The 72,089-nt window shown below is 37.8% G+C and overlaps 2 long non-coding RNA genes across 2 annotated transcripts; one reads left to right on the top strand and one right to left on the bottom strand.

Annotated features, from left to right (window-relative positions):
- Positions 1 to 12,512: 12,512 nt before the first annotated feature.
- Positions 12,513 to 13,778, top strand: LOC112842195 (uncharacterized). Its single transcript, XR_003213913.1, has 3 exons — positions 12,513 to 12,636; positions 12,712 to 12,777; positions 13,301 to 13,778. It is a non-coding gene; the product is annotated as an uncharacterized LOC112842195 (long non-coding RNA).
- Positions 13,779 to 14,286: 508 nt separating this feature from the next.
- On the bottom strand, positions 14,287 to 43,183 carry LOC112842196 (uncharacterized). Its single transcript, XR_003213914.1, has 3 exons — positions 43,147 to 43,183; positions 14,987 to 15,155; positions 14,287 to 14,705 (listed from the first exon to the last, which is right to left on the bottom strand). It is a non-coding gene; the product is annotated as an uncharacterized LOC112842196 (long non-coding RNA).
- Between the last annotated feature and the right edge of the window lie 28,906 nt (positions 43,184 to 72,089).

The following is a 72,089-nucleotide window of genomic DNA, read 5'->3' as shown; positions in this document are numbered from 1 at the left end:
CACTGAGCCAGAGGATCGAATTGGCTGTCTGTCAAGACACTGGACGATCCTCGACCCAGATTAAGGCTGTTACTGGTGCTGACTGCAGCCCCATAACCATCAGACGGCATCTGAGACTGAAGGGCTGCAAAACAAAAAACGTCTTCAAAGGCCTCGTCTCCTTGAACACCACAGAACCGACCGTTTGGACTTTGCAAGAGAGCACCAAACATGGGACATTGAAAGGTGGAAGAAAGTTTTATTCTCTGATGAGAAAAAATGTAATCTTGATGGTCCTGATGGTTTCCAACGTTACTGGCATGACAAGCAGATCCAACCTGAGACGTTTTCATATGTGCCACATTGGAGGGGGTGCCATAATGGTCTGGGGTGCTTTTTCCTTTACTGGAACAATGGAGCTTCAGGAGGTGCAGGGGCATCAACCGGCCGCTGGCTATGTCCAGATGTTGCATGACTGAGGGCCCTCGTCTGTGTGGTAATGACTGGGTTTTTCAACAGGACAACGCTACAGTACACAATGACAAGGGACTTTTTCCAGGAGTATACCATCACTCCTTTGGACCACGCTTCATGTTCCCCTGATCTAAATCCAACTGAGAACCTTTGGAGATGGATGGCAAGGGAAGTTTACAAAAATGGACAACAGTTCCAGACAGTAGATGCCCTTCTTTCAGCCATCTTCACCACTTGTTCCCACTCACCTCATGGAAACGCTTACATCAAGCATGCCGCAACAAATTTTTGAAGTGATAAACAATAACGGTAGAGCTACTCATTACTGAGTTCATGTTTGGAACTTTAATTTCTGTTTTGGGGGGGGTTATGGGTTTTTTTGGAGGTGTGGTCCTAAACTTTTGATCAGCTGTAAAACAGTCTGTTTAAGAGTTGTTTTGCATGCTCAAAAAATGTTTTGTCTCACTCTCATTTCTTCTTGTTGCATGTTGAAGCTCTACTTGGAACATTGTTAAGATCCAACCATGTAAAACATGATTTTTTTTTGCCATTTTTCAAGGGACTGGGATAATAGGTACAGATTGGGTCTGTATCTATTATAGTGCCTTGGCATGTTTGTGTGCTTGATTTTTCTGTGTTGACATGTATGTATTAATTTGTTTGTGTATGGACACATACGAGTAAGAGGCATTCCTCATTTACTCCAATGCTGTAAAGTAAGAAATGATCCATCCATATTTAATGCATTTCTATTCATAATTCACAGACCAAACCTCAGTAACTTACTACTGAAGGATGTGTAATGGGATAAGACATTTCTTTCGTCTTCCCTGTGACTCTCTCAGGCTTTCATACCAACTTATTTTTCCAGAACATCTTTTTTTGTGTGTGATTCTCTTTTTATTTTCTTTCACACATTGTCTGGGTTGAATGTCAGTCCACCATTGCTGTTTTAGGCAGCTTTCTAGTTTTTATTTGCAGTTTTCTTTGCTCAAGGTTTAAAAATTCAAGCACAATCCAGAAAGCTTGAGTTTGACAGAGTTCTCTGGATCCAAGACCTACTTATTTGGCAGGTTAATTTCAGGTTGATTTAGATACAACTGAAACAAGGGTGCATTAAAAAAGGATATAATACAAGGAAATAATTAAAGAATGAATCCTTTAATAATAAAAATAAGTAATATTAACAAGTAAATTATTTATGTAACAGGGCAACAAAAGACTTGGATTCAAAAATATCAAGCCTGGTGGATAAAAGGCAAGAAGAAAGCTTATCAAATATTTATAACCTGAAATGAACACAAAGTCACAATAAATTATTTATTTATTTATGAAATAGTAATACTATAGTGTAAGCTGAGTTAAACAGTTGTCCAGGATACACCGCTTTGAGAACTGACAGTTTACAAGCCACAGATCAAAGCAGGCTTTTTCAACTGGTAGGTATATGATATAGGATCTTGGATATGTGAGGCAAACAAAGGCCAAAGACCTTATATTTTTGAAATCTGAATGTGATTTTTTTTTAAATTAGTCCACAAACATGAAGAATAAAAAAGTAAAAAGTAAGTTGAATCAAAAAGTGACAGAATAGATATCTGTCACAATAATATGATGTCCTTAAGTTAGGATTAGGATTAGTTCCCTTTGTTAAAGATGATAAAGTTTAGCTTAATTTGTATGGAAAGGATTTTGATGATCGAAACTCTATACAGTATTTTCAAGGATAAGAAAGGAAAGGAAATAATAAAAAATAAGGTGTAACTGCAAACGTGACAAATTACAATCTCTAGTTTAAAATAAAGAGGACATTAAACACAGATCAAATTTCAAAACTTAATAAGGACAATGTCATAACATAGCAAGATTATTTAATTATTATTATTATACATGGTTATTATTACTAAAAACAAAAACTGGCAAAAAATATGTGTGTGCCAATTTGATCAAAAAGACAATTGCAGTTCACTTTTTCAGTTTCCCATTTTTCACAATCCAGTATATATTGATTAAAGTATCAAGTGAGTTTTAAAACCGATAAAACATAATATAAATGTATCATCTTTTGTGAGTGTAGTAATTAACCAGTTAAAGTGTCAATTATGTAGTCAGTCTTTTAAAGTCACCCGACCATATCACCACATCACCATTAATTTCAGTCTTAAGCTTTTACTTATATAGCATATAAGCTATTAAGAACCTCTATCATCTATTGTCCCCTCTCACAAATACAGTATCTCTTCTCCTGCCCTTCTCCTGTGCTCTTCAACCAATTTTCCCATGGGATTTGGTCAGTAATTATAGTGGATATAGGTTCTATTCACATGTAATTCAGCCTTACGATACCTTCAGAGCGATCAGTAGACTGCACATGACCACTCTAGGTTCACAGTTCAGCTCACGTTGCAAATGGGCTTTTACACGTTTGTTTATCTGCCCCAAAGTTCCTGTATCTTGTAAGGTACACTTTCCTTCACATTTATACAATATTCTTTTTTCTGTCTCTAGTTTTTTTCTAGATCTCTGTACTACTTGATGAGATGCACAATTTCTTTTCTTTTTTCCCTACATTTAAAAAACCCATTTGATTTCTGGATACATATCTCTCAGCCCCTCTTGTTTCTTAACTATCTTCATGATGTGGGGCCAGCTGCATAATAGTGTGTTTGAAGTCAGAACTGAAATTAAGTGCAATCACAAAGGCAGAAAATCTCCACATTTTATCACTCACATTTAAAAACTACTATGTGTGTAATTCTTCTGAAACTTTACTCACATCTTTACTTTAGCCATGAAAGGATAGAAACACTTGCTCACCTCATTTTTTGCATAGAAAATTACCTTTTGCATCTTAGCTTTTAGGACATGACAATAAAAAAAATGTAATGTCCAACAAATCAAAATAAAATAATAAAATATTAAACTAAGACATAGTGGTGAAGTTAAGAAAAAGAAACATATTTTTGATCTGAGAAGAAAAAAAAACATCTATCAAATGTATACTCAGAGCAAAATACCATAACTGTCATGGTCCCTGAGTCCTCCTGTGCTGGACCACCACTCTCTCTCTCTCTCTCACTCATTGCTCTTTCCCTCCCTCTCCTCTGTCTGTGTTAATGTATTTTGTGTGAGTGAGCTAACCTCACTCTTGTGTTTGAGGGGTGGGACTTGTCCTGGGTTCTTGCCGTTTGTCTCAGGGCACTTGGAGATAACAAGCTCACCTGTTTGCAATCATCTCTTCTCCTGCCAGTACTTAAGGTTGTAGAATGGCTTCAGTCTTCATTGGACAGTAGAACAGGAAACAGTTAGTGAAGCTGGCTCCCATGCTGGTTTTGCTCTGCTCTAATCCTGTGGCTTACTTACTTTGTTTCCACTGTGCATAAACCCTTGAGATTCTATGAGGAAAGAAGTTGTGGAGCTCCCTGGCTATTTGGAACCTGGACTTCACTAACCAGAAACCTTTTGCCTGAGCACCACCTGTGAACTTTACTGTTGTAAATTAACTTGTTAACCTTTTGTTCAGAGTCTTGCGTTTGTGGTCATGACAATAAGAAAGGTCAAAATAAGTGGTTGGATTATAAACAATCAAAAGTTTGCAAGTTAAAGCAGAAGAAAATCCAACGATTATGTGAGACATCAGCCATTTATAACATCTACATTTAGCTACCAATACGTTACCAAAATTTGTATTAAAATAACTAAAAGTTTGTGAATGGAAAACTATACAATTGCCATGATAATGCTGGACATTTACATTTTTGATTACTGTTTGTGATTTCAACACAGCCCTGTAAGCATCATCCGCTGCACTCTACTGCTAAATGTAAGTTTAGAGCAAAATAGTTTCATTTCAAATAGTTAACTATTAAAATCTAAAGCAGAATTATTATTTAGGAAAAATCAAGGTGGGGTAATTGCAAACTTAAAACAATCTAATATTATATAACAATAACAAGCCCTATTTGACACCTCTTAGAATTCATATTACGGCAGGAACCAATCAGCTAAGTAAAGACATACATCAGTCCATCATTACTTTAAGAACGGAAGGTCAGTGAATCCGGAAAATTGCCAAAACTTTGAATGTGTCCCCAAGTAAAGTCACAAAAATGATCAAGTGCTACGACGAAACTGGCTCACATGAGGACCGTCCCAGGAAAGGAGAGCCAAGAGTCACCTCTGCTGCTGAGGATAAATTCATCCAAGTCACCAGCCTCAGACAACTCAAGTTAACAGCACCTCAGATTAGAGCCACACAGAGTTCCAGTAGCAGACACATCTCTACACGAACTGTTCAGAGCTGTGTGAATCGGACCTTAATGCTGCTAAGAAACCACTACTAAGGAAAAGCAATGAGCAGAAGAGATTTGTTTGGGCCAAAAAACACAAGGAATGGACATTAGATGAGTGGAAATCTGTGCATTGGTCTGATTTGTCCAAGTCTGAGATCTTTGGTTCCACCCGCCATGTCTTTCTGCAACGGAGAAAACGCAGAGAATGAATGGTCTCTACATGCATGGTTTCCGTCGTGAAGCATGGAGGAGGAGGTGTGATGGTGTGGGGGTGCTTTGCTGGTGACACTGTTGAGGATTTATTCAAAATTGAAGGCACACTGAAACACCATGGCTACCAAAGCATCCTAGAGTGACATGCCATCCCATCCGGTTTGTGTTTAGTTGTACCATCATTTATTTTTCAACACGACAATGGCCCCAAGCACACCTTCAGGCTGTGTAAGGGCTATTTGACCAAGAAGGAGAGTGATGGAGTGCTGTGCCAGATGGCCTGGCCTCCAAGAGTGTGCAAAAGCAGTAATCAAAGCAAGGGGTGGCTATTTGGAATAATGTAAAATATAAAAGGCATTTTGAGTTATTTCACACTTTTTTGTTTACTACATAACTCCACATGTGTTCATTCATAGTTTTGATGCCTTCAGTGAGAATCAACAATGTAAATAGTCATGAAAAAAAAACATTAAATGAGAAGGTGTTTCCAAACTCTTGACTGGTAGTGTATATGCACTCAACTAGATATTTAACACCAGGAAGGTGGCAGTTCATAATCTGTGTATATTCATTTGGAAATGTGTGTCCCTCTATGGTTTGGCTAAGATTGTGTATAAAGGTTAAAAAAAAAATGGGGTTACCCTCTCTTCTGTTGTTTTAATTCAGCTGCATTGGAGGGATCAACATTAACTGCATTTTCATGCCAAAGCATCTCAACTGGATTTGAACCTAGACTTTGCCGGCTACTCCAAAACCTTATTAACATTTTATTTTTATTTCAATTTTTTGAGCCATCCAGAGGTGGACTTGCTTTCAGATAATTTTTCTGCTGCATAACCCAAGTGTGCTTGAGCTTCAGTGGATGCACTGATGGCAGGACATTCTCCTTCTGCAGAATTCATGGTTCCATCAACTATGGCAAGTAGTCCAGGACCTAGTGACAAATGTTTTGCTCTTAAGCAGTATATGGCAGAGTACTCTTCCAGCACGAATGGGGTGCCTGACAAACAAAAAATGGCTGAAAAATGTTCAGTTAATTTGAGCAAACCTGACTTTTGTGACCCAGCAGTTTTAGTTGTCGTCTTTAATATCTTTATTAATATGTTTCTTTGTAATGCTACAATGCAAATAATATCAATGATGTTTTTTTTGTTCATTTTTTTAGAAGGATGAAGGAATGGCCTTTGATGATAGAATTAGTATTGGGTCAGAGAAGTACAAAGTTGTTAATTAATTACTGAAACTTCAAAAGGTACTTTGGTCAGGAAAACTGCCCATAGAGCGGGTGCATAGACACACATACTAACATCACGCGGACTGTCAAAGTATAAACAGTGTATCGGACATTTCAGAAACACACCTCCTGCATGTGTTCTACATATTTAAGCAAGGACCCAAACATGTAGGTAAACACACTGAAAAAAATATGTATACTATGTTCAGCTATTCACACGTGCAGTATACAACCACACACACACACATCTTACACACACATCTAATGGTGTCCTCTGACACTGAGATGAGTTACTTCAAAGGATTTAGCTCAGAACACTCCCGCCTCTGATACCTGAAACAACTCTGTGTTGGAGTGTCAACTACACAAACTCTAATATACAGAGTCTTGCACGTCAGCAAATGTACACTGATTGGTCCCACTGCAGAGCCATTGAGAGGTAAAAAGTAAAAAAAAAGAGAGAAGCAAAAGACAGTAAGGAGAGATGTGGAAGACACCCCCGAGAATATATTTAATGGTACATTTGTTATCACTTCATTTCTTTCCACTGTACTTCATGACATGGTTGTGTTGCTTACAGATTGTAGCCCTTGTTTTATTAGCATAGTTAGCCCTCTAATAAGCTTTACAGCCTTCCTTCAACCAAGTAAAACACAAAACCCTGCTTTTATAAGTTATATATAAATAGCTATTACCTTCAAAGTTGTCTTCGACAAAGTCAGCAATATCAGAGTGACTAAGTCTAAGCAATTTTCTAGTCATCAAGGAACTACAGCTACAATACTTAAACTTTCTTTTATTTCACACATATTTCATGCTTGACTTGTTGCCCTCTGCATGAGCTGACTAGTCCTCTAGTCAAATCAACTCTCTGCATGTCCTTACACACTACATCCACAAACCTTTGCTATCGCCTTCCTCTTTTCCTCTTAACTAGCAATTCCATATTCATCATTGTTTGCCCATTATATCCACTGTCCTTCCGCTGCAAACACTGAAACTAACTTGGATGTACCTCTCTAACTTTCTCTCCAAAGTGCTCAAACTTGAATCCTGTCCCTCCTGGTTGCTCCCATCTAAATCTTATCATCTTCAACTCTGACAATTCCAGCTCAGCCTCCTGTCTTTTTACCAACACTACTATCCCCAAACCATACCATACCAACCATACCAGATCTCACTACCATCTTGTAAACCTAGATGGCAATTAGTCCCATATCTAAACCATATTTTTATCCCCAACCACATGATGCAGTCACAAGACAGTATGCAGTTCAGTTCAATTAAATTCAATTTTATTTATATAGCCAGCATTTAGCAGTTGTCAGAGTTGAAGCTTATACTGTTCCTTAACCACACAAGACCTCTACAAAGGTGTAAGGGATGTCATGGAGAAATTAAGGTGCAAATTATCCCACCATGTGGGCACTATATAGTCATGGTAAAAAGAAAGTACACCCTTTTTCCAGTCCAAAATTTTACATATCAGGATATAATAAAAATAATGAGATCTATAGTAGCTCTTAAAATTAGGTATAGCAAGGTGTTGCTTAATCAATTGCAATTGATTAATTGATAATCACCAAGTGTGACCACCACTATAAAAGCAAAAGTTTGGTGAGTTTGGTGGTCTGGAGCATTCAGATAGGTGTTAAATCAATATCAAGGAGAAAAGACATCAGCAATGATCTTAAAAAAGTAATTGTTGCTGACTGTCAGTCTGGGACGTTTCACAAGGGCAATTGTCAAATAACAATAAGTCTGTCGTTCTGAGAACAATCATTCACAAGTTGAAAACATTCAAGAGTTACTGATCTTCCCTGTACTGGATGCCCTAACTACTACCTACCTCTCTAGAGTCAAATGTGAGGCTTTTGTAATATGACATGTGTTGTTCTTCATGTCACATTTACCTAATCTTATGAGCTGATAAGAACTAGGTAAAATGACCAAAATCCTGTAGATTTTGTATGTTTTTGTTTTTTCAATTTTGCTGATAGAAAAATACTGCCAACTAATAAAAAAAAAAAAACCTTACTAGCAATAACAGGTGATGTAATTATCGTGATGTAATTACTGTGTTGTGCACACTTGGGGTAAAGCACATGTTACTGATACGCCATCTGCACACACTTGTTGCATAACATTAGCACCTACATATACATGTCCAATATATAACAATAGGTTTAAGAAGTATCTGGCATCTGAAAACCCCCCAAAATCCACTGTGAAACTTATCCGCTCCTAGCACAGTTGACCTCTAACAAGGATAGACACACTGTAAAAAACAAAATCCTAAAAAAACAGGGCGCCAAAATAATACCATAAAATAACAGAAAATAACTTTCTCATAAAAATACGGTTATTTTCAGTAATGACAATACAGTTTGTTGCCCTAATTTTACATGGGATTTTGCCTTTTTCAAGTGCTTTTAAACATTAAATTAGGAACATTTTAATGTGATTAAACAATGAAATTACCTATAAACAAGGTCAATGAATGCGGCAATATGAATAATAATACTTAAATGTACAGAAATATACAGTTAACAGTTGGTTTAAATAATAATGGATTGCATTCATATAGCGCTTTTCGAGACCCTCAAAGCGCTTTACAATTCCACTATTCATTCACTCACTGGTGGAGGCAAGCTACAGTTGTAGCCACGGCTGCCCTGGGACAGACTGACAGAGGTAAGGCTGCCATATCGCACCATCGGCCCCTCTGGCCATCACCAGTAGGTGGTAGGTGAAGTGTCTTGCCCAAGGACACAAAGACCGAGAGTGTCCGAGCCGGGGCTTGAACCGGCAACCTTCTGATTACAAGGCAAACTGCAAACTCTTGAGCCACGATCGCCCTAATAACAATAATAATAATACTAATCATTTGATGTACAAAAAGTTTATAAGAATCATTTCATATATTTTTCCATAGCATTACATTTGAATTTAACAGTTCAATCTGCCAAATAACGGACAAATATCTGTGAAATTATGATACATCTGTGAATGTATCTTAACAATCTAAATATGCATATGTACAGACAAATACATTTAAAAAACAAGAAAATTATGTTTTATTACATTTACAGTGATTTTACGTTAATTTACATTTGAAATGCAAAATCACAGTCTATTTATGTAAATTTAATGATATTCTAGAAAAACAGTACAAAACTGTAAAATACACAGTAAAATACGTTTATATTAAATTTTTTTTTACAGTGCATACGTGTGAGCTTGCGAAGGTCACAAATCTTTAACATCAACTTGGATTTTAATAGTTCATTCACTCTTTAGCAAGAAACTCTAGTGAGGGTGTTTTGGCAAAAATGTCCTCATCATCTCCCTAGATAGAGCGAGGTAGAGTTTACTTATACAAGAACGATATTATGAATGCAATATTGTAATGAAGGTGACTTTGGCTTCAGACTGTTAATGTATAAGCATCTTGTGCCCCCATCCTGCCCTTTCTGTCTTATCTCATTTCTCTTACTCTCTTGCTTTCTCTGTCGTGTCTTTATTTCCTCAATCCTTTTATTGCCATCATTATCCAGAGTAATCTCTGCCCACCTGCTATTCTGCCTATTGATTGCCTGTGAATCCTTTGCAGCCAGCTGGGTTTTCAAGGGTACATCCAGGTGAACAAAATATACCCATGTCTCCTGGGTACTCGGATTAAACTGACATTTTGCCTAACTCCCACTTACACGTATTGCATTCTCATGGTAAGCTCAATAAAGGCCCTTTCATAATTTGTGGGTGCAAATGTTGTCAGAGTTACTACTGTAACTTTGTTTAGCGGGGTTTAATTTATTTTAAAAAAACAAACTAATAATAAATATATAAATAGCTGAAACTTAACCATAGTAGAAACAATGATGCTTACGCCACTTAAACATCTGTGGTTCACAAATGTCAAATGTCTTAAGATATTGAAGTTTACCTCCCAAATTTTGCAAATTTAAGATTCTTAAAATATACTTGTACTTACTATTTTTTGTAATTCTGCTTCTTTAAACAATTTTTTACTTAATTTTGAATCAAATTACATAAACATAAAAGTTAACTAGGCCAGTTCTGCAGTGCAGAACATCTTATTAGTGGAGCAGAGGATACAGAAAAAGAGGGACTAGATGAAAAAGAGTGACTCATAAAATTTCAGAAGATACACTGACAAAATCAGTGACATTATGATTTTATGACCAAACTTCCTTGTAATCTCTTAGAACAGATGACAATATGCAAAAATGACTACTGAAGTCACCGATCTGCAAAAATCTGATTTCCAAACCCGAACATACTTTTATGCAATTTTCCTTCCGGTGTAACTTATATAGTGAAACACAGTTCTATTGAAGTAAAAGACTTCATCTTATGAGACCTCTGACATTGACAAAACCATAATAACACCAAGCAGAATCTTCCTGTCTGCCTGTCTTACTGTAAAAAGTAATTTGAAATGCTCAGCTTGATGTTCCTTCAGGCCAGTGACACTGGCAGAGAGATCCACTCCACACAGACTTGTCATTGCCTATTAATGACTCTTCACACTAAGTGGCTGCTCGAACACTGCCTGTTTCCCTGTTTCCGTTGACTCCTATTTGTTTCATGGCACCTTATCTGCACCTCTTATGTCAAAACACACTCATGGAACATGACAAGCATCATATCATTTAACCTGGAGGACAAACCAAATTCCATTAACAGCACTATACTAAAGTGTTGATGAGGCATGATGGTGAGAAGCAGTATCCGACAGTGCAATCTTTTTTTTTAATGATGATGTACTGTGAATATCATGTCTTCTTAAACAGTGTCCTTTGTTTAAATCGGTTACCTGATATGGGTTGGTAATGGGTTAATCTATACAAAGGTTGGTGTAGATTACAACATTAAGAGTTTATAAAAATTATAATTACTGTTGGGTTAGATCTATGTTTTCTTCTCATTCACTCCAACCACTATTGACAATTTTATCTACAACCCAAACCTTCTCAAAAAATTTCTTTTTGTATAAGCCACCATCACCTGGTATTTTTACTATCAACCATGCCACCAGATATTCATCTACCCACATATCTACAATTATATGTTTTCTGAAGTACTTTAAAAGTATGAGCTTAACTTCGAAAATGAGTATTCTTTCAAATACCATTGGTAGTCCGTATCTTACTTTTCATCTTATTCTACACTATCATCTCCTCATCTCCTTCACAAATCTCACACTGTAGCTTTCTTTAAAATTTTGTGTGTTTTTCCATTCCTTAAATTTACCTTAGATGATAATGGCCATTTATTATTTATCAGTGAATAAATAAATGACGGGAAGAATTTTTGGAAGAATTTTCCATTCAAATATCACTCTCACTTTGACTTTCAGTTTAGATTTAATAGTGATGAACTCAAGGTTATTAGGCATAAATGGCTGATAAACACTTGGCATTTAGAATAGTGATGCTATTATCTATTCCAGCTCTGCAAGACTCCAAATTAAGCAGCATGTTTTGGCACTCGCACAGTAAAATTTAGTCTGTCCAGTTCACATGAAAATACACAGGCACAGATTGTATTCCAGTGCCTCCAAGAAGCATTACACTAATTTAGATTCAATTGCTGGCGAATTACTGTAACCTTAAGCATAACCAGGTAACTACTTGGCTAACCCTAATCAAGGTTTTGGCCCACACAGCATAATAATAATTTACCTTGACACCCTGCCACCAGGGCAGGGACATATATGTGTGTATATATATATATATATATATATATATATATATATATATGTACACACATATATGTGTATATATATATATATATATATATATATATATATATATATATATATATATATATATGCATACACATATTTCATTTTGTTTGGTATTGGATATTGAAACTGGTTTTAATCAGGTTAGTACAGTTGTTGTTGGGTTAGTTACACTGCAGCATGTGACAGTTAAAAGGTTTAGCTATTTTACTTTAGCTATTAGCAATAGCGCATTGTCAAAGTAGCCATTTGTTTTACTTGAATCTCTCCTTTCGTAATTATACTCCTTGATCTATTTTCTTACCAGGTTAATTTCATTGTCCTCTGCCTGTTACTCACTTCTCCACAGCTGGTGCTAGCAGCAGCTGTCTCCTGTGACTGTGAGGCCTGGCTACTAGTTGTTGCTGGTACTGCTGTTCAAAGTGCAGCAGCAGCCCTGACAGCAAACGGTTAATTTGGCACATTTTGCTGCATTTATTTTTAGTTTCTTTTTATTGTTTTCTCTCTGCTTTTCAGATCCACCTTCTCTCCACTTCTTCCACACTAAGCTTTTTCTATGAGCTGTGTAACCCCTATAGACATGGTTACTAGTATTTTTTGTTTTTGCCTTGGTTTATTATTTCCGAGCTAGACAAAACGGAGCAAGACACCGAGAGCAATCAACAAGCTACACAGTGAGTCTTTTGATATAAAATAAGTGTTAAAAAGTACCTTTAACAGTATCTAACTTAAAGTTATGTACTTTTCAGAGCCGTTTATGTGTTTTGCTCTCGACCAAACCAGGTGGAGCGTGTGTTTGTTTCATGGGAACTCCGGTGAGTTACTAAAGATGATAAGTTAGCAGGAAAACCTATGCTAATTTTACATGTGGTAAATACTGCAACAGTGTGAATTCTGTATTGTCTAAGAAAGCTAAAACCAGTCGGAGTACTTGAATTGTGTGTGAAATGGGGTGTCGTATTTTATTTTATTGTCTATTTGATTGGGCATCTTCACAAATGCGCAAAACTAATGCAGGATGCACTTTTCTTTTAGCCATGAATGTTGTTCAGTGCTTTTTCTGCACTTTGTCATTTCAGTTATGGGTTAATTCATGTAAATAGGTTATTTAAAACTAGTTACATTACAAACATTTCATGATGTGATTACATATGCCTTAAAAAGGGGTATATAAATACAATTGATTGTAATGCTGTAAAGCAGTACAGATTGAATTCATAGAGACAGAACAATGTTAAAACAACAGTCTACTTGATTTTGAAAACTTTATGAGATCTCATTTTATTTAGAAAAACTGTTAAGAACTATTTTGTGTATTGCTCTGTACTGTATGTGCAGACTGGTTTTTTGTGATCCTGGATTTGATCCCGAAGTGGTTCTGGATATGGATGGCGAGCCAGACCCTGTGAAAACTCTTGGCAAATCCAAAAGCAGTGTGGCCAGCTGTTCTGGATGCAGGAGTAGATCTACAGACTGAATTACTTCAAATCGCAGGATTTCAGATAAGCAAGAGCAAAAACTACTTACTCCATACGGATCGTTCTCTGAAAAACTATTGAACTCACAATATCCTGCTCATCAGGAGTCAGGTCTAAAGAGACTACTCATTTTATTTTATTTTATTTTGGTTGTTATTTTCAAAAGAGCGCTCTTCTCTGTTGATCTTCTGTTAGTTTTCTATGTTGTTTACATTGGGTTATTGCACCATTGTAACATTGTAATAAACCTGCCGGCTGTTCAACACTCAGTTCTCTCAAATTTATTTTACTCCTCTCGAATCTAGTCGATAAGCTTAACCTTACTATACTAAGCAGGTGTTACAGCTGCATGAGCACGCAGCAAAGGTAGGGGAGGGGCCGGTCGCATTAAGAGATTTGATTGGACAATCCAGTGTCAGTAATGAGAATTAACGAATGGGCTGCTGTCAGTGCTTGTACAGTCTGTGCACAGCAGCCTTTCAGGCCGGCCCATCAGCCCAAAAGGGAGTCAGCCCACCGGGAAAATGCCCGGGATGCCAGATTACCTGTCCAATCAAGCCCTGCCAGCCACTGACAGACAGACTGCTCATACACAGGCATGCATTTGTAAGTGAACCTGAATTCTACCATAACAAATGTATGAGTACGCATACTCATAAACAAATAAATGGTATTTTAGCTCAACTGTTAAAAGACTAATTCTGATTTAACCAGAAATACATTCAGTGTTACCTTCAGTATTCGATTTAAATCTTCATGGGTTTAGGTTGAACTTGTAAATTTTAAGTATCACGTGTGTGTGTGTTTGTGTTTGTGTGTGTGTGAGAGAGAGAGAGAGAGAGAGAGAGAAAGCTTTTTACCTGCCCTGAACACCGGCTACTTGATAAATGGGCAGAGAGTGGCTGATGTGGGTCCATCAATCATCCAGACCTTGGTCTATGGCAGGCAAATAAAATAAAACGTCCCAGGTGCATAGGCAGGAGAAATATGGAATGGACCGAAGTGACAATGACAGAGGCCTCCAGGCATGAGAGATGGGGTTCACCTAAAACACTATGGTGCATGCAAACTCAAGCAAAGACAAACGTATGTACATGTACACACATTTATACTCCTACCTGAAGTGTTTTCCACTCATGCACGCAGTATTGACTGGCATTTCGCTACTAACTCTGTAATCTGCAAGTGCATTTCAGATGGAAACTTCCATCTCTCGCCTATGTACTGTTGTGTTTCTGGCTCCTTCTTTCATGTGTTGTTAGATCCTGTTGGACAGTCATCATTTTGGAGTGTTTCATGATTCTGTCTTCACAATTGTGTTATATCTATTCTAGAATAGATATAACACAACAACCTATGAAGTTCTGTTAAATTTTTCAGATTAAATAGCATGAAATACTCCACCCAAAGAAAGATATTAGTCTAATACCACATTACTCATCATATATCGCCCTGATTTATTTAGTTTGACCATTTCCATGCATTCAGATCCTAGAATTCAGCATGTTTTATTCTTTGTATTCCTGGTTTAAATACATTTTGTTACCTGAAGCAGTCCTGAAGAATGTCCTGTTTGACTTGTAGCAGAAGGAGATGGATTGTTATGGAACATTCATCCATCCATATGACTCCCAGGTGTCATAGGGCAAAAGGCAGGGAACACATTGGATAGGTTCCCAGTCTGTCATATGGTTGCATGGTCAGGGTATATAAACCTGTCAGGCAAAACAACGTCACATAAAAATGCATTATTTCTATTTAAGTGGTATTTTGTATATTTTGAAAAAATAGTCCTTAATTATCTTACATTGGGCATTAATGCAGCCCCACCGTTCATACTCTAACTGAAACAAACAATTTTACATCCATTCCTCTTAAACCTAATGGACCTGTGATTTTAGTTGTATTTTGACTTGTGGGCTACTTTTCTTTTAACTTTTACTTTCTTTTAACTACTGAGTATCATGTGGATGTGAGACACTTTATCAAAACAAGACACCCTATATGTTGTTACATGAGTCACATGGGCCACAAGTCCTCTGAAAAAACAAAAAAAACAAAACAACATGGTGCAAATACAAGATATTCTAACTAAAACATTAGTTTTGAGATTGTCCAGGCCATCATGAACCAGACACAAACATGGATAGATCAAGGACCTGCATGCAGTGGGCTGCCCTCAATGATCTATAAATCTTTTAGACAGTTGTGTACGTGTGTGTGTGTGTGTGTGTGTGTGTGTGTGTGTGCGTGTGTGTGTGTGTGCATGTGTACATTCAGTGTGCTTTGATCAGATGTGAATTTGCAGGTGTCATGACCTTGCCTCTTCCATTAAGAACATTTTTTTTGTGATGACTTGCTGTCGTTTCCAAGATATGATTTAGAAGTGTGGAGTTTATTACCTTAATTTCACTGCACACAAGCATGCACTTACAGAGACTAAGAAAAGTCAGTGCTACATGTTTGCAGGAAGACCATGTTATATCTACAAAATAACAGGAAATATCTATTATTTCTACTGTACATCTTGTTCCAGACAGTTCCATTCTCTTCACAGCTTAAATTTAAAAATAATGTATTGTAGCTAGAATAAAATTATACCCTGTAAAGAGAAGGCTCGGAAAATCTCTCCTTTATTTATTATTTCTTATTTATTTTTTAATGTGGGCAAAGATCTAATAGTTATATATATATATTAAAAAAAACTAAGACATGCAGCTTGGTGCAGATAGAAAATGCTTGCTTTTTCAGTAATAGGCACTATTTTTTATACCTTCACATAATCATAAACACACAAACACACAACAGCTGGACCCACACTCAAATAAAACCCAAGTAATGTATTGATATAGTTTTATTGATGCCAAAAACAATATTGATTCTGTGTATAGATGACATACTTCATCAGGTCCCTCATTTATTTCAGCCTCAACACAACGTATCTCTTATCTCTGTGACAGAACACAGACTGAGACACAGTGTGCAAAACTGCCCTGAGTTCGGTGCCATTGCTTTGCAAGTACATTTCAAACACCTTTAATGTCATCCCTCCAAACTCCGAAAACACCACTTCATCTTATGAGCTATAAATAACAAAAATAATGTAATTTTGTAGGTTATGAGTGACCTTTTGTTGTTTTTTGGCCACTTTTTTGAAACTTATGATGTAGTGAAGAACTATCTTGTAATGTCAACTTCATGGCCCCATATTTGACAGTGTAATTTAGAAATTAAAACACTCTTGTTTCCTTCTGCATGGGAATTATGTATTCATTTTTAGGACCCAGTGTTAGCAAGACCCCTGCCCTTTTTATCTGCCTTGAAGAGAGCCTGTTTTGTGAGCTTTTGTCATCTGTCTGCAAATGCTTCTCTCACTACAGCTTTGTGAAAAGACACTTGTTGTCAAGTGAATTATTTATGAACTGGGCTGTGCTGTAGTCTTTGGGGAGAACAGTAAAACATGCATCCACATCCTCATTCATAGGCTTTGACCCAGATTATGATAATACCTCAACCCTGCAAACTCAAGAAAATAAATCCACTATAACCACCTACAAAACAAATATCATGACTTCACAATACAGTGAGGAGGCGTATGTTTTGCTATGTGTGTCTGTGTCCTCGCAAACAATATGCTCCATCTCTTTTTTTCTCTCTGAAAGACCAACTCTCTTTTGCACACACACACACATTCCCACAGGCATACACAGGGTTGGGCATACTTGTGAGCGTCCATCCAGTATCTTATCCCAATCTTATTGGCCTTAGTGCAGGGGCATTGTGGTCAGCAGAATAGAAAACTGCTTACTCAATACTTTGTTGAGGTTTTTTTTTGTTTGCTGCAGATTTGAGTGACAGGTGGGTTAGCAAAGAACCCCATGGGTCACAAACCCAGAAAGAGTGAAATGATATTGCTTCTGTAGTGTGTGTTTGTGTGTGTGCTAGACTTTTTGAAGAAAAAAGGTAACCTCTATCTATCTATCTGTCTGTCTGTCTGTCTGTCTGTCTGTCTGTCTGTCACAATTGCCTTGTTCTGATCCTTGTCAGCCCCCGCTACGTCTGGTGGGATAGCCAACAACTGCTTGTCATTGTAGAACTTGAAGTCCCACAGGATCTTAGGTCTGATGTTCTCAACCATAGCATATATTCCATCTGGACTGGGAAATTTCTAATCCATAAACAGCACAGATGTTTCTATACACTATGCCAGCCACTTTGTTATGGTTCTCAGTGTATGCTATCCCAGCTTGTATCTTACATTCTACTGCTATGTGCTGGGCTGTCCCCAGGGCACCTTTGGACAGCCTGCAACTTGGGTCCCGTCAGCTGTAGTAGACTCCTGCCTCTGTGGATCTAGTGTTTAGGGCCTATTCTTGTGCTTCCATAATCAGAGTCTCTGTGCTGTCCTTCTAGCCTGGCATTTCTTGCCACTTGTAGGATTTAATTATGCTAGCCACTTTCTCTATCTGCCAATGAGAGAACCGTAAAGGGCATTGATCTTCAGTGATATTTCTTCTTCCTCACCACTGTCCATTGCGTATATATTCTACAGTGCATGTCTAATCAGTACCAGTTACTGAAAGAGAATAATTGGAGGTGATAAGTTTGAGTTCATTATTTGAATGTGCAAGAATTCTAAATTGCAATTAATTCTGAGTAGGTTTTTCTTTTGTGATTTTCACTTGACTTTTTTCCCTGTTAACGTTTGTTTCTCCAACAGGGGTAACAGAGCAAGAAACATTGAAAAGAAAGAAATTGCCAAAAGTTACAATTTGTTCTTGTATAAAGTACAGACAAGGCAACAGTGAGACACAATGTAAGGACAATTAACAAAGGGCACATTAGAGGCATTTACGTCAGTCATGTCACTTCTTTGGCACTGCTCATCATGTCTTTCACTGCTCGTGCATATTTTATTTTAGCTGAAGTACACTTCTCATTTAGAGTCATGTAATTGCCTCAAAAGTTAAAATATTCATCACACTCATAAAAACATTACCATTTTTCTGCAGGGAGATGATCAGATATGCAAAAGCCTTCTGCTCCCCTCTAAAATTGTACATCTTTAATAGGGGATAACACTCTCTGTGAAACTTAGTGGCTTTTCATGTTTTTGGGAAAATTGTCACGTCATGTTGCTAAATTCTCCAAGCGACCAAAGCGGCATTTGTAAATTACAAGACAAGCAGAGTGGAAATGGTAGACATGGCCACAGGAAATGTTTCAGCAAAGAGGTTAGTTTTTGAGAAAACAGTCAGTGTGAAAGTAATTAAATTTGAACCCGGAGCACACATTTTGTGCTACAAGAATATTGGTGTATTCACTGTGTATATTGGTTGACTGCTGATTTTATTTATAAGGGAACCTTTCAGAAGGAATACTGTATGTCTTGGGCACTCAATCAGTCCAATATTCAAAACACAAGAATAAAACATATTAATAACATTAATAACATTGCAACAAATGAAGCAGTAGGATACACTTTCACACACGTCTAACAGCCTAAAGTTGTAAGATTTTACTTTGAAAAGTCAAATCTTGACAAACATTGATGTGATCTGAACTTGATTGGTTTGCAGAGGAATTTAGCTGTGATGTGCTAACTTTAATTTAACTGAGCTAATATGGATGGCATAGGTCAAACAGAGATCACAGTTACATTCAGTTGAGAGTCGAAGATATGAACCATGAAAGTCATTTAGTTTTAATTAGAGGTCTATTTTACTATGTCTGAAACAGAATGAAACTGAACTTACAAACACTGCATGAGATTTGTATTACAGAAGCTTAAATGTTACAGGGAGTGGTTTGGGAGGGGGTGCATAATGTAATGAAGGTGACAGGGAGAAAAAAGATGACTAGCATAAAAGAGGATGACTACAATTATGATTAGTAATTACAAGAAGTAACTTGTAGAAATGATTATGATTTCATACTATGGGGAGAAAAGCATCTACATGTGATTGCATTTATGAAAATGATGACGCTTTCAGTGGCAATGAGAGCCGTAACGACGGCAGAGATAATGAGGGCACACAGCACTAACAGTAAAGTTGAACTGCGGCAGCCACTGCCAAGCATTACTCATCTTATAATGTAATGAGACTGCCTGGTTCTAATGCTCTGCGCTTAACCTCGCCATGAGGCAAGGGCAGTGTGCAGGCAACAACTGACTAACCAGAACAAAACTGTGCGTGCACAGGTTCACTAACACATCACTGCTATGCCAATATTGATGTATTTGAATGCATATGTAGGTATCTCTCTGTGCAAATACATTCTTTTGCAAATGTATGCAAATAAACAAAATAAGCATTGCCTTTCTCTCTGTTTTTTCCCCCCCCATTCTGTTGCTTTTTCCGTCTTCATAATGCACATCTACATGCATTAAACATTGCAAACTAATCTATTTTAGGCTGGGGCATGCAAGGTTAAAAGATGCACAGCAGATGGGAAATCCACAGTGGTTCCCATCAGGGACTAATCTTCTCTTTCAATTTGCCCCTCAGTTTCTCCCTTTTACCCATCCTTAATTCAAACCACCCTTCCTATCTATCCATCCATCCAGTAATTTAACCATTCCTCATGAACATTGTCCCCATTAATCCCTCCAGTCAATTTCTCAACTAAATCAGCCTTATCATCGTGTTTTCATAAGCAAAAACCACAAAACGTTAGGTTTAAGTTAACATAAATGTTATCTTATATAGGAAGCAATGCACAAGGACAAGGGCTTGTACATGACAACTATACAAATGCCTTTTAAAGACTATAAGTATTATTTTAAAAAAAATCCCTGCTACATGTGTTTATATAGCTATAGTATGCGAAAATATTGTTGCAAGAAAATAAGGGCCAAAATTACTTCAGCATATTTAAAAGGTAATTTGACCAAATTGAGACCATTAACAATTTCATAGTGTTTGGTCACTAAATGGGACCAGAGACGCCCAGTTCCAAGGTTAAATCTGAAATACTGAACTATATACTCTAGGGACTTTAAATGTGCTCTGTTTTTAGAGAAGAATAGTAAACATATTAGATTAGATTAGATGAAACTTTATTAATCCCTCGGGTGGGTTCCTCCGGGAAATTCAGTTTCCAGTAGCACAGCACCGACAGAAGTTGCATGTTACAGATACAATAAAGGTGAATGAGAGTAAGGATATGAGCATAAATATACCATATATACACATATATAAATACAGAATATATAATAGGGATAAATTGGCACACTCTATTCACTTCCTTCTAGCTTACTCTCTAACTCTAATAGGCAATTATTCACACATTACAGAGACATTTATTCATCATTTTAGTTCTGGGATTCATTGGGTGATCAGACTAGATAATTCTGTTTTGTCTCAGACATTATCCACCTGATATTATGGCATCATTATATTATATGAATAATGCAGGCTGTTGACGCTGGCATGTACTTGAAAGTAGCTATTATTAGACTAGGTGAATGGCATAATTTGTTTATCCTCATTTCCACTTGGCTAGTGGAACTGTCCATCTTTCTGTCAGAGCACAGATAGGGGAACAAGCTTGATGTTGTGGATTTGATGAGCTCAGATTTCTGCTTTGTGTGGAGATTGGGATATTCATCTCGAGAGCCTTGAGATAGGCTAGTTGCATTTGAGTCATTGCTCATCGACAGCTGGACTGGTACTGGTCGAATGTTTGTGTGCATTTTTATACTGTATGTATGCGTATATCCTCCCATGCCTAGGCTTTGGTTCTTTGGCTAGGTTTGGCTACCAATCTGCAACTGTCACTCTGCATGGAGTGGCATTGTGACTGACAACCGCAAGTGTGTGAGCACGTGTGTATACACATTGGTTTTTTGGGATCACTTAGAGTGTGCGCATCTTGTGGTGGGTGGGAGGGGGAAGAGTAGAAACTGCGTCTGTGTGAGAGAGAGAGAGTGTGTGTAAGTGTACCTGCTGCAGGACACAGCAGGATGGTAGTGAGCAGATGGAATGTTTGATCCAGAACATAGCTAAAGGCAGGTGGGGTGTGGGATAGCCACTCTCTCTTACTCCTAAAACACACTCTAAAACAACAAACAGATACACCAAATATGCACACACTGGCATAAACTAAAGCCAAGTTTTCTGTCACTTACACTTGGCACACACACACACAGACTAAAACAAGTGGAATGCATAATCACAGCAAAATCCACAATATAAATGTTAAAAATGTAATCAAAAAGTGTTCATGCTACAAGTGTCTTAGAAGCATTCTCATAATTCAGAGAGTGGTGACCTTAGCCCCATATAGTGTATAATAGTCTTTGCTTCTAAATAACATACCTATGTAAGTAGGTTTAGCTTCTGTCATAGTCTCCCACTGTCTGTGTGTTTTCCCCTCAGCCAAGATGGGTTAAATAGGTCTTCTCCACCCCTCTGGGTGGAGCTTGAAGCCTTTCCACTTCCAGGCCATATCACCTGTGTCTCATCAATCTCATCAGCAGCAATATAAATAGAGCAGCTCTGCCATCTAGTCTCTGCCAGATTATCTGCCTCTATAGAGTAGCAACCAGGCTCAGTTTAGTTGCTCGTGCTCCTTGCTTCCCCTGTGTATTAATGTCATCTCTACTGGTGTTCCAAGTTTGGATTCTTCCCTTGGCTGCAAGAAGTGGATTCCTGTACCTCAATTCTTCACCTGCTTTTGTTAGAGCTGGCCAAATACTCTTTGGTTACTCACCTCATTGACCTGCCTGCTTATCCTCTAATGGCTCCTTTCTCCATGGTAACACAGACCAGTGGACCTCATTGGCCCCCCTCTGAGAATTTTTTCCTGTCAGACATTGAATAAGGACCCGCAATTCTCTCTTTGCGGACAGATTCTCGTTGCAATCCTCTAGAAAATCTTATCTGGACTAATTCTTATCTATCCCCTCTTTCAAAATAATAAGAATAATCATTCTCTGTAGTTCTTGTTTGGTTTTGCTCTTGAGTTGATTTTCTCACCAGTTGAGCTGGTTTATGATAGCTTCATCTGAGATTACACCTGAGTGAATCAGTTGAAAATACCCATACATCAAAAAGGAAATAGGACAAGGAGACTTGGTAGTGGAGTAAGAAAGTACTGGAAGGTATTCAAAATAAGAGCTTAGTAAAGAAAAAGTGCAGCTAGCCTCCCAGTACTCTTGTCTACATTTTTCATCTCTCTGACTAAGTGTGCAGCCTAGAGAGGTGGCAAAGGAAAAGGCTTATAGTTGTATGTAAGAGCGGACACTAAGGAAGAAGAAATGGACTTGAATCCATTGGGTAGCCAGGACGATTGACCTGGAAAGGATGTACAGCAGGTCAGGGTGGTTAAGGATAGAGATGACGAATGTGAGAAGTTGGAAGGAGTACTTTGAGAAGAAGAGAGGGAAAAATACACTGGAAGAGAGCATATTCAATATACTATATAAAGATGGAAGTACCCTATGGTAGCCCTTGCAAGAAAAGGCCCAATCTAGTGTCTGGGAATAAAGGCCAAAAAGATCGGTGGCCATGTGGCACCAGGGTTTATGGTTAAAGTAAGTGTGATTTCTGTGCTCTGGAAGAGGCTCCCTAGAGGAAATTCTAAGCAATTTCCTAACAGGTCTCACTACTGGCAACATGACCAGGTGCTAGTGTTTCCTTGCTGATATCATCTCCAAAGCTATGTTCAAGAGCAAACATGTAGTTAGGAGGAGGAGGAGTTACTTCAACAATTGCACAGGGCAGCAGCTAGGTGGTCATATCGGCATCAGACTGGGATTGTTAAGTCAATCTGAGGAGGCAGATCAAGTTAAACCATGTTATAGAAAGTGGAGGTCAGCCATAGTGTTCACATTAATCAACACTTAGAGAGGAGAGGGTCACATCATAACACAGCCATCTGTCCCATCACTTTCTCCACAAAAGCCACCACTTTCCAGGGTCGAGCGCCGGAGCTGGTTACAAAACACCTCTCCAGCCTTGGTGTTTCCACTCCAGGGAAACACCAAGAAAAGCAGTTAAGCTAACTTCAATTTGGCCGACAGCAAAGCTAACTAGCAGTATTTAGCTATCCCAACTCTAAGAGGTGTTCTTTGCAAAGTTAAGAATGTAAGAACGGAGGGATGGCTGTGATAACAGGGGTATATATGCAAGTTGGGTTGCACATATATCATCACAGGTCATATGCGTGAATAGAGGTGTCTTCAGCCAGGACACGCAGGGGTGTGATATCCCATAATATATGTGTTGTACAGAGTGAATCGACTGAAATGGAACAGAAGTTTTGGACTTACTGTATACAGACTGTATAGTAGTAAGACAGGCAATAAGACAACACTGTTACTAAAAACAATCAAAATAGAAATGACAACATTGCCCTCTACAATGTAATTCAGCTTATTTATAATTTGTAATTTAATTTATATAATTTATTATTAAAACAACTTATGTTAGTGGATGCAATCTAAGAGTGCCTGCTATAAACAAAACTCTTTTTTTCATTGCTAGCATTATAATACAAGATTTTTGTTAAAGAAAGAATATGAGAAACACCAAGGTGATAAGTGCATAACTGAATTTTAAACTGTGTAATGCAGTCCCAGGTTGACCTGAGACCCTGTGTAGTTGGAAGATTTTAAACCTTGATGTCCCCCAATAGAAGGCAGATAGCTGTGCTGTTTATATATTCATATGCTTTACACTTATGAACCTGTTCTTCTGTGGTTGTCACACATACACACATAGTCTGTATATAGCAAAACATGGCGGTTGAGGGTACATTGTTATTGCAGAGAGTCGCTGGGAGACAGTGAAAGGCTAGCAGTCATTAAGAAAAGCAATATGCTACTGAAATTGCATCATTCTTCGTGCATTACAAATGCCTTTCTGTTTGTTTTTACAGTGAAATGGAATCTATAGCATATTCGGTATATGTACTATATAAAGATGAACCCTATGGTATTCTGCAAATGTGCCATGCATTTTAATATGAAATGTAATTAGTTTTACCAATAAAGAATAATTCCATGAAGAAAGTGAAGGTACTCTTTGAGAGATAATTTGGACCAAATAATTTAACCTTTGACTATCACAGTATGACAATAAAAGCAGTTTGATTTATTTTTTGTTTTCTTTGTCTTTCTCATTGGGAGAATGTAAGAACATATGAAATGAAAGATGACATCTCATATGATTTTTTAATGAACAGAAATTTATAATAATACATATATATTTACAATAATAACAATAATTTCAATATATAAGAATAAGGACACACACAAACTATATTATATATATGCAAATGTATGTATAAAACACAGAACTTCTGCTTAATAAGCATTAGCCAAACGAAGTACAAAAGACAAGAGGTCCACAGCACATTCATTTGATAGTAAAACAAAATTTCAATCCCAAGAGGGAACTTCCCTCAGCATTGGTTTAGCAGCTTAGTGCCAGCTTAGACCTCTGTGAAGCCAACTCCAGCCTGTGCCCACTGTTCACCATGCTGCCAGAGACACAGCTGTTGAGCCAGACATACACCTGAGAGCAGTGGGATCCAGCCAACAGGCTGCAGCATCTGCCCTACTGCAACCCTCTAATGAACACTACTGCGTGTGGGTAATGTCTATCCATCGTATAATGCCACTGAACAATATATTTGTCACTTAAATAATTTCTTTTTGAAATTGCTGATGGTGTCACTCAAATTTTAGTGTCTTAATTTGCATGTGTTTGTGTACACTACCGGTCAAAAGTTTTATAACACCCCAATTTTTCCATTTTTCCATTTAAAATTATGCAATTTAATGTCTCATTGCACTCTGAAATGAAAGCATAGCACAAATAAGCAATTAGAGTTAAAAAAGAAATCACGGAATCAATTTATAGACCAAAATGTATTCAAAATTTTTGACACATCAAAGTAGCCATCTTTGGAAGATATAACAGCCTGAACACACCCGTGGCATTCTTTCTACAATAGAAATCAAATATTCTTCAGAAAATTCTTCCAAAATCTGTTACAGAAATTCCCAGAAATGTGTGGCACTAGGTTGCTTTGCTTTCACTCATAGTGCCTTTTGATGGTGAAGGAAATTGTACTCACTGACACCTTGACTTTCTTTGCAGTTCCAATGTACAAAAGACCCACATTTTTAAGTGTCATGATGTCTCTCTTCTGTTGTTAATTGCCTTTTTCTCACTATTTTTGTAGCAAGACACTACTTTCTGCAACACAACAGTGTTCAACTGTTGCTCACGAGGGTATGGTACCACAGTGTGTTCCAACACTGCTTTTACGCAGACCGAGGGGGTTGTAAGTATTCCACAAAAGTTGGAACACCTGTAGGAATTAGTAGCACCAGCTTTCAAGGCAACCTCATTGCTGCAGAACAGCTTTAAATTGTTAACCCACTGTGTGTTCCCTGAAAAAAATCAATGTATATTTCTGAAATGTACATTATTTTTCAGTTTTGGGTAACCTTACCTTTTTTTTTAACCTGTGCCAGTTCACCATTTATCTTTGTACCAATGTACATTGTAGATTCTCACTGAATCAGAATCATCATCTAGATTGGGTTTAGGTCAGGTGACTGCGGAGGTCAGGCCATATGGCGCAGATAACTCTCCCTCTAGAGACCATCCATTTACCTCTTCTATGTTGCACAAAGACAAGGCAGGTGGAACCAAAGAACTCAAATTTGGTTTCTTAGCAGTTTTTTGACCATAAAGGCCTGATTCGCACAGTCTCCTCTGAACAGCTGATGTAGAGATTTGTCTGCTAATGGAACTCTGTGTGGCATTTATTTGGGCTCTAATCTCTGGAAGCCCGTTTCTGCCACTAAAAAAAAAAAAAAAAAAAGTATCCATAACTAGAAATTTTGACTTATTAACTCGAAATTTCGAGAAAAGTAGCTTGAAATGTTGACTTACTTTTCTCAAAATTTTGAGTTAATCAGTAATCTACGTGAATGACGTCATTTCCTTGTTACCCGGAAGCTGAAGCCCTCAGCTACAAATGCTACAGGTAAGCTACCAGTATTACAGCCAGTCATGAATGCACAAATTGACAATTATTTTCAGTGTGACTTCACAAATGATGAAATCCTTGTGTTATTAGCTGAATCACAAGACTTTACTATCAGCAAACATACTCTCGAAAGTGCCAATTTGTTGTGATCCAGTTTTGAGTGAGCATTCCACGTAGATTACTTTTTGGCAGAGCTAACTTGAAATTTTGAGTTACTTTTCTCAAAATTGCGAGTTAATATGTCGAAATTTCAAGTTTGTTTTTTGTGTGTGGCAGAAGCGGGCTTCCATACTAATCTGATGTGCTTTAAACTTGCGATTTCTGAGGCTGGTGACTCAGACTCGGACCGTATCGGAGACTGACCTTCAGGAACGATGTACTGTCGTTTCTCTTTACTTAGCTGATTGATTCCTGCCATAATATGAATTCTAACAGTTGTTAGGGCTGTCAGCTTTGTACCAACCTGACTTCTGCGCAATACAACTGATGGTCCCCACCCCATTAAGAAGGCACGAAATTCCAAAAATGAACCCAGACAAGGCATACTGTGAAGTAAAAACCATTTCAGGTAACTACATTATGAAGCTCATTGAGAGAACCCCTGGCGTCGTTGCCCACCTCTAAATTTTAAATACACGTAGACATTGAGGGCTAGCAGGAGGGGCTATACGCTTACCTGCTGCTCTGGCAGGTAGCTCCATGCCCTCCTGGGTTTTAAATGCACCTTAGAACACACATACATCAACACTACATATGAGCGGGTGGAGGGAGGTTTGGAGTCTTCTCACACCCCCATTCTCTGCGGCCTGCTGGAGCGGGGGGGCTAGGAGGAGGAGTTGGCCGTCCGACTGGGGTCTGGAATGTGGGGCCTCCCTGCTGCTGCGGAGTCGGGGCAGTCTGCTTCTCCCCACCGCAGGGAAAAGGGTAACACCACCTGGGTCTGGGCGCAGTTTCCCCCTCCAGGGGCAAGGGTACCTAGACCCGGGGCTTAGAGTACGCTTGGGGAGTGTGATTGTGTGTACAGTGTCTCTCTATGTCTGTCTCCACGTTGGGTGAGTGTTGAGTAATTGTATATGAGAGCATGAGGGTGGGAATAGATGTTTGTATCTGTGTGTGCCTGTTTGTCTGTGTCTATATGTCAGGTTGGGTATCAGACGCCACCTCTCTGGGGACATCTCAGGCCCTCCAAGGTTTGGAGGCCCATCTCCCCCCACCACTTCCCCTGCCGGTGGCAGACGCCCTCAGACATCGGTGCGTTGGTGGTTCTTTGTGTCCGGGGGTGGGCGCCCAGGTACCCACCGGCTCACTCCTTGGCGGCTGCTTATCGGGGCATGGAGCCTGGGGCTCGCTCGGGCCACTTCGGGGATGGGGTGCCCTTGGCCTCTCGGCCCGGGGCTCGGTCACTCAGGCACAGCTGGCTGCCGGCGGAGCTCACGGGCACGTCACTGCAGCCCCCCCCGGCTTCTGCTCCGCGGCTGCTGAGTGACCCCTCATCTGGGACTCTCCTCAGCTCTTTCTGGGATAGTGGCGTGGCTGCCCCTCTGTTGGTCTTCCTTGGTCTCTTGTGTTCTGGGGGCCTCTGGATGTCTGGAGTTTTGATCTCCTCCATACCTGCTTCATGCCCTGGAGGACGGGGCAGTGGCCCCCCACACCCTCTAGCAGATCATTACATGAAGGAACCTTTTAAAAACAAGCGCGTTCATGCTCACAGGTGCACACACGGGTGATCACACACACAAACTACACCCTTTTTGGCTCCTACCTCAAAGCACACTGTGCGCTGTCGATCTCACGTGCTGCACAATAATGTTTAATATTTAGTATTTACTGCCATATTCCCATATATCATTGTGATCTTGTTTATTACTCTCGTTTTCTTCTGCTTGCTTTCTTCTTTCTTTCTCAACAGGTGATCCAGGTGATCGATATATGTATTTTTTGTCTGCTTATTCTGTTGGTTTTTGTTTTTTGCCCTTTTTCCCCGTCCCTCTTCTCAGGTTTTTTTTTTTTTTTTCCCTCTTTCTTTCTCCCCTTTCTTTCCACCAGTCAAGTCTGTCCCGTATTCAGCAAGTGAAAATAAAATAAACAATAAAAGGTGAATCAAATAGACCATTACGGCAAGGCTGGGATGGTCAATTTGGTAAAGTAAATCCGTTGGGCATCTTTCTTCGCCTTTAGACAATAATTCTGATGACAAAAGAACCAAACGGGACAGGTTAAAAAAAAAAGAAAAAAAAAAAAAGAGAAGGCCAAGGGTTTGCAGCGCTGTCAACGAAGCAAAGGGTGACTACTTTGGAGAATCTAAAATATGAGAAATATTTAGAGTTATTTATCATTTTTTCTTTGCTACACAATTCCATACATCCTACTTCATATATTTGATGTCTCCCGTATGTACCTACAATCTACACAGTGGTAAAAATAAAGAAAAAACATTAAATGAGGTGTGTCCAAACTTTTGATTGCCAGCGTACATATTGTGTGTATACGCACACACACACACACGCACGTGCACACACACATGCACACATGCACACCTACACCTATACATACATATAGAATGTCCACAGTATAGCTCCACAATATGCATGAAAGAATGTCGACATATTGAGTCATGAAACATATCAAGCAGCAGAAGACCACGCTGTCACGAAACTTAGGTTACAATTCACACAGACTCACTGCAATTTGGATGGTCTTGATCTCTGTTTTGAGTCAAGTTTTGATATAAACTGACAAGGCTCATCTCACATTTGCCTTTTTTGGCAAATGACTCAAATAATTCACCTCAGTATTATTGTCATTGGACAGGTGTGTGGGTCACTGACTAATCGACTTTAATCAGACTTCTTTCACACAGTTTTACAGCCTCGTCTGGAGTAAATAGTTGTGGACACTCCAAAACCAACATTATTATGCAAACACTTATCCGACCGCTTACACTCACTAGTTAAATGCCAGCCAGAGTATTTGAGGTGATTCTGGAATAAACACGTAAAATTTGAGAAACATATTTGTCACATATCCATTTTTTTTATTGCTGATTCACTGCTAAGCATTGATATTATTAAAAAATGTTAAAATATAGTGTGTACAAGAATGTTTTCATTCACAAACAGTAGTAGAAAGATGCCTGCCGGCCACGGCTGTTATGGGAAAATGCAAGGCAGCTGTGGGGTACGGAGGGTTAAATAGGGTGTTCATGCTCGAAAACCTTCCAATGTGGCTGAATTAAAGCAATTCTGCAAAGAAAAGTGGGCCAAAATTCCTCCACAGAGATGTGAAAGAGTCATTGCCAGTTCTCGCAAATGCTTGATTGCAGTTCTTGCTGCCAAGGGTGGCACAACTAGTTATTAGATTCTTCTATCTATCTATGCACACACACACCTATGCACACACTAGAAATGGAGCCCATTTGCCCTCACCTTTTTAATCCACTGGATTCAGGCAGAATTTGTACTTTGAATCTGAATATTCCTTGCTTCTAGTTTTTCCAAGTTTGACTTCCACATGGTGGTTAGTTAGCACATGTTTCCAGACAAGTGGGTGTCTTCCTTGTGAACTACAAGTGAGTGTGATAATCTACTAGCAACCAAAGAAATCACAAGTGACAAGGTTTTTGATGGAGCACCCTTTTTTGCAACTGATTTCGACAGCCAGCAACAATTTGCCAAGAAACTGTGTACACATTTTTCCCTCGAGATGAGAGGTTGCCAATGGGTTACCAACTGATCTGTAGGCCTGTGTGTCTGAGACCTTAGTGATCAAAATGATCTGGGTCTTTGCAGTTTTCATTGTTTTTGGGAAATATTCTAACTTGAGATACTAGAAATCTGATTTTAAGTACATTTTCATGAGATTAATTTCACAAAAATGTCTTCAAAATGCCTTCATGTGTGATTAATGTGAAATGTATAAGCATTTGCCATTTTTGAAATAAATTATGAAAAACAAAAACTCTTTCACAGTATTTGAATTTTTTGAGTTTCAGTAGGTGTTTCATCTTGTAGCCTTGTTTTCAAACCTACATGTATGTTTGTGCATGTCTGTGCATGTGTTCTCATGTGGTGATACGCGTGTGTAATAGTCTGATCAGGTGTGTAAATGTCAGCCTGTCAGAGCAGGCTGACATCGACAGTGTCAATGAGAGCAGGTGTGTTTTGTGACAGACAGGTGTGACATTTAACTTAAGATTTTATTCCAGAAACTCCATTCATCTCTGTCTCTCTGCTTGTCTGTGGCTCTCTGTCCCCGTCTCTCTCTCTGTCTCTCTCTCACAAACACAAATGTTAGACAATTACAGAAATCCTTTTTTTCCATTACAGGGTCAAAGTAATGATTACCATAATGATCACATAAATGTGAGCCACACAGTCTGTAAACTGTAAAATTATTTTATCAATTATACCTATTTGAACTTAGAGGAGGGTTATAGAGTGGGAAAAAGACATACACAATAGCTAAAGTGATCAACAGTAGTTCAAATTTAATAGACATCCCCAAAAAATCAGTTCCCTATACTTTGATACCATTCCTGTCTACATTTTACCCCTACTTTGAGGAGTAACCACTGATCCATTTCAGAGTGAAAGAAATAAGCAGTAGAAAGAAGTGGGATATTTGTTTCTATTATTTTGGCCAGATGCGATGAAAAGAGGTGGGTGTGGCAGTGAAACCTCATGCTCACTGGCTGATGATTTCTCAGTCACAAATCATTAACAAATGAGTATACCCACATAATCTCCTTTCTGACAGTGGTGTTCCATCAGGACATACTTGTCAAGTGAATTATAAAAGCATACATCAATTAAAATTTACCAAAGAGATTGAAAGATCTTTTTTCTCAGAGGCGTTCTACCATTGTGTTTCCCCGGTGTACATCCATCCTTTTAATTACTGCAATTGCTGCCATATTTTGGCTGAAGTTAGCTAGCTGTCTCTGGAAGCAGGTTTAACTTTGCTTGACTGCGATCCAATGGACTAAATGTGGGGTTAGCATTTTTATGGTGTGTCTGTGTCCCTTTAACAATGGCTTAAGCTGGGCAAGTTAAGAGAGCAGAAGCTTTTTCTGGTCGTTTGTGCATGTGCATTGTGGATAAACCTCACTGAGGAGAGACTTATGGAAGGATAGCATGCTAGGGAAGCTGCCACTGACTCTGCTTTCACTGCTCTGAGATCAGTTGTGGGGAAACAGAGTCAACATGTAAAACAGGTAAGCTAGTAAATAAATGACCCCACTGTGATTTATCAATTGGGAACCTTTTCCACACATATTTTCAACCAATCCTAAATGCAAGCTCAAAAAAAAAGACTTAATAGCCATACAGGTCAGCTACTACAAGACCACCTTGTCCTGAACATTGCAGTACACAGGGCCAAATGTTAAGATAAGTTACTGTCAACAGTCTCAGCTCTTGCCCTGCTTGACGACAGAAAATGGTATAAAGTGTAGAACATCCATTTTTCATGCCACCGGTGTTGCCTCAGCTATGTCTTAGCAGATAAGGGTGGGAAAAAGTAATATTTTTAGCCACAACAAATAAGATGGAGTAACCTACATGTAACAAGAGGGCTTACATAAGCAGATGAGGAAAAGTGACACTCTGGACAATTTTGTTGGAATTTTCTATATATTTATACATTTGTTGATTATAAATTTAACTCTGTCTGGTTATCAGTCCTCCATATACAATAATATAATGTAAAGGTATACTGACAAAGCCACTATGTTGTCCCTCATGCTGCGATAAACTTTAAGCTTAAAGTCTTTTCTTCATCTTGGAAACAGCAGTGATTAACGCAGTCCTAACTCTAGGTCTCCTGTTTAGTTGTTTTGGAACATTTGTGGTGGACAGTCAGCAGACTATTAATGTATGTCATAATTTAAAACTCAAAAATAACTTCTAATGGGGCATAAAGCAGTGGAAGTGAAGAAACAACCATAGAAAATAAATGATATTCCATTCAAGCAACTACGGACAAAGTTCCCACAGGTAATCGGAACTGGATGGGGCATAAGATAACCTGTTCTCTACTACCAAGCAAGAAACTGAATGAGAGTGATGGTGTGACATATATTATAATTACCTAGGCACCTGGAACCTGGAATGTCCTAGAACTGGATATCAGGTTCAAAGCAGTGTGCAATTAGCGAATCGTTTCTATTGTGGTTGCAGGTTAAGGAATGAGTGAGCTGTCAGTCATTAGAGCCTACAGAATAATAATGCAACAAATTTCCTTTGTGTATTATATAAATTCAGAAATTACAAAATCCTGAAACTACACGTATTTCTTTTGGCTAAAGAAATATGTGTAATAATCTTTGGATTCGGGAGACAGACACTATCTCTACTTTCAAGATTAGGCTTAAAACTTTCCTTTTTGCTAAAGCATATAGTTAGGGCTGGATCAGGTGACCCTGAATCCTCCCTTAGTTATGCTGCAATAGACGTAGGCTGCCGGGGATTCCCATGATGCATTGAGTTTTTCCTTTCCAGTCACCTTTCTCACTCACTATGTGTTAATAGACCTCTCTGCACTGAATCATATCTGTTATTAATCTCTGTCTCTCTTCCACAGCATGTCTTTCATCCTGTTTTCCTTCTTTCATCCCAACCGGTCGCAGCAGATGGCCCCGCCCCTCCCTGAGCCTGGTTCTGCCGGAGGTTTCTTCCTGTTGAAAAGGAGTTTTTCCTTCCCACTGTCGCCAAAGTGCTTGCTCATAGGGGGTCATATGATTGTCGGGTTTTTCTCTGTATTTATTATTGTGCAATCTACTGTACAATATAAAGAGCCTTGAGGCGACTTTTGTTGTGATTTGGCGCTATATAAATAAAATTGAATTGAATTGAATTAAAACTATGACCATGTCCCAATCTAAGTAAATGATCTGTAAATGTATTGCCAAACTAAACCAAACCAAACCAAACTTATTTAGTTAATGTAACAGATAGCTTGTTAGATAGTGGCTGATACACCAGCCGTGTACAAGTCAGTCCATATAAAACTGGGCTGTTCTGGGAGAGAAACAGTAAAGCTGTTTGGAATTCTGCCGCTAAGACAGCTAAGCCACTCAGATGCTACAAACCAAACCTGACACCACTATAACAGGAGTTATGGAGGGATACCACACAAATCTGGACTTAGAAAAACAGCACTAAGAAAGTGTATGTGCGTATTTTTGTATGGAATCTGAATAAAGTGTGTGTGTGTGTGTGATCAGGAAAATGTGAAACTGTATTTTTCAAATTCTCTTTTCTTTCCATTTCATTTTCAAAAATCTTTCTTTAGCACACTGAGACTGAAGTGCATAATGTACCTGTCTCAGATGTTATGAGCGCACTCAATGGCTGTTGTCAGTTGATATTGCTCTAGCCAGTAAGCTGCATTCTCCACCAGCTAGCAGGTTCAGTAGGCTTTTATTACCTCATTTAAAGGGCTTCATGCTGTCTTACAGAACAGAAATAATTGGAAGAGCATTAACACTTTAAAACAGCCGTTAAAGTATGCTTGAGCAGTAATTTGACTTTTATTTTTGATATCATTCTTTTATACTGGATATTTTTTTGACTTTCTGCTTATAGTTGGTTATAGTAACTAGACTTATGTTTTTCACTATTGGCGTTATTTTAGTAACCAAAGCTATTTAGGCAAATTTTCAGTTCCAAGAGGCAACCTGAAGAATGCTGCAGTATGTGTGTGATATCCTGTAGCTAGAGGGCAAGAAGGTTAAGCTGCTGGTATTGCAAATTGCTTCTGGCTAGTTACTTTGCAGTCTACGCTTAAGGAGTTAATATTTCCAGAGAGATGACAAGCTGTGGCATGCAGCAGATTTAATTGGTTTTGGTGTTGTTATTCTTCACATCCCAAGCCAGCAGAATTTGCTTGGAATCAACTGAACCAAGATTTACAAAGTGATGCAATTGCAGGGGGTACCTAGATACACATATCTGTCATGTTCCGGAGCACAGCATGCTGAAGTAGTTAGCCAAATTTCACATCTGTTTCAACGGGAAGTGTCAAAGAAAGATAAATGATGGATCAGAGCACTGCTGTATGAGGTACAGGCACATGTATTACACCTTAATAATTTAAATTGCCCTTAACTGTAAAGGTCAGCGGAATAAAACTCCTAGGATTGATTAATTGATGGGAACTCTTTGAGAAGGTGACATTTAAGAGAATTGTTTTTTATCTGCACATGAACACTCCTTCTGCAGTTAGGATCCAGATAAAAAATGAAAGAGATATTATGATGATCGTTATGCAGTTTTAACACACCATATTTAAATACTCTGCTTCTGAATTTTTTGGTAGATGTTATCCTTTTCATTTTTAGCACCCACATAGATGTGCATGGAAACGTTCTTTAGTTAAACTGACCACAAAATCAAATCTCATTGTGTGTCATGTCAGAACTATTTAAACTCTTTTCCAGCTGACTGATCTATTATATGCATTTACACAGACATAAACTCTCTCTAAATACCAACTGTTTTCATAGTTGAGCATTTTATACTGAACATTCGTAGAGAGAAAAGAAGGAGACGCGCCAGAAGTCTTTTCAAATCTCAGTCCAGCATTTACAGTACACTTGGAGACAAAATCAGTGCTGCTGTTTATTAAAGGATAACTTTATACCTTATAGCTTTCTCACTGTTGTTTATAATACCCTGCTATTGAAATAAATTATATATTAGATTGTTTTTGAGTCCCAATGTAAATCAGCTAGCTATCAACTTAAGGTGGGTTGCTGTATTCACACGATATAATGTTGACTCAAAATACTAATATATCCTACAGTCCATTTTAAGGCTTTGACATGAATTTATTGCTCCCGCTCTGCCATTCATTATTAAAAACACTGTTGAATTGCCGATGCTCACTTAACATTTCATCAACCTGGCTTGAAACCCATCATCCACCTGTTGGCATTGGCTCCAGGTTCCCCTGGGGTATAATTATCCAGGCTAACAGCTTAGTGTAAAGCCAGACATACAGTATGGGCAAAATCAAACTTGTGTAAATGTGTCTGCAGATGTCACGTTATAAAAGCCTTTACAGAACTGGGTTCATGCAACATTGTTGTTCTATCTATTTATTCAAAAACAAAACCATTCTGAACTTCTTATGAGTATAACAGGTGAATTACGTGAAAAGGATTTTTCTTCCTCTGAAAATAAGACAAAGCTTTCACATGCTTAAAAGCAGTCTATGGCAAACTTAAACATACTTTTACCAAGAATATGCCTGGATTGGTCATTTGCTGTCTCCTAAAAGACTGGAGCAGCTGAGCTGGGGTCGCATACTATGTCTACCTACAAATAAACACCTAAAAATAAGCATCAAAAGTGAGCTCATAAAAATGACACATTAGCACAACTGTAAAGAAGCTGTTAACACTGAACCTTTCCGAGTTACACTTTTTTTGTGTTATATTTTGCTTCATTATTGTGGTTATGATGCCACAGGAAACATGAATATAGTGCTATATGCCATTAGCTTTAGCAGTGACAGAAGTACATCCAAACCATAAATTCTCAGTTGCAGAATCCAGCTCTGGCTAGAGAAGATACTATATAATCGTAATCGTCACAATCCACATTATTCCTAACTTGATATTTGATTATATCCCAAATCTTTAGGATGTTGTAGTACATATTTAATTATATTAATATTTATATTATATTCTATTACATTATACATTTAAATTATATTTAAACCAGCACTTTGTTGGGGACCATGTTCTTGCTGCTTCAGTGAATTTCACAGCAGTATTAACTGTCCCCAAAGAAATAATATATCAACATTTCTTCAGGGCCTAGTGACCTTTTTTGTAATACTATTAGCTGAAAGAATTTCCACTTATTGTATAGTCTGGTGAAATTCAATTGTTATTGAACACATCAGTACATCCTGAAGGATGATCTGTGACATCACCATGTTGGCACTGGTAGTACAGGACAGTGGCATTGTAAAGCGCTTTGGGTGCCTTGAAAAGCGCTATATGAAATCCAATCCATTATTATTATTATTATTCACACCTCATTTCTCTTGATGGGGTAGACACTGAACACAATATGTATCTTTGGGGAAATACAGAATAATGCCAAAAATTTTCAAAGAAATTTTACTTTCTTTCTTAAAAGCAGACATCTCCATTTGGTAAAGCCTCAAAGGTCGTAATGACCCAGTGACTTGAAAGATCAGTTTCTTTTAATCTGTACCAAAATTATGTCTTTTCTAGCTCATCTTATGGATGTGCCTGTCATGATCCTGGGTCATTTTGACCCAGCATTTTGTGTTTCCTTGAAGTTCATTTTGTGCCTTGTGTTTTTCTGATTTTGTATTAGTTTAGGGTTGAACCTGGAGTTTAGTGTTTTATCAGCCCTACCTGTGTCTGTCCTCGGTGCTCTGTTCATGTCCCCATGTTTGTGTTGTAAAACAGTCTGTGTGTTTCCTGTTTTACTTTGAAGGCTCGTGTTCTGGATTTCCTGTTCTATTCTGAAGGTCTGTGTCTGTTGTCATTGTGTTCAGCTTGTGTCCTCCAGTCATCGTGTGTATTAGGGTCAGCTGTTCTTCCCTCCTGTGTGTGTTTCTTGGTGTCCTATTCGTTGGTCTGCGTCTCTCTGCCTTTCACCCCGTTTCCCGAGGATTTCAAGTTTGCTCTTTAGTTTTTCCCAGTTTAGGTTTCTGTTAGTATTTCTCATGCTTCGTTGTCTGTTTCTGCCACTGCCACTTGTAAATAAACGTCACACTCTTCATCAGTCAGCTGCCTGCATTTTGGGTCCTTTTCATTCCACAACACGACTGCTGCCCCAGCCGTGACAGTGCCAGTTATATTAGGAATAGTTATATTAGGAATTTCCAGACAGAAAAGCTGACATGCTAATTTCGCATACGTGCCCTGTTAGGGAGGATGAATATGAGAAAATGCATCTTGTAAACACTTGTGTACATGTTTGTTCCCCTTTAATTCGAGCTGCTGCAAGAGATGAGTCTCCTAAATGTTTTTTCCTGCTTGAGTAAATCTGGTTTTAAAAGATTTCCATGGCAATAAGGGGAAAACAAGAATAGAGATATTTTATAGAGGTAGAGAGAGAAGGTAAGGGTGACCAGTGAATTCTCATTGGGGTTCTATAATTACTCCATGCCATTAGACTGCAGTCTATAATTAACTACCTGTTGGGATTAGCATGAGCAAAGTCACTGGGAGAGAGGATGGATAGAAAGTTGGAGAGAAAAATGTCGGAGAGAAAGACAGAAAGACACGGCAAGAGAGAGAGCAAATAGATAAAGGAGAGAAAGACGACAGGGTAAGATAAGTGTAAATGAATATGAATGTGAGACAATGAAGCAACGAAGGCAAGAAATTATGTGATATTCAAGCAAAGAAAAAAACTAAGAAAAGCTAAGCTACAAATTCTCCTTCATGTTGATGAAGGTACATTATGGAAGCATAATGATAGAGTTCTGATAATCACAAAGGGTCCGTGTTTTTAAAGTTAATAACAAGGCTATAATTTGCTTTAATAAATTGGATTTCTTACCCATATTTAAAGAAATTGGAAGAGCCAAACATTAATTTATGACCTGTGATGATTACAAGTTGTTTGCAGTAATTAATTGTCCATAGCAACCAAGGATAAATGCATCATGCTGGGAAAAAAAAGTGCTAAATGATGGTATACAAATAATACACATTTGAGCCGTTATATAGCTCAAGGCTTTTTCTGAAAGACATGGAATGGGTTAAATGGACATTAAGTGCTGTATGAGTACTCATATAATTCTGGTCCTTTCAGTTTCCATCTCATTTAAGTAATTCTAAGTGCTTAGTGCATTACTTCCACTTGGTAAGAGAGAGACAGAGAGTGACAGCAAAGGAGAGTGAGAGAGAGGAAGAGAGAGACAGACCAACAAGTAGACAAAAGAAAACAGACAGGGAACGAGGGAAGAAAAAGAGACAGAAGGAATTAGTGTGTGTGTTGAGGTGTGACTGCCCTGCTCTACTTGACTAATGAGCTGGTGTTAACTCAGAGGAAGTCAGAGCTCATTCTGGCTACGCTTGACCCCAGTGCTAACACTAACTCTGTGTGACAGCTACATATACACAGACTGCCACCATCAACCCCAATTCATTCTATTTCTATTCTTTTGGACTGAATGTGGCTATATGTTAGTGTGTGCACCTTGCAATAAGTACATGTTACAAACCAATTTGCATGTTTAATTTCATTTTCATAGGTTTAAAACTCTACGTTTTTTAAGAATTAAATCAAAACTCCGAAATAAACTTTCAGTCTGCCAAGCTGCAGCAGAAAGTACATGCTACCTGGTAGTCATTACATAATTTCCCTTCATAGGCATTACAGTTGTTAACAGTTGGTTATCTCTGGTCAGGACAAAGATATTTCATTTAAACCACATAAATGCTGGGAGCCTGAGTCTAGAGGTACTCTAACCCAGTGTTTCCCAACCACTGTGCTGCGGCACATAGGTGTGCTGTGAGAAAAGATTAGAAAAGAAAAAAATAACACTAAAAACAAAAAACCCCTGAAAACCATGAATGTCACACCCGACCCTCAACTCTCGCAGCCTGGTACCAAACAACCACTGCTCTAAGCGACTGACGTGAGTAACCGGCAGAACAATTACATTCTCTTCCACTAGAAGGCAGTGCAACTGTCTGCTCTAATTAAATGGGTTGCCAACTGCGAGTAAAACAGAAAAAGATAAAGAAGAAATGACATAAAAGTCATGGTTTGAGAACGCAGTGGATAATAGCAATAGATAAATATTTGAAAAGAAAAATTAGTCAGTCTGAGCCCTGGAGAAAATTCTGACCCAGATGAAGGCCCCGGCATCAGTAGTGGTCAGAAGAAAGCAAAAAAGGTATACTGGGGACAAACCGAGCCAATTCTGCTATATCTGGTGCTTTGGGAAAAATTATCAATATACTTTTTGTGACATTTTTGTTTGGTGATGTTCCGTGTGATTTTTCTAATGTGAAATATGTGCCGTGGCTCCAAAATGTTGGCAAACTGCTCCAACCCACGATTCATTGTTCATGAAGAAAGAAATATCCTCCATTGAAGAAATATTGAAATGAATGGCATTAAAGGTTTACCCCCCAACACACAGCACATTTAGAACTTGTAAAAATTGTAAAATACCTGTAAAAATGAAAATACTGAATACGGATTTTTACTTGTGCATCTTATAAATGTCTTATACATACTGTATAAACAGCTAAGCTCCATGACTGAAACCAAGCGGAAGACAAAAGGGGAAGGCAGATATGTATGTAGAGGCATTCATGCAGCAGACCAGCTGCTTAATGATGATTGTGTCAAAGCTTTTTCCATAGGGCTTGTCTTGTCTTTCTCATCTGTACCATGGGACCGCTGTATTGAAGCTACAAGTATATAACTTTCAGGCTATACATATGGGAGCTGTGTGTTATACAGATACCACATGACAGATCAAAGCTACAGAATTTATTAACTTAACTTTTCAAAGACTTGGATATACTTGATGCATGTGTGGCGATAAGGCAATTACAGCCTGAAAATATATGTAACATAAACTTTAAAAATACCAGTTGTTAATATCAACCAATGTTAAATTGACAGTGCAACAATATATCCACAACTTGTAAGTGCTGTACTGCAAACTTCAATGGCAGTTGCCTTAATAGCATTCTTCGGTTCTTTATTTCCTCCCCTGCATTCAATTTATCCACCTGTCCCCTCCCTCTACATCACCTGTCTATCAGTTCAAACACATAATTTGTATGCATATTTATTCATAAATGTCCTGCCAATCAAAGACATGCTATGCAAAGTTCAGGAGGAGTAAAATACCACTAATACCCAAACATCTCAAGGCTGCATTTGCATAAAGCCAGAAATAATCTCTGGTGTCAACACATGCCTCACTGGTGACACCTCACTCAATTTGGAAAATGACATTCATTTTATGTGGTATTTTGAAGGCTCTTACAATGTACACTTTAAATCCATTTAAGATGACCCTGCTTTACAAAAGCACAGTGTTGAGATACCTATGAAATACGATTCTTATACATGGATGCAAACAGGGGGTTGTCAAAAAATTGATCAAAAATTGATCAATTTGATATCAATTTAAGATTTTCATTTGCAGCAGTATTCATACCAAACAGTGTCATCTTTGCCTCCTCCAGTTCACACATAAGTTCACACAGCACCTCTGCACACTCAGGCACACAGCTCCTCTCCTCACCAACAACTCAAGTAGTTAAGATTCATAACACAGAACATTTTAGGAGGAATTTCAAGAGGTTAGTAAAGCTCCTGTTCCAACACTGAAGTATTAAATAGTTATCAGAAATGTTAATCTATCTGGTCCACATGTTAACATAAAGGATATTACTTTTATCAGTTGCCCGATAGCCACATTAGCCAGCTGTTATCATTAATGTAGTGGCTGGTATACTGCAGTTAGATGAAAGATGAACAATTATTGCAGGTTGAATGGGTCATCCATGGAAGATTGACCTATGGCAGAGTGGATGTCAGGCACATTTTCAAGTGGATTATGGGTGGGTTCCTGGCTGTGCAGAGGAGTGGGGAAACCATAGCTGAACTGCACAGGGAGTCCAGAGTGTGGAGAACTAATCTGAGCAAATAAAAACCTCACAATGCACCTGCTCGTCAGATGGCATCTATGTGTGTGTGTGTGTGTATATATGTGTAAGCGTGTATGTGGAAATATGTGTGTGTACGTATGTACGCATGCATATATGTATGTATGTGCGTGTATGTATGTAGGTGTATGTATAACTTGTACATATCTTTCTTGTGTAAATGTAAATTTGTCTGTGTTATTGTGTAAATACCTATGCTATCGTGTACTTCACACACATGGAGAGATGCCAAACTGCCTTTCATTGTTTTTGTAACAATGACAATAAAGAGCTATTCTATTCTAAAAAGTGAAAGCTAGAAAAGAGCAGCTACATCAGAGATGTTTCAGATTTGAGGAGAAAAACATGAACTTTTCTTCCTTTACAACAATTTATTAAAACGTGTTTCTTATTTTGCTGTAGCTATGTGCGTGGTCAACTTTAAAATGAAGGAAATTACCTGTTCAGTCTTTCACAACACTTTTTTAAAATATCCTCTTTAGTTTAGCATAACTAATACCATGCCTTATCCAAAGTTCATGGTGGTCTTCTTCTACAATAATTTGATGTTAAATATTGTGTGTTTTTTTCTACCCTTGATTTAATGGTAGGTTCTAAAATATATTTTACCTTCATGATTTGTAAAAAAAAATCTAAATAATTTACTAAACTAATAAAATCTCTAAATTTAATCTTATATCATACTTATTTTGTTAAATCTAATTCATAATGCATTTAGTTGAAAATTAAAACATTAATTTTTACGAGATTCCGCATTATTTCTGTTGTTTCAAAATGGGGTCAAAATCCTCCCTGTGGCATCAATAACGGCCTTAACCCTTGGATGCACAACCTACCAATACCTACACTCTTCCACGAGTGGGGTCAAAAATGACCCCAAATAAAATCAATGCATTTTGCTATAAACTCGGTTGTTATTCTTCAAAATCTCTAAAACGAAGAGTTGTGATATTTTCATATTTGAGGTATTCCTCATAAAACATGTTTGTGACATGAGGCCCTTTGCACTAGACTTGTAGTCAAGACCGCCTAATCCGAGACCAAGACAAGACCAAGACCAGAGGGTATCAAGACCAAGACAAAGACCAAGACCAGAGGGCATCGAGACCAAGACAAGACCAAGACCAAGTTGAGACGAGACCGAGACCGAGACTGAGTCGAGACGAGACCAAGACCAAAACCAAGACCGAGACAAAAAAAGTCTTTAAACTGCAGCCAGATGCTGCTTCGTTTACGGGTGTCAGGCATATTTATGTGTTTTTGCTTTCGCACAGCCCTCCTCACCGCTGTCTACTGTCTCACTCACTTACTGAGAGGACAGACGCACGCTCCACTTGACTGTCGCGTCTCTCACCCTCTCTGTTTTTCACATAATGATATTATCCTATATCCTCGCATGTGATTGGCAACAATATGGAGGGATTGGAGCATAACTGAGCCACTGTGTGAGAGCTGAGCAGCGAAAGGAAATTAAGTGAGGGTAGAAATGACTGAAAGATTATTAGGCTCTGTTTTGAGTTTTGTTCAAAAAAGAATGACTTCATATAGGAAAAAAAATAAATATCACATATGCAGGACACCTTAAACTAGTTTTTTAATTAAGCAGCAAGGCAGAACAAAGTCGGGCCTGTATCAAGACACAGGGACTAAACCCCAATTCAACCAGACCCAGAACTAATCCAGAATTAAAACAGGACTACAACAGTTCAAAATCAGGACTACTTAGGACTTAACCAAGACGGAACCAGAATCAGAACTAGATGATAGTAGCACTGAAAATCATCATAGACCTGCACTACACTTATTTTTTTAATTCTACCAAAGTACGCTATTTAGATTCTGAAAAGTTTATATAATTATTTAGCCTTGTTGTGCAAACAAGCCTGCATAACTTAATAAATATAGAATTTGAAAAGTAACAAATGGTATCTAAAAAGAAACAGGTACTAGATACATGTTCTGATGAGTTTTGGCAAACAACCATTTGACTGACATGTGTGTCTCACCTGCTCTTGTTCCACCTCTGTTCTGCCCTCATTCTCCTCTCTCTCTCCCTCTCTGTTCCTCTCTCTCCCTCTCTGCTCCCTCTTTGTGCTGACAATCAAGCCAAACACCAACATCATCAAATATACAGTTGAAACCAGATATTTACAAACTCTTCAGATAAAAACACAAACACTTTTTTAATTGTAACATCAAATCAGACTAAATGTTTATTTTTTTAGATTGATAAATATAAAAAACATATTTGTTAACTTTAAGAGTAAAGAGAAAAACTATATGTATTTCTTAATTGCAAATGGCACCAAATTGTATTCAAAATTGAGCCACACTTATGGAGCTCCACAATTCTGTTCCTGGTGTTTTGGTTGACATCTCTTGATTTTCACATGTCACAGAAACAGGCTCTGTGTTTTGCCTTATATGCATCCACAGCTGTGCCACCAATTTACTCACATGGACTCTACTAACCTATCAGAAGCTTCTTAAGCTCAGAATGGAATCGTCTGGAGTTTTCTTATTAATTAACAATAAACTTAGTGTATATGTTCTCCTAAATTTGATGAAAGGGATAAAAATAGACAGCTCTGTCTCTCTTTATTCTGTCATTAAACTAATTCAAAAGATATTTCAACATTTATTTATCTAAAACAAAAGTTTACTCTAAATTAATGTTTAACAGTAAAAAATAGTTTTTATGTTTTCTCCCTAAAGTGTAAATATCTGGTTTCATCTGTGAATATACTGCTGTGTATTGAATTCCTCTTGTTTTGCATAGATATACTGAACAACATACAAAGCATAATATATAAAATAACATCTACCTGAGTTTTTTCTTTGAAAGAAGCTTCTTATGTCCATTGTTGTGTTCATCAGTACACAATTGAAACCGATTTAGAGAGTTTGTTTAGCCGTGGAGGGTAACAACTGAAAATATGAAATGTAAGCTAAGACTCTCTAAAAAATCAGCATTGTTGTTCGGCTTTTTATTTATCCATTTGTTGATTCACTCGAAGAGCAAGTAACGCAACCAACTGATCAGTTTGATATCAATCTTTTGTGATACACTGTCATATTTACATTATTAGTTCAGTACGAATGATTTGCTTTGGTACCTGGTCAAACTTAAGCTGTCCTCTATCTGCAGCAAACTCGCAGGCAGCAGCTTCTCCCCCCTCGCTCACATGCGTGCTGTGCTCAGTCGCCTAGTGCCTGAGCTCGGATCATACCAAAATTAGGGGGAATTTACGACGGTGCCCCATGCTTCTGAAAAAATGACCCGAGCTTAAGCCCAGTAAGCCACCCCCCCGCTCCGCTGATGGTTGACTCCAAATCTCCCGAACACTATGTCGATTTGAGAACGGAAGACCGAAACAGCGAGACCAAGACCGAGACAAGACAAAAGTCCGTCGAGACCAAGACAAGACCAAGACAAAAGTCCATCGAGACCAAGACCGAGACCAAGACAAAAGTCCGTCGAGACCAAGACGAGACCAAGACCACGTAAAAGTGGTCTCGAGACCAAGACCGGTCTCGAGACATCCAACTCTACTTTGCACTTTTATTTATTTTTTCATTAATTTTAAGAAATTGGAGTTTTTGTATCACTTGTATCACTTTTGTATGCTTGCTCGGCATATATTGCAGAAGCTGGGTCTTGTTTTCAGTCGGTAGGCTCTGGTCCTCTTGTCATCAAAGTGCAAGACAGGCGAATATCTTCAAATCTTTGAATTAACATAGTGGCCTTGTAAAATGGGTTATGCAGAGGACTCCCAAAAAGTACACCTACTGGTACATCCCAGTTCTCCTCACTTCCTGGAAGAATGGTCAATCAAATGAAGGCCAGGAGCTTATGTTTGATCACATTTTTCCACTCTTTTCCCCTGTCTGTGGCTATTCTTCATGCCTCCATGTTTGTGCATGTCAGCACCTCTTCTATTATATTATCAGACATGAACATCTTCCATGCATCTATTGGGGAGACAATACTAAACCCAGGTGCAAGCCCTGGCCATCTAATTCAGAATATTGTGGGTGGAGCAGTAAGAGGGGCTCATTCTATTAGGCTCAATATCCATTTCATCTTCAGAGGACTCATCAGAGGACTCCTCTGTATCTGACTGGCCTTGTTCAGTGGGGGGGACAATAGTCTGGGTCCTCTATATCTGAGATGTCCGATTCTGAGTCAATGCCTCCGATGGGCTTTTCATCCCATCCATCCTGGATCATTTGTAGGTCCACAGGGATCCTAGCTGGCCTCATAGCAGCCATGTTACTTTAGATATTTAAAAAAAACATCAGAAAGTACAACGTTTGAAATGCACAGAAAACTATAAACAGGGCTGCGCATAAATGGTCCGCAGGTGCGCATTCGCTGTCAAAATAAAAGACACGCACCAGATAAGAAGTTGGAGCGCGTGTTTGCGTACATTAGATGTTCTGCAGGAGGACAGACATTTGTTCAGAACTCTTAAAGATGTCGAAGAAGCAAGCTCCGTCAGCAATTTCTTTGGTGTTCCTCCACCGCAAAAGAAGCGCATATTCTCAGAATTTCTAGGAATACTTTTATTTTGACACCGAATGCGCACCTGCAGACCACTTATGTGCAGCCCGGACTATAAATCATGTATGTTACGGTGTAAAAATTAATTCCTGATCCATCATAAGTGTAAGTGGGATAGTCAGAGTTGCTAAGAATGAAAGTTTCATAGAAGATTCCATAGGAACTGCTTGGGGTCATTTTTGACCCCACTTGTGGAAGAGTTGGGTAGTGATACAAAAACTGCATTTTTTTTTAATTAATGAAAAAATAAATAAAAATGCAAATGGCCTCATGTTACAAACATATTTTATGAGGAATACCTGGAATATGAATATATTACAACTTTTCATTTTAAAGATTTTAAAGAAAAACAACCCATGGGTTCATTTTTGACCCCACGTGTGCATCTAAGGGTTAAGTTTGGAATCGAGTTTGAAATTCTAGTGTTCTGACAACCCCAAAAGACACATATCCATATGTACATACAATATATACCAATTTTCACAAAACATTCAAAATATCAACTGAGCTTTTCCTCATTTTTGGATCTAATTGTACAAATAACTACAGAACAAATTCTTCAAAAAAAAATCAAAATAACAGTTAGAATCTGCAAACTTAAGCTTTCATGTGCTCAGTGTCTTGTATGCATATTTCATAGTAGTCTGAGATCAATGGCTAATTATATTCTATTTAAACACTAGTTTTACTTGCTCTCACAGTTCCTCACAGTTGGAAGCAGTTTCCTGTCCTGCAATTAAATGCATTAATTGGGTTAACTTAGTCGGATAAAAGAACCCTTATCCCTGAAGTAGTGTGACAGTAACATGACTCTACAGCACATTCCCACACACATACAGATATTGAAAAGCTCATGTACCTGTTACAGAACATTTGAAATGTATAAAGCTAGTTCAGAGACCTCAATCAAACGGCTGCCCAAAGTTGTGTGAAACTGATCATTGTGTAGGATAGGTGATTGTGAACAGTATTTACCCATATATGTTCAGCTGCATTGCAAGGAGTCAATTTAAAAAAAGGTCTGTAGCTTTTAAATAACTTTAAATTAGGTGCAAGTAAAACTCATAAACTGCATTTTAATGCTTAAAATGTTGTTGCCATAGTTAGGTAACAAGACTTATATAAAGAGCAACCTCATATAAATTGTGCAGAGAGTGCATGGCAGAGAACAAAAACACGGCTCACAAAACCATTTACACAAAGTTAAATGAGTACTGGGAAACCTACAATGTCTATGTGCTCTGTAGAGGGGCAATTGTATGTGGAGGTAATGCTACAGTGGTATGTATCACTTGTTGCATATGTCTCCACGTCAGGTCTCCATGTCTCACCATTTAATTGTACCAAATGCTGTTAATAGCTTCTTCTATAATGTATTGCGATGAAATCGGTCCACTTCTTTAAACAACTTATCATATAACACAATTCATTCACTTTCATTTCTTTTTCTAATTAAGAAAAATAAAATGCTATAGTAGTTGATTAAAATTGTGTTGCTACTGGATAAAGTTTAGGCATTAAAAACTGGGTTAGGTTTACAAAAATGTTGTGGTTTTGGTTGAAATAAAGTTTTAACACATCTTTTAAGGTTTGTTTTCCATGATCAGTCATGGTCAAAAACCCTCATTTTATGTCATGAATATTAGACTTCCTTTTAATGAGGGATGTTATGTAGGTGTCACATAAGGGGTTAAGCCCTTTGCACCTGCTCAGGACAGAGAATGTAACCTTGACAGCATGCAGTATAATGTAATTTTTATTGGCATAAGTTTCTAACTAACAAAATTGAATGCTTTCACAAATATCTGCTACAACTCTACAAAATATTAGTGACAGAAGTGTTGTTACAGTATGTTTCCTTTGATTTTACCGGTATAGTGCATGCGCTTCTCTTTTCTGTTGTTGTTGGGCTTTTTTTTCATGTTGTCCCTTCTTTTACATTTTTGTTACATGTTTTTCTTTTTGTCACACAAGCATGACCACATATACTGATCAGACAATGCTCAAAGTAACTAAACACCTCTTTTATCTCTATCTCCCATTCTCTACTCTGTCCTCACCCCATCCTCCTATCCCTCCCATTGCCCCTGTACCTGCTGTTCATCCATGTGTGATTGATAGAGGGGTGCATATCTCCCTTCTTCCACCACTCAGCACTCCAGTATCCCCAGAGCCCCCCCATCCCTCTCTCTTACCTGCCATCACCAGATGGCTCACCACCTGCCTCCAGCAGTCAACAAAAGCTGCAATTACCCTTCATGTCCAACAAAGGGAAACTCACACTCACAAATATCCACTGCATACACATCCCCATACAAACGTGCAGAGATATCCAAATAAGTGGCATACACAGAAAAGTAAACTGTCTGATCGTGTACATCATTACATACCTAATCTTATGTATTTATTTTTAATCATATTTCAGTGTGGGGAAAAAAGAATACAATTTGTTTAGTACAATTTTGACAGTGATAAGATTTTTTTTTTTGCTGTTTTTAAATTTTGGTCATTGTTTACAGTTTTTTGAAAACAACAGCCAACACAATGTTATCACAATATTGACAAAAATGATTTTATTAAATGGGATGAACACAAATTCAGGACTAAAATGGTGTAGCCAAAAACTTAAATGCTTATTACAAATACCATTTTTAACTAGATTTCACCACAACAAAGAATAAAAAAAAATTTATCAGTTAAGTAAAAGTATATAAGCTAAATTTTAAAAAAGACTTTATTCTTATTCAGTTACACAGTCATAATTCCTTGTCACAATTTCTCCACAATTTTAGCCCTTTGGCAGAAACATCCTCTATGATGTTCTGCCCCCTGCTTTTTGGAACATTACTTTCCCATTAAGTTCATACTGTAGCTCTTTTATTTCAAACAACCTTGTAATACATGTCACTTCAATAGCTTTTTGACTCTGGCAACATGAATTTTCTTGTTACATGAGATACAATATTCAAACTAATTACAATAATCTTAATTTATATATTCCTTTAAGTGGACAGATTTCACATTTCCATTTCCATGATGTTAACACAAGATGTTACGGTTCCTTATTTGTATTTATCCAAGTCTTTGAGTTATCTTTGTTTACATTGTTTAGATGTTTATTTAGAAAAACTCCAGGTTCTTTGACTGTCTGAGTAGTTCAGTCTTGTGCTTTATCTTCACAAACCTCACTATTTTTGCGAGCTTTGTCTTTCTGACTTTTTGCATTAGGTATAACAGGCTGCTGCATTGTTGCTGTGATTTCAATGTTCTTGTTTTCAAATAACTTATTGATATGCTTTTCTGGTCCAGTGTGCCCACATCTCCACCTTTATTCATTGGACTAACATAAGTTGTGTGCTCTCCAGTCTGCTTGTGGCTACATCTCTCTTGTAAACTATTCCAGACTGTCAATTCTTCACAACAATCAAGTAATTATCTTGTCATTTTCTTCAACAAAATTGTTTATTTAATACTTTATTGTTATATACATTACTGACCACTTATTTCAGCTAATCTCACAGAGATTTTCTGACTGTATCTATCAATATGTGAGGAATTACCTGATTGATCACACCCTCACAAGTATTTCCTTAATAAATGTTGATCCTACATCAGCAGAGGAAGTAGTTGGCAAGCTTGTTGTTAGCCAAAAGGCCAACAAATTGGCATTAAGCTGCACTCAACTCACCAGTTCTTGTTAAATGTCATAGAGGTTAAATTATGAATTAAAAGGGGGTTAACAAATTGACTTGAAAGAAAGTGGTGTGATTGGTGGTGGTTGATATGTTTAACAAGATGCAACCAACCTCCCTGACCTCACAATCTTTTTTTTTCTTCACTAAGCTGGAGATAGATTGGAGCAGCCGGAGAGCACCATGCTGTGAAGAAGAGGCAGACTAGCCCAAGAACCTTTATCAAAAGAAAAATTACATTTGTAAGAAATAGTACAGAAATACAGTACCACAGACTGGTTGCAGCAGAGATGATCACCATCAAGAAAATTAAAATTGTACATTTTCTCAGCTTAAACATTGGATATGATTTCCATGTTGTATTGTGAATAAAACATGTATTTATGAGATAATAGCTTAATATTGTACTTCATGAAAACACTTCAGCAAAGCCTTTAAATGAAAGCGAAATTATATCCCTATGTTTTTAAGTCTGTCTATTGGAAATAGTGGTTTAAAATGTGTTACTTGCTACTTGCAGGCTTACATTGAAATTTATATGCAATAAAACATGGAATGCACATACAAATATGCACATTTACATACACACCCAAACAGCTAAGTTAATGATGGGTAGAGGAAGTGAGGTTTGTTAGAAGTACAAGCCTCTGTCTTTATACCTTAATGATGGTTATTATTCTGTCATACTGTGACTCTCAGAATGCAGACACGTTACCGACTGCTAGATATTTCCTTCTAAACCATAATTACACATGACTGATTATGAGCGTGTCACAGTGTGTGTGCGTATGTGTGTGTGTCATGGTGTGTGCAGGCAGTTCCCTATTACTGGTAATTGTAGTGATGACTGGCAGCTGTAATACACAATCACTGCTATACCTTTATTCTGTTGCATTGTTTGCTGGAAAGTATTTTCGAATAATATAACATTTTTATTTTTTTACATGATAAAAATGTTCTATAATTCTTTTCTTTTAAATATAAAGTATTTAATAATATAGTTTAAAAATATATACTAGTAATAAATAATAGTTCAAAAACTATATAAAAACTGTATATCGATACCTATTTATCTATCGTTATCTCTTCTGCTTATCCAATTCTGGGTACTGGGGGTGTTGCTGGAGCCCTGGAGCAGACTGGCAACCTAACACAGAGAGACAGACAAGCATTCAAACCTTCACACCTTTGGCCAGTTTACAAATCACCAATGAACCTAACTTCACTAACTTTATGTCTCGGAGCTGTGGGAGGAAGCCCAAATCAACAGACAAAACCCATGCACACGCAGAGGAAACAGAAAGGCCGCAGATGGTAATTTCAAATTCAGCACCTTCTGTAAGTTATAGAATTAAAAATTTTGTCTTAACTGCATTTAGAACTTTTCTTTGTGTTCACATTCATTGCCATGTTGATGTTTTCTGATGGGGTTATGTTTGTGAAAGATTATGATGAAGTATTAAAAACATCCTTTATATTTAAAATGGTGTTAAATTAAAGCTGAAAGTCTGCACTTCAGTTACATATTAATTGTTTGATCTAAAATCCACTTAGATATTGTACAGAGGTAAACCTCTGCAAATGTCACCAACTTCTAATGTTTTTATCCCAGTAAATACTCATTTGAAGTTGTAATCGCTGCATAGATATGGTGTTTAAGCAGTATCCTCTAGATACTCATAGCTTAGAACAAGCATGGGCAATTAATTTTCCAGTGGGGCAAGATGAGGAACTGGGACTGTTGTTGATGTTGCAATTAGTCAAACTGTGAAATAAGAATATTCCCAAAAGCAACTGTGGACAGTTGCAGCTTTGCTAGCAAAGGTTCAGGTGTCCAACACTGTTCTGAATCAGTTCTTGTATTTCTCAGTTCAAACTGTAATCTTTAAACACAACAATCGCTCTCCACAAACTGAGCCCATGGCTTCACCTGAATTCAATAAGAATACTTAGAAATCTATGTCTCTCACATTTTGCATGATTCTTTCCTTTATTACTGTGAGCTGGCATTCTTTTAGGGTTAACCAACTTACATCTTTCATGAACATTAGTTCAAACATGTTTAGTGAAGCTGCATTTGCTTGAACACATGCAGGTATGCAAAAAGAAACAAACAGCTGTTACCATCAAAATGATGATTTCTCACAAAACTCCAAAAAACAGCAAGCCACTGTCTGATGGGGAATTTATCAAACAGTGACAAATTTCTTGATGTATACATATTTACATTTGAATCCTAATTTCCTTTCCTCCTGTAGATTGCTGTCGATCTCAATCCCTAGCTGATGCCATCCCACAGCAGTGTGTGACCGAGCTGGTTATCAGCATGAGGAGGAGGAGGCTGTTGTGGCTGTGTATGGTTCTTCCAAATGCTACCGAGGCCCTTTGTTAAATAAATTAATTGTTAAATTACCAGTATGTCTTATTTCTTCAAACTTCATCTTCCAATCAAAGAAACAACACCAAACAAGAGTAAGTAGCAGAATAAGCTGTTTGACATTGGCACAGATTCAACCCAAATTTCCTTATAAAATAAACTGGTTCCAAAACTAATCAGAGAGGCTATCCTGCCTGGCTGCCTTCAAAAAATAACTGAAATAAACATGAAAACTTGTGTCAAACGTAGCGTCTTAAAGTCAAAGTTTTGCTTTTCAAAATAAAAATGGAGTGCTGACTAACAGCTTTGTAGAATTTTGCTGCTTTACACAGATTTCTGTAAGGACTCCTAAAGAAGTTGTAAATATCTAAAGACTATTAATGTCTTAAACAGTGTGTGCCTGTAATATGCCCAGTACTTCAAAACTTTCATTTATTTATTAGGCCGTTTAATTTTGCAGTATGCACAAGTACACATCTGTATGTGTCAGTGCTTTTCAATAAACTCTCTTCTTCAAATTTATACCCAAGTGAACATTGATTTGGTTTTATTGACAACGATCCCTTATTTGATGCATGGCCTCAAAATTAATTACAACCATCAATGAAATGTCCATAAACAAACAGAGCAATGAAAATTACAGCTGGGTAAATAAAACAAATGAGGTCCTCATGCATTGTGATGCAAGGCCTTCCTCTGCCTTTATTTAGTTCATTCTTCGTTATGATGAATACATCAAATATCATTTCTTTCTTTCTCATATTTCAAATTGCATTTGAATGCATATTACTGCAAAATGATGTTATTAGTCATTACTTCTTGCTGAACTGAAAGAACCGACACATACACATGGCAAGATGATATTTCTTGGAAGACAATCAAATGTTTTCGTGGTGCTTAAATCAGCAGCAAAAGGGATACTATCTGTGAGACAATATAATCTACTAAATCTATGTGCAGAGCTATATCTTCTTTGCATTTTGATTTTCTGTGAACACGTACTTTTTTGGGGCATGGGCATGTACTGGTACCAGCCATTCTAACGTACATGTTATTTTAAATAATAATTCCACTCAAGAGATATTATATGATATTTACATTTTTCATAATGACACTATTATTGTTCTTTAAGATGTTCAGTCTAATACTAAATAAATAATGCAGTTTAGTATTATTTATTTATAATACTATCTATATATACTTTTAGATAGTGAAATTCAGAGGAATTAATTTTTGCCAGTATTCACCATCCAGAATCATTTTTTGTCATATCATGACAAATTTTATGTGCACATGTTTCCAAGAAAGCAGTACATTCTCTACCCATGACCTATGAAAACTCACTCTTTTCTCTAACAACTCTATTACACACAATCAAGGGTGTGGGTGGAGCATCTGAATATAAGGAAACCCACCAAGCTGAGATGGCAAACAGTAATTCTACAGAACAAATTTACTTAGAATCCAATTTTATGGAGTGATTTGATGTGTTTCTTTGGCCTGCAGCTGAAATTTATTTGTAGACAGAAAACCTGCAAGTGATGGAACGCAAAACAGGAAAACATTTTAGTTTGTTTGTTTTAGATACATTTTAAACACTTCATTTTAAATCAATTTTAAATCAGTTACATAGTGGTTGAATTGATGTATACAGCATGTGCACATATTGCATGTTACTGTAGAATGCGGTAGTCTTGAATTGTCTTACCTATTCCTTGTTTCAAACTCTTTCAGTTAACCAGGTATTTCTACCTGGTTAACTTGTCCAGGCAATTGTTTTTTTTGTTGTTTTTTTTCGGTGTAAAGTTCTTCCAAATGATCAATGTCAATACAATTTTGAATGCAGAGAGATGTAGCCACAACATAACTTCTTTTTATTCACATGACACTGAAATGTAGAGTGTCATAACAAACTAGTTTGGCATACAAATATATGAGGTCACTATGAATATTAATACAAATATTTAAAAATCAACAAAACAAAACAGAGTGCACAGTAGCCATTATATCTATACATATAGATAAGGTGATACAACTGTGTATGATCTAACATTTAAGGGATATTGCTCAAAGTTGTGCACACTCTTCTCTTCTTCTATGGTCAACTTACTTGTATACTGTGTATTGAATTCTGTTTCTTTATGCTTGCATCTTTTCTGAGATATTTTCTGTATTTTATTGTGCTCTAGTTAAAAAAAACCTCTCCTTTTAGTGTGACTACATCTATTTACTACATTACTGCAAGATCTTTTTGAGCTTTTGTGAATGAGTGCATGCAGGAGGAGGCTTAGTATGGACAGTTAATGCTTTTTCACCTATTTGCATTTGGAGCTTAAATTCAATTAATTGTCCATTGTTTTTGACTAATGAATCAGTTCAAAGTGAAGTGCCCTCTCCACAAGTCAATTAAATCCATTCTAAAGCTCTGTCACTGTCACCTGAAGTGTGCAGATACATGCCCGTGTGCGTGTATGTGTGTGTGTGTGTTGGTTCTCTGTGGTACATGGACATTTCCATATGATGTTACATTCACCTAAAAAATGTGGTGGTATTTTGTTTTTGGTGAATATACATGTATTTCTAAAGTCTCCCTTGTGCTATTTATGCATTTGATCCCAAGGATAAATGCCCTGGAAACTGAGGCTCACAGCAGGCAATACCAATATTTATTAAAACTTTTGGCTGGATATGCATCCACATATTCATAGCTACATAATCAGTACTTCAAACATATAATACACCAGCCTGGCTGTATTTTTGATCTCTTCTGTAGTCAAAGCAGGAGGTAAGATTAGCAAGATGCAAGGAATTTCTGTACTTGGCAAATATTTGTTTAAATGTGGTAATGCATGTGTTTTTACTGTGTGTTTTAGAGTGTGTTTATCTGCAGATTCATATAAGAGGCTACTTTTGTTCTAGTGGCAGCGTAGAATTATTTTGCCTCCTAGTGAGTACACACATTTTACCCTTGGGAGGGCAGCAGAGAAATGTGAAAACTGCTTGATTAAATCTGGGAAAAGATAGTATTTGGAATTTTTGTCCTGTGGTGCCATATGGACCTGATGGTGCAGGATGACAAGATTTGGACTTGGCATTTTGAAGCAATAATTTGAAGATGTGTTTTAAACTTTTCCAAGCCTTAATAACAGAATTTAAATAATCAGATACAACATTTATTCACTTTTCTTTGACAGACTGTTCCCCCATGTCATTTGGGTAATTCAAAGTCAGGCCCGTTTAGACCAAAAAATCAGCAATCCTTCATCTCGACGATGAAGGACCACTTAAATCTGGCCAGCTGTTGTCCTGAGTCACTCATCTAGGTGTATAATAAGCAGAATAGAATTAAAAACTACTAGCTTTAATTAATTATAATAAATGTGATTATTAATTACAGTTGGCGTGTGAAAGTTGAGAGGGACATGTCTGGTCTGGCTGTGGAGTTAAATCAGAGTTCAGGCATGATGGCAACTGGACCATGAACTAAGATCGCTAAATGTCTGTACAGCATTTTAACAGGCTACCCTGTCACAATTAATACTATTAGAGACAAACTGACATATGGTTCTGGTAGCATTTTAATTAAATCAACCAAGAAGTGGCTTTGCCCAAAATCTGGCACAGGGTAAAGGCTACAAACATGCAGTCTCGAATTTCGACGAATTCAAGACTACTATTTGATGAAGCATTCTGCTCATTAGTTTATATTTTTTGAAATTATGTAATTATTATATCATCATACCATTATTGTATTATAGTACTTGATATGTGAGGGTAAGCTGGCTCCAACTATCTATTCTCTTCCACTTTTCCAATTCAGGGTCATGTGTGGTGTGTTAGTGTGTGGTGGTGGTGGTGCGGGCGGTACACCCCAGCGACAGGTTGTGAGCCTGTCGCTGGGCCAACACAGAGTGACAACTATTGTTACTCACATTCACACCTATGTACAATTTAGAATCACCAATTAACCTTAACGCCACTAACTGGGGCGTGAAGGAGCAACATGGGGAGAACATACAAACTCCACACAGTAAGGCCCTGCAACATGGTGGATTTGAACCCATAATGTGAGGAAACCATTCTAACCACTGTGCCACCATATAAACTGTTTAGCTATTGCATGTTCACTCATAAGTCTACACTCACGTCTTTCACAAGAATTCTTGAACAGAGACTACATGTACACTTTTGTGAGAATGTCACTTTCCCGTTTTTAAAAAAGCATACATACTTGTCATGGGGTCCGAGATTTGCCTATAGTTATTAGGACTGACTGCGAGATGTTTATTTTTAATGAAGGTAATAGCTTGTTGAACTGGACGGGCACTAGTGGAGAAACTTGAAACAGCCTCATACCAGTGGCCAAGACCTTAATGATCTCAGCAAACCACAAGACTTCCACATAAAACAATAATAATTAGAGGTAGGCAGCAAATTGATACTGTGTTTGTGTGTGTGTGCATGTTATACTCTTTGTGTGTGTGTGCACGCATGCATGTGTTTGCGTGTTGTGCTTGCTTTTGCGGGAGTGTTTGCCTCAGGGGATATAAATCAATGTGTCACGTAATTGCTTGAGTGACCTTTGCTGATAAGAAACGGTAGCCTTTTGAAATCTCTATCTGTCTCTGTCACTTTGGCCATCTTCACCTCTCAACCATTGCCTTCTCCCTGTCACATGCTCTCACATCATTATACTCTCACACACACATAGTCTTTAAGAATCACCTGGCTCGAGAAGACTCTGCATTGATTTGCCTATTGTAAACCGATGGATTTTTTTTCTTGTGAAACGTCTAAATTTACATAATAATAATAATAATAATAATAATAATAATAATAATAGATTCCTCCAAGCTTCTCTCTCCTCTGGTTTTTTTGCAACTTGTACCAAGCTGTGCTCAGTCCTACATCTTTCATAATTCCTACCCATTGTACATATCGCTGGCTTGAGCTCTTCCTCGCACAACAAATTTCCCACCTGTGGGACTAATAAAGGCCATCTTATCTTATCTTACCTGTATGTTTTGCTTTCTCTGTCTCATCTGCCAATATATCTAAATCCTCTTTGCAGTTCTGTCTTCCCATCCACCCTTCCTCCAGTTTGTTCTTCTCATGTGTCTGACGTTGTTGTCATTTACAGCGGCGTGTTGTGTTAAATCTCTTCCCTGCTGTGGCAGAAGCCTGTGGAGAATGAAAGTAAAAGGGGGAGGAGGAGAAATGAACAGAGGAGTGATTTGTCGTTTCAGGTAGTTGCTCCTTTGGGAAGTGTAATGGCCAAAAGCTCTTCAAAGTGTCTTCCATCTGTCATAAATGTTCACTGCAAATGGACACATAGAAAAGCTCATTGCCTGGCTGAGGTGCAGCTATGTGTCAAAGACTGAGGCAGCATTTGAGCATGTGAAGGATGTTTGTCTGCTACAGTGTGTCTTAGTACACATACTATATGGGATGTGTAGTTACAGTAAAGCAAAGTAAAAGTGCTTACATCTCTGTAATAGCTAAATAGTTGAGATGGGAAGCAAGCCTCAGTGAACTCTGTTACAATAACTAGAAACTTCGAGTGCATATAACAAGTCACCTTGTTCTATATTCAAGCGAGGAAGTGCTTTACAGGTCTGCTGTCACTTAAACTCCTCACTCTTCATACTAGGCTGCCAGTCTTTTCTGTCACACACTTCTTTCTCCTTTTCTCTCTCTTCTTCCTTCTTTTCTTTGCACACTCTCTCTGTCTCGTTATATCATTTCTCTCTCTCTTTCGTACATCTATCTCTGTTTGTTGCTTCACCCAAATTTCCTATTTAAAATTTTTGACCTTATCTTCGAAATATATATATTTTTGTCTACAGCCTAGTTTTGCTTTCAAGTTTAAAAGACGCCACTGCTGTCGTTGTTTTTTGTCATTTGTACCATTTTGCCAGAGGGCGTATAGAAACTGACTTCTCTGCCCTTCTCCGAGTAGTCAAACAAAAACTATTGGCAACGAGCATGTTTTTCTTCAGTGTAACCACAAAACAAGAGTCCTTGAATTTGGTTTTGCAAAACTGACACTTTTTTTTCAATCGGAATTTATTAGATTTTCAGCTCTCATGCTCATTGTCCTCATTTTCCGTTCGCTATATCTTCCAAAGGTTGTGACTGGGTTTACACACATATATTTCAAAAAGAAATACCAGCAGTGGTAGGATTTAGGACAGGCCCTCTGGAGTCTGGACGCTCATAGTGGTGAAGATGAAATCTGAAACTTGGATGGAGCACTAACTATCTGTGAGGTGGAGAGGAGAAGGAAGAGGTGGGTTGCAAGAATGAGAGTGTCTGAAGGGAAGAAGCACAGTGAGCACAGATTTATACCATGCAGAGTGGAGGCTGACTGGGTCAGAGAAGGTGGGCAAGAAGATGATTGGACTAGAGTACTGATGTCAGTATTGAGGTTGACAGAGCCTGACAGAGGTCTTGTTACAACAACCATCTCTCAGTGGCTAAAATAATACTGTTTAAATACAGTCATGTGAAACAAAACATAACCCAACAGTGCCAGCCCATGAAGTTAAACCTCATTTACTTGAACAGAATATTGAGGTAAATTAGTTTATAGAGTTTTGATAGGATGCAGAAAGCAAGAATGTAGAAAGTACAGAAATGTATTCAAAAGAAGAGATTGTTGAGATGAAGAAAGAAAGAGAGAGGTGGCAAAGGTGAAGGAAAAAGCTTATAGCTGTATGCAAAGCTGACCATTTAGGAAAGAGGACAGGACTTGAATTGATTGGCTAGACAGAGAGATCTTGCTGGAAAGGATGTGCAGCAGGTTAGGGTTATCAAGGATAGAGATGGAAATATATCAACAGGCAAAGAGAGTGTGTTGAGAAGATGGAAGGAGTACGTTGAGGAACTGATGAACGTAGAAAATGAGAAAGAAAGGAAAACAGATTGAGGGCAGTTAGTGAATCAGGAAGTTCAGAGGATTAGTAAAGAGGAAGTGAGGGTAGCTACTTTATGAAGAGGATGAAAAGGGGAAAGGTGATTGGTCCAGATGGCATATCTGAGGAGCTATGGAATTGTCTGTGCGAAAGGTCGTTAGATTTTTTAATGAGGCTATTTACACTATATTGCAAGGTGAAAAGATGCCTTGGGAATGGAGAAGTGTACTGGTACCAGTTTGCAAGAACAAGGGTCATGTGGAGAACTGTAGTAACTACAGAGGGATAAAGCTGATGAGTAATGTAATGTAGCTATGAGAAAAGGTTTTTGAAGTGAGGTTAAAAAGAGAAGTGATCAGTGAGCAGCAGCATGGCTTCATTCTGAGAAAGAGCCCTGCAGACGCTTGCTTTGAAAGTATTGATGGAGAAATCCACAGAAGGTCAGAAAGAGTTGCACCATGTCTTTGTCGATTGAGAAATATCGTACGATAGTGTTCCAAGAGAGGCATTGTGGTACTGCATGAAGAAGTCGGGAGTGACAGAAAAATATTTGAGGCTTGTGCAGGACATGTATGAGAACGGTGAGACAGTGGTGAGGTGTGCAGTAGGAGTGACAGGTGGGGGTCTTCGTGTACTGCGACGTTTGAAAGATGACATTATGACCTGTAGCGAGAGCAGGGACAACCTGGAGAGGTTCAAGAAGCAGAGAAGGTGAAGCTGGATGTGTTTGGATGAGCCTGAGGTGGCAGAGCTGAGCATGCTAAGGTTTTCATTGGAGTGACCAGAAAGGACAAGATTAGAAATGAGCACATCAAAGGGAAAGCTCAGGTTGTCTGTGTTTTGAAGACAAAGTTCAAGAGGCAAGGTTGAGAGGGTCTGGACATGTGCAGAGGAGGGATAGGGAATTTACTGAATACAGGATGTTGAAGGTGGAACTGCCAGAGAGAAGGAAAAGAGGAAGACCACAAAAGAGATTCACGGATGTAGTGAAGGAGGTCATGGAGAGGGGTGGTGTGACAGAATAGGATACTAGGGACAGGGTGAAATGGAGGTAGATTACACACTGTTGTGGCCTCTAATGGGAAGAGCCAAAAGAGGAAAGATGAGAGGAAAGTGATTTATTTTAAATAACTTGCAATAACCTTGTTCATAAGGCTTTAAACACCTTTTTTAGTTCTTAGCATGATGAAACATCACACATCGATAGCAAATAAAACAGTAGATCTGAGATCTCAGTGATTTAAATAAGACAGGTTTAATCAGTCACTCTCTAGAGGTTCTGTTTACTGGCAGATAACCCTTAAATGTATAAATATCTGAGTATATATTTTCTATGCACATTGTCACTTTTATCAGTAATGCACCATTTCTTATTTTGAGTAGGAAATAGTATGTATCCCTATCTAAACATGTCCAAAATATTGCTCTATAAGATCCACTTTTTTACATGACTGTAGCAAAAATGTTGAATTTATTGTGTAATACATATTATAAAGGGTAAGCACATAGCACTATGCTCTGAAGCACACTTGTAGGGGGTCTGGAGCTCTCAGATTTATTCCTAAGATGTGCAGCCTTATTTTTCTTGACACATATTGAGAATCGATTTTTTCAACATTTTCCAACAGTTTTTAATATAAAATAATAATAAAAACCCTCCATTATTTATGGTTCAAAAATGATGATTTGGTAATACTATACTTATTCATTTATTGCAGCTGCTAGTAGTCTCGGATATGTGAAGGTTTCCTGTAAATTCTTGATGAGGTCTCATTGTAATTGGTGTAAATATTTCATAGGTAGAATAGATGCAGAATCTGGTACTGACAACTAGGAAAACAACCTGTTTTTCTTGCTCCTTCAGCCTTGCACACATGCAAACAGAAACTTGGACGTACACATACAAACTTTTACTTGATCTTTGTAATGCCAATGTCTCTTTGATATACTGGCACAGGAACAGATGAGATTACCTCCAGTGATATGTTTTAAGTATAACAAATACTAAATATATCAAAACCTTCCTGACAAAAGTCATATATTTTGTTATGTATATTCATGGAATGTAAATCTATTTTGTATATGCGATTCTGAAATAATGATACATAAAAGATTTTAAAGTAACCAGGGTTTCGAATAAAAAAAAATCTAAATACTAGATGTCCATTGATTTTTTTTCTCAGTGTATTTCAAGTGAATATATATTTTTTCCTTTAGATATTTGTATCTGCTCCAAGTAAAAATTGCATAGAAAAAAGAAAAAATGAATTTGGTGTAGCACTGCGTAACCTTTGGGGCTTGTCTCATATAGGGTTATAGCTGTTCAACACTCTTCTTCATTGTTGTATTTTTTTGTTTCACGATGCACCAATAGATTTTAGTTGGTGAAAGGTCTGCAGGCTTGTCCCTACCTGCACTATACAGCCACGATGCTGCAATAGCTGCACTGTGTGGTTTAGCGTTGTCTTAATGGAAAAAAAAAATCACTTTTCTTCCCTGAAAAAAATAAAAAACACTCTCCAAAGTCTCTAAATCAATGAGGTATTCTTTGCAATTTAACATTGAGCCTCACTAACTTTTTATCTGAAATTGTTCCACAATTTGCATATGCAGTGTTTTACACACCGGTGAACCTCTGCTCATCTTTACTTCTGAGAAACTCGAACTCTCAAAAATGCGCTTGTTATACCCCATCATATTTCTGACCTTTGGCCAATTAACCTAATTTCTTCAGCTGTTTCTTTTTAGTACCACTTATTTTTCCAGGCTTTTGTTTCCCCCATTTTATTTCTCATCCCACAAATGCATTTTTCTTACAAATGTGGAGCAATTTAAGGTGAGATAAATATGCTTTCCAATGGTTTAAGATTTATTGCCTAGAAGCACTGTTACAACAAAGAAATAATTGACAAACAAACACAAATTTCTTTACTCTTTGTGCTAAGCCTATTTATATAGGCTTAGTTTGTTTGTTTTGTTTTTCCAATGTAGTCCAATGTAGACTTCATTTCCAATGTAGTCAGGCCAAGGGCCATATTTATAAAGCAGAGCAATTTAAAATGATGAGCAAAAGTGCTGTTGGGAATAAAAAAGTTCATCTTCTACTAACCATGCATAAATTTATGAAGAGACCCAGTCATTTAATTTAAATAATGACAAACACAAACTACCAAAAATAAATTAGCATGTCACAGACAAGCAAAAGGGACGAGAAGGCTAGTAAAAAACACAGGCAAAGCCTTTTACTTGCAATTTTGCAAATCGGTGCAGTATGGGTTTTACATGTGTTTCTGTCAGGAAACCCCATTTCATACATAGAAGAAACAGTGCAAGGATGATCAACGTAATATGATAAAAAAAAAAAAAGAAGACGGGATGTGAGGGATGTGTCTGTATCCCTCTGAAAACAATTCCATTACACTGAATCTTTCTCTAATAGCTGATCTGATTTCTGTTGTTAATTTACACATACAGTTTTCCAAGGTTTGGTCCATTTATTCCATTTGCTGGATGCTTAAATTAAACAAAAAGAACAAGACAAAAACAAAGTTTCACAGGGTGATACAGTCTTTGACAAGGTCCTCTAAAAATGTTACCTGTCTAGGAAAAGAGAACGCAATTATGACTGTTTCTAATTTAAGGCTGCATTTCCTTTCCATTTAAAGTGTTCTAATTTCCTGGAGATCTATTTGCTTTGACTCAGAAAATTATACTTTAACTTTTTCCTTTAGCAAGGTTAAGTCTCTGGTGGTCCTTCCCCAGTCAAACATATTGATCTGTTGTTAAACACAGCTTTCTCCTTCATTTCACATCTTGCCATCTTTTTTTCCCACATCCTCCACAGATTGGTTCTTTTCTGGTTTTGTTGTTTTACTAGGCTGTATTTTCCAACCAGCATTTCTTTTAGCAACAGGGAAAGAGTGGGCATTTATGTATTTTTCCACATTTGCTTCCCTCCTTAGTAAATTTTTTATTGGCTTGAGGAAATAAAAACATGTTCTACTTTTCTCACTGGACTCTAAATGAACGTTGGCTTCCCCTGCATATGAGCACCTGTGAAATTTTAAGCAATTAAATTGACTGGATTGGGGCCAGCTTTACATTTTTGCTCAAAATGAATTCTAAACATGTGCCAGAAAAACACATTGGCTTCTGGAGCTTTCTAAAAATTGCATAGCTCATTTTTTGTTTTTAAATTAAGGAAAGCACCTCCTCGGATAGAAGGAACAGTGGAAGAAGGGAAAGAGGCAAGGGGGAAGTCAAAAGGGAGCTGAAATGAGAGATGACAATTAACAAGTGGGAATAGAGGTGAGCATAGAGGGAGCAAAAACAAACAAATGAAATGGTGCCACCTGCCACTCTCAGAAACATATTTGCCACCACACATGCTCCACAACCACCTACTACCCTCATACCCACACACACACACACACACACACACACACACACACACACACACACACGCACACACCACAAATACATACACGCCACCTGTCTGGGGGTATGGGGAACTATTTAGGCAAGTTGAGCTACGATCTGTCACATTCATCTCCAGCGTAAACAAGAGCAGTTGCCGACGGTTACAGGTCTGTTGGCATAGAACTCTGGAGACTTTGTGTGTGCTATCAGTTGGGGGTTTTTTTTGTTTGTTTTTTTCGTGTGTGCATGTGTGTGTGCGTGTCTGTATGTGTGTGTATGTTTAATCCTGCAATCAGGGGCTCAGAAAGGAGTGTGGAGGGAGAGAAGCAAAGATAGAGAAAGGCAAAGCTGAGAATGCGCCTAGTCAGGACAGGTGGCTAATGAGACCAAAGGAAGTTCAGGGCCCACACAAACACACACACATCTCAAACACCTCACCACACATAAGGCACAATTAAGTCTGGAATATCTTGGTCTCTGATATGGATTTGATATGGATTTGCCAAAACACTTTACACAAAGCCATTTTAAAGACAAGCACACAAATCAATCCTCTGCATTCATACAGAAATCAGTCCTCTGAGTCAGTTTTCCTGCGTGCATCTTCCTCTCTCTCATGCTCTGTTGCACACAAAAAGACTGAGAAAAACACATGAACATGCTCAACTGCCTAGTTCTAATATGAATGGTACATGAAACCAATCAAAACTGGCCTCCCCAAGCAGATAACATTTGTTTTTCTTTTACACTTCTCCCAGGACAGTTCATTGATAAAATCATTTGTGTGATTGCATTTCAGACAAACATAACTTAACTAAGGTCGAAAGTACTGTCAGACCAATGAAGCAACAAAGTTAAACCTGATGAATGGAATCCAATTTTCAATTAAATTTTTAGCCGCTTGAAATAAGTTTTTGTCTATCTCTTACATTCTCATACCAGTTGACCTTTACTGATATTCATTAAGGATTAAAACCCCCCGTCATTTTTAGTTTTTTAATATTTACATATGTGTATGTGTGTCTGTGTGAGCTCATCTTGCCCATGGCAGCGACCAAGCTGTATACGCACATGAGTCAATACATGAATATAACCCAGAAAGTAATACCAGAGGACTAAAGCACCAGACCAGGGAGACCAAACTGAGCCTCGATTGGGTTGACTACAAGGAAGTCTACTTACATGCACACATGAACGCATGGAGAGCTTGGCACTTTCCAAAATTCACAGTATACTAATAACATCCATCAGGAACCCAATGGCACTGTGAAAGATAACAGTGAACGCCAACTCCAAGGCAAAAATCACCATCAAGTGTGGAATATACCAAAGAGATGCATTATCCCTGCTGTTGTTCTGCACATGTCTAAAGCCCCTAAGCCAGCTTATTACTAGTAGCAGATAAGGTTATAAATTCAGGAGTTGAGTGACCATCAGCTATCTCCTAGATGACATTAAGCTATATGCCAGGAGTGTGCGAGAGATAATTTCAGTCATCCATCTCACCAGTATCTATAACAATGACATTGGCATATCATTTGGACTGGATAAGTGTGGCTGACTGGTTGCAAAGAGAAGGAGGGTGATCTGGACTGAAGGGGTTGAGTGTATCAGAAGGCAAAGTAGCAGACATAAAGGACAGCTAAAAGTACCTGGATATCCCACGTGCCAGCAGGAACCAAGTTCCATCTGTGCAAAGGTGCCCTGGAGACTATCCAATACTATCCAGTATGATGTAAGATGCAAGCCTGGACTGCATACAATGAGAGGCACAAACAAGTGGCTGGAATAATCTGGAACATCTGTGCGCAGACATAGTTATGGCTGACAAGGAGCAGAAGACCACAGTTGTGATAGATATAGCAATCCCGGGGAGTCCAAATTGGTCCTAGTGAGAACAGAAGCATTAGGAGCTGTAACCCTGAGACTGGAAGAATGGCTCCAATAGATTTCAGGCACAACATCAGAGCTCCCTTTCCAGAAAAGTGTAATCCTAGGAACATCTAAGATACTGTGCAGAAGTCTCAAACCCCCAGATGTCTGGTAAAAGTTTGTTTGTTGTGGGAAAATCCAAGTAGAACAGAAGATCAGACCAGCCCCTCTGGCACAAACAACAATGCCATACTCACTTAAATCACCTTTCTTCCCCATTCGCATGCTTAGTTTGAACTTCATCTTGACCACATTTGCATACATAGACGTATTGACATGCTGTCAGGTGATTGACTGGTTTGACATTTGTATTAATGCGGAGCCAAATAAGTATCCCTAATAAAGTGGCCATAACTGTTTATGCATTGTCAAGTAGTTTTTTTTTTTAAAGATTTTATCTTGACTTTTACCTTCTTTTCATATTTTACTCACAGCAAACTTGGTCTTTTCTACTTTTACTTCTTTGATGTTGATATCTTGCTCACATACAGATTTTGCTTACAATACAGAAACTTGGATAAAACCTCACACATCTTGGCTAACAAAACACACATTCATACACAAAATGAGCTTTTGGATTCAATTTTAACAAAGGCCGTGACTAACTGTGAAGATGCGGTTGACAAGTTGACAAGGGGACAAATTCTAAGTTAACAAAGGGGTGCTGTTTGTCAAAATTCTCGTCTTCATGATCCACAATCATACAGACACAGCCTTCAAACTTTCATCATAAAAATGAAAGAAAAAGAACAAAACAAACACTCTCGCCAAACTTTGACAAATATTAAGAGCTTATTTTGAAAGCATATAACAATACCTAGTACACAAATGTCCCGCAAAATCAAAGTTAAAATAAGAATATTAAATAAATGCACAGACAGACTCACACATGACAGTAATTTCATAAGAGGTTTTCAAGGTGGGTACTATGAATTCAGCTACACTTACATATTTCCATACACATAAAAATTCACACAATAGTATTTTAAGACACACACACACTCAAACATGACCATAAGCAAACAATTCAGCACCCCCATAAACCTCAATGGAACTAGCAATGCACAAACCACATACCAATAGTTTTGTTATGAGCGAATGCTTTAATCTTTAATGTGTTTTGGTCATCAGTGGCTACCGATGTTCAGGCCTTTAGACTGCCTCAGACTCTACTGTTGTCACACTACAGAGGTCAGTCCAATAACTTACCTCCCCTGAGCTGAAATGCGCAAACCAAATTTGGCCAATTGCACACACTGACATGTAAACACACAGGCATGGATACCCAAATGGATAAACGCACTGACACTCATAGAGTTGCACAACTAAGCAATCACTTACTGCAGAAATAAAATCCCCCTCCCACGAAAAACACACCTACATACATGCATCCATGCATGCACAAACACAAGCACAGAGTGTTTTGCACACATCTAATCTCTACTCAGCTTAATCTTTCTAATGCACTACATTTTCAGTTCACATTAATTAGCAATGCTTTGTGTAAGTGTTTACCCTGACCTTTCATATTGAAATTGAACATTATTTTTTTTTAAAAAAGGGGGATGCAACCGTGCAGTATGTCACTGTGACCTGCTTTGCTGACTTAGTGGAAGAAAATGCATTTAAGCAGTCAGGTGCACTTTCCAATCTTTATAAAACACTAATTTCCCTCTAACTGTCTTAAAGAATCTAATTAAACACACATCTACTTTCACACACATTCATCTGATACCTATATCAACACTATTTATGCATGCATGATGAGTTATGTCTTCATTTTATCTGTTCATTGATGAATGGTGTGCTAGTGATTTATTACAAAAAGTTTTTCTCTCCTTTACTTTCCTTTTCTTTATAAAATACACTTATATTTCCCTATTGCTTGAAAGAATTCCAAAAATCTTTCCATAAATTTAGCGTGAACAAATTTGTGTAGATTATATCAGTTGCAATAACCTTATGTTAACATCTGGCAGCAATGCAGTGATGATGTAAAGGATTAACACCCTATCTCAAACATATTTTAAAAAGCAACAGTGTTAAACATTCAAATAATTTAGATGCCAAAACTAAAATCACAGGTCTAAATACATTTTATTTATATTTTTATCAACAGCTTATGTCATAAGTATGAATTGGGTAATATCACTGAAAGTACTTGAGTACTTTGCAAGTAAAGAGAACTGTACTTGATTTAAAAAACAAACACACAAAAAACCCTCTTTTCTTTTGGTTTAGTAGAGTTGGTTTGTGATGTCTTGCTGTAAAAAGGAATAATTTAAGTTTTTGATAGTGTTTTAGTATGAAAATCCTAGGTCTATGAACACATGGATCTGCTAATATTTGTTTACTTTTTTGGCTTCAGGCCATTTAGCATCATTAGCACGGTAGTTGTATTACTGACAGGTGGCATATGTTAGGCTCAGTTAAGATGAGTTTTGCTTTTAAAAAAATGGGATTGATTTGACTAGGCTGAGAGCCTAATTTTAGGTCCCTGCAGCATCCTAAAATCATTCCCTAGAGTCAAAGGTATAAGATGAACTCTCAGAAACGTGCCTGTTTAGAGATGTTGCCAGATTTTCAGCAAAGTTTTTTTTATTGCTTAAGCCAGACTTTTTGGAAACAGTGGAACCAGTGATGGGGTAATTTTCATATGATAATTCACCATCACAGTCCAGAAAAGTAAGTAGTATGTCTGATTCAATGGCATGCAGTTTTGCAGTTTGAGAAGATTACTGGAAAAAAGCCAAAAAAGTACAGCTTGGCTAAACCTAGGAAGCCAGCCTGTCAAGAACTGAGGCACATAAAAGAATATTTATACACACACCAGACAAACCCATTTTCAGCTTTGTACTCGTGTGCTTTTAATGAAGAAAACTGATGAGAAATAAGTTCATATTTGCCATTCTGGTAGAATAGGCTTCTACTGGTTGATGACAACATAAGTTGTTATCTAAAGAGAGGTCAAGTCCTCTTATGTGTTCTAGCCTTGCTTGAACTCAACAGGAGAAGACCAATGAACCCATTATGTTATATTAGCTATGGAAAAGTTTTGTTATCTGAACCTGTTTGGGAGAAAGAACACAGAGGTCTAGAGAAACTATTATGTAGTGGCCATGATACTTATTGCTATTTGAGTGTGTTTAGTAGAAAGAAAATTATGACAGTATTTTAATATTCTTCAAATTGAATGAATATATCATACAGCTTGTTGTAGCTCCAGATTATAATTTACCAACTATATAAACACTAAATAATCACTTCATGCACAATATTACGAAGGTACAACAGTGTGCCAAAGACTCAGCAACAAGAAGAGCTCAAAATGCACAAATGCAGTGTGTTTTAAAACGTGATCATGATAGTAGTGTTCTGATGATGATAAAAGTGTTATGTATGTATGTTTTATCTGTGTTCAGGTAAAACATACAGATGGGGTCCCACATCATACAACCACATACTACAAATAGGGATTAATATTGTATTTATGGTATCATATTCTGCTATAGTGCATCTACACATCTGTTCAGGATAAACACATATTCCTCTAATCAGGTCTTAGTCTAGTATATCCTCAGTTAGCCTGTAGGGAATAAGGTCAAAGAAAGCAAAAGGACAGAAGATTTAAAGCCAAGCAATTAACTAATATATCTTGATTAGCAATGCCTCCCTGAGGCTAATAAATGGACAACCAGCTGAGTGCCATGACCTCAAGATATTTAACTATGAGATTGGTATTTTACAACTTGTGGGGGATTGCTTTGTAATGCACTTATGCACAACTACCACAGATAATTTACAAATACTGTTCAAGAAACTGAATGCAAGTGAAGCAAAACATTTCCTCTTTAGTCAAACTTAATGGTTCTTTAGTTATCAATTTGATACAATGTTGACCACTAAAAAAGGATTTATATAACTGTTCTGTTAGCACATCAGCATATTGTCAGAGTTAAGATATTTGCTATGTGACCACCATGTTAAAAATAAAGCAGCTCCTCACAAAAGCAACTTGTCTTGTCTGGGAAAAAAGAGAAAACTTTAAAGAAATAAACAGATTAATTAACAAGCATGAAATCCACCGTATATTTCTTGTTTCCTACCAGTCATAAAACTTGTAAATGCTTGTCCACTGTATTTCATGTCACTTTACCATTGTTTTGATGATCCATGTGTTCAGTTCAGCATGGACTCAATAGATAAGCATATATGCATCACAGTAAATAGTAAATGCAAAGTAAATACAGTTTTGTGCCGTTAAAACAAAATCAAATGGAACTACAACATTAGTTATATGCCTCCACCACATAGTGCATGTAACAGGTTCCAGTGAACATGACTGGTGACCTTTAATCATGCATCATGACTTAATTAGTGTGTAAATCCTTGAGTTATTCTTGACTTATTGCAAAGTCTCTAGGACCCTTATGTTTGACCGCTAAAATTAAATTGGTTCTTTTTGAGTCTAAATAAACAAATAAACATGCGAACACAAACCAAATAGCTTTTTCAATAATGTCACAGTGACTAGAAACTACTTTTTAATTCACACAGAAGCTGCATGCAGTGTTGGAGATATCAGGTTAGCAAGAATATCACGGAGCTGAAGTCATGACTTAAGGTCATTGACCTTGGCCATCAATATCTAATGACTTCTATCTTGGATTCAAGGACAATTTTCTGCCAGATTTAAATAAATTTCCTCAGTCCAGCCAAGTAATATATTGCTTATAAAAATGGGATTGATGGACATATGGACAGAAACACCCATATAGTCATTAGCATGTATGCAAATGCCAAGACAAAAGCTAATAAACATTTTGACTAGGAAAACTGTCAGCAGTGAAATTCTACCTAGGACTTTGCTGTTAATGTGATCAACCACAGACTGCAACCTTGAGAACTGATGAGGCGGGATCCACTGGAAGTTTAACATACTGCTTCATCAGCCTGCCTTAAGGCATCAGCTAGGTATCAGTGTTTTTACTAAAATAAATATGATATGAATATGATCAAATTAAATCAAAGATTGTTAGAAAAACTGTTCATAAAAATGTGTACTTATTAAACCATCATGATATGTACAGGCATACAATATAATAAATGAGGCATTCACTCCATGATTCATTCCCTGAACAAAACTGCACAGTTCCAACAGCATTTGGTACAGTTTTAGTTTTTGGATAAAAGCTATTTTTTTTTATCTGATTGTCCTTGTTTTTAATGTCCTGAAACATCTGCCTGAGGGCAGCAGTTGAAACAGAAAGTGTCCGTGGTGAGATGGATCTTTCAGGATGCTCTGGGCTTTTTTGAGGCAGCGGGAAATGTAAAGATCTTCCGGGGGGAAGAGGGCATCCAGTGATCTTCTGGGTGGTGGTAACAATGCTCTGGAGTGCTTTCCTCTCTGCTCCTGTGCAGCTGGCAAACCAGACACAGATGCAGTATGTCAATGTGCTCCCTAAGGAGCAGTGACAGAAGGACACAAGCAGCTTTTGGGTGAGGTAGTTCCCCCTGAGGATCCTCAGGAAACAAAGATGCTGCTGTGCCTTCTTTACCAGTGCTGCTGTTTTTAAATCCAAGGCCAGGTCCTCATGTGTGTTCAGGAACCGGAAGTTCCCTCTCCACACAGTCACCACTGATGAAAAGGTGAATGTCTGTTTTCTTCCTCCTGTAGTTAATGATCAGCTCCTTGGTCTTGGGGATCGTAAGGATCAGGTTGTTATCCCTACACCACCCAGAAAAACTGCTCCACCTCATCCTGATAAGCAGACTCATCGCCCCCTGAGGTGAGCCCCACTATGGTGGTGTTATTGGCAAATTAGATGACGCTGTTGCTGGAGTGAGCGGTTGTGCAGTTGTGGGTGTAGAGGGTGAAGAGTAGGGGGCTCAGCACACAGCTCTGTGGGGAGCCAGTGCTGAGACTGAGGACTGAGGAGATCTAGCAGCTTACTCTCACCCACTGGGAGTGATCAGACAGGAAGTCTTTAATCCACATACAGCATGGCACACAGTTAAAATGTAACCAAAAAGACAGGGTTTGTTATGTTAGGGTCTTGGGCAAAACAAACAAATAAATAAATACATAGATAAAAAAAGTGATCTCACATGAAAAAGATGCTTTGTAACATACAGATTTGTTACATTATGGGCAATTGCCAGGTAACTGAGAAGGCAGTGTATTTTATTTCTGTTTTATTTGACAAATTCAATTCTAAAATAGTCAGGAAACAGTGTAAAATGCAAATAACAATAGACTGCAATGATTTGCAAATCTGACAAACCCATATTTCATTCACAGTAAAACATAGAAACATGCTAGTGAAGCCAAGTGCTGTATTTCTAAAATAATCAAATAAGAAAAATTAAAAAAATAGGAAAAAATGCCAGAGTTTAAGAAAGGAATACATAAAATGAGAAAACCTAAGTAAAAACACAACAAATTAAAGTACTCTGAATTCATTCTGATTTTAAACCCAGAGAGCAAAAATTAGTTTTCAAATGCTACATTTTATTGTTTCATGAAAAATATTAGCTCATTTTGAATTTAATGAAAGTAACTTGTCTAAAAAAGTTGGGACAGTTTTGAAATTTGGGCCAAAAGCCATGATAAAAAAAACAATACAAAACAATACAAAACACCCACCAACCAACCAACCAACCAACCAACCAAACAAACAAACAAACAAACAAACAAACACCCAGTGACGATGAGCCACATCTGAACAAACATATTTTTTACCATTTCCATATACATCCTTGTTCCCTGTTTATTGTGTGTAACCTTCCAAGTATACACAATTTTATTTTTTAAACGAAGAAGTGATGCTGACATTTAATTGCGTACCTGAAGACTCTCTTTCATTGTCTTTCTGTGAACCTGAGTGAGTGGCTTGATGAGCACAATAGAAATCAGGGAAGTCTATAATGATGCTGTCATCTTTAATCAAACGTTATGAAAGGCAACATGACATTTCATGCTAAACAAATATACACTGGTGTGAAAAACACTTTTACCATATTTTACTGTTGGTATGATGTTCCTTATCTG

This window comes from Oreochromis niloticus, linkage group LG14, assembly GCF_001858045.2.
Source record: "Oreochromis niloticus isolate F11D_XX linkage group LG14, O_niloticus_UMD_NMBU, whole genome shotgun sequence".
In the NCBI taxonomy this organism is placed as follows: Eukaryota; Metazoa; Chordata; class Actinopteri; order Cichliformes; family Cichlidae; genus Oreochromis; species Oreochromis niloticus.
The sequence above is the reverse complement of the archived record's forward strand: the minus strand, read 5'-3'. Positions and strand labels throughout refer to the sequence as shown.